The 56,009-nt window shown below is 37.9% G+C and overlaps 3 protein-coding genes, 1 long non-coding RNA gene and 1 pseudogene across 5 annotated transcripts; 2 read left to right on the top strand and 3 right to left on the bottom strand.

The window, feature by feature from the left end:
• Positions 1 to 3,006: 3,006 nt before the first annotated feature.
• Positions 3,007 to 6,690, top strand: LOC110711214 (glyceraldehyde-3-phosphate dehydrogenase A, chloroplastic). The gene is made up of 5 exons (XM_021889592.1): positions 3,007 to 3,163; positions 3,440 to 3,550; positions 4,829 to 5,133; positions 5,454 to 5,698; positions 5,929 to 6,690. The coding sequence occupies exons 1-5, from the start codon at positions 3,122 to 3,124 to the stop codon at positions 6,429 to 6,431; spliced, it is 1,206 nt and encodes a 401-aa protein (XP_021745284.1). The 5' UTR covers positions 3,007 to 3,121; the 3' UTR covers positions 6,432 to 6,690.
• A 5,132-nt stretch (positions 6,691 to 11,822) lies between these two features.
• Positions 11,823 to 12,805, bottom strand: LOC110711178. 2 transcript variants are annotated; one of them, XR_002509299.1, is made up of 5 exons: positions 12,420 to 12,805; positions 12,297 to 12,323; positions 12,159 to 12,194; positions 12,029 to 12,072; positions 11,823 to 11,936 (listed from the first exon to the last, which is right to left on the bottom strand). It is a non-coding gene; the product is annotated as an uncharacterized LOC110711178 (long non-coding RNA). The 2 variants fall into 2 exon arrangements; XR_002509300.1 differs by having other exon boundaries at positions 12,425 to 12,805.
• A 1,839-nt stretch (positions 12,806 to 14,644) lies between these two features.
• On the bottom strand, positions 14,645 to 15,948 carry LOC110711206 (annotated as a pseudogene).
• Positions 15,949 to 16,627: 679 nt separating this feature from the next.
• On the top strand, positions 16,628 to 18,152 carry LOC110711205. Its single transcript, XM_021889584.1, has 2 exons — positions 16,628 to 17,626; positions 17,763 to 18,152. Exons 1-2 carry the CDS (start codon positions 16,628 to 16,630, stop codon positions 18,150 to 18,152), a joined length of 1,389 nt encoding a protein of 462 aa, XP_021745276.1.
• A 1,812-nt stretch (positions 18,153 to 19,964) lies between these two features.
• On the bottom strand, positions 19,965 to 32,030 carry LOC110711155 (protein ENHANCED PSEUDOMONAS SUSCEPTIBILTY 1-like). The gene is made up of 2 exons (XM_021889536.1): positions 31,486 to 32,030; positions 19,965 to 20,456 (listed from the first exon to the last, which is right to left on the bottom strand). Exons 1-2 carry the CDS (start codon positions 31,849 to 31,851, stop codon positions 20,124 to 20,126), a joined length of 699 nt encoding a protein of 232 aa, XP_021745228.1. The 5' UTR covers positions 31,852 to 32,030; the 3' UTR covers positions 19,965 to 20,123.
• Positions 32,031 to 56,009: the final 23,979 nt, after the last annotated feature.

Below are 56,009 nucleotides of genomic sequence, written 5' to 3'. Positions count from 1 at the left end.
ACTGAAAGAATTTCAAGAGCGCCGTGCCACGGTACAAAATACCGTGTCATAGTATTCTGCGCCATGTCATGGCAATCCTGCCGTTGCGCGGTGCTCAGAAAAGTTTTTGAAGTACCTCTGCTTTTTCGACCGCAATCAGGTTAATCGATTTTTCCTACGAGGCGAACCTAAATACAACGTTAAAACGTCAATGCATATGCAAAAATGCCACATTAATCACAGGAATACAATTCCATAATCTTTCAGGTCTCTTTCACTCATCTTAATTAAATACCGATCACTCAAATCAATTAATAACCAAGAATCCTCCCCGGTGGAGTCGCCAAATTGTAGGCGTCGTTTGAAGTGCGCCTACCTAAGCATGGTGTGAATTTGCTTGGCACTCATAGGAAGAAGGAATTGACATACGATTAGGGGGAAGATTAGGGACAAAACAAAGTAGGGAGCCGCCAACAAGTTTTTAAGGAACTTGTAAACCGTTCACGGATCATTTAAGGCAACCATGAATAAGGGACAACAATAGGCAACAACGATTGAGCCGTGAAGGTTACACCCCATTCATAATCCATGAAATTACTAACTCCATATGGTTCGGAACCACTAAAGGAGGATCGAGGATGATGGTATGAAGTGAGTCATGGAGTCACATTCGCCCGTATTGGCCTCTACTCGATTCTTATTACGAAAGGTATTTTCTGCGATCTCAAAGGCATACAAACAAAGATTCAATTTGCTCCAAACTAATATTAAGCTAAATTGGTTGAATGTTAATGCAACATATAATTCTATGTGACCACTTGATTAAACAACAAGATTAAAAAGGAACCTAAACCCGTAGTCCAAATTATCTTATTCATCGTTATATTCAATTACATATTCCCTTTTACATGCAAAATGGTAATCAATAAATATAATAAAATCAACATTAGCATTGGAAGCAATTTAACCATACAAAATGACGATTAGTATATGAAAAACATAATAAAAATTGTTAGAAATATAATAGGAACAAAAGGAACATGATTCCTTACTTTGATTGCTTTTACTTGCAACTATAAAATAGTAAACACATTAGTAACTTCAAGGAAAATAATAAACAATAATTAAATTAAAATAAAATAAAGTAGAGTTGATTTGGGGCCAAACCCTCAATCAGTTATACCTTTCACGCCTTGGTTTAAGTTTAGCGGGAAAAGTATGGACTCCGGGGTGTGCTTAGGGAATGTATTGTGAAAGAATAAGGGAGGCAAGTGTTTAGGCTAAAGCATAAGAGAGAGAGAATTATTTGGTGCCCCGAAACTGAGAAATCAGCCTCGTATTTATAGAGGAAATGAGAGGGGTGAGGTCCGGAACCCTAGAATGGAAGCGCTGCGGAGAAATTAAACCTAGAAATTGCCGTGACGCGGAAAAAACTGCCGCGGAGCTGTAGAAATTGTCGTTGCGCGGCAGATATTTCTATGGCGCAACGTTTGTGTTTTCTGGAATTTCGTCTGAGTTCATTTTTATCTTTTATTTTGCATTAAGTACGGGATAATTTAAGCGTCGTTTCAGTGTTCCGGACTTATTTCAGGTTTAGGGTTTTAATATTTATTATTCGGGCTTAATTAATAAATGAAATGAAATGAATTAAAAGGGTTTGGGCCGAAATGGGGGTTGGACTATGCTTGAATAAACATTTGGACTGAAAATGTGGACTGATTTGTTGACTGTGTTTGATTGAATATGGATGTTAAGCACTTCCGAGATTATATACTTGACTTGACCAATAATGGCGGTGAAAGGTCGTTCATCATCGTGTTTGGTTTTTGGGAGACGTATGTTTTGTTTGGATGGATTGGATAAGGTGGATTAAATGAAAATGGGATAGGAGTTCAAGCAATTCTTGCAATTTGATCAATTGGCGGTAAAAGGTTAATCATCACCCGGTTTGGGTGATAGTGAGTGATAGCTCAACTGGTCAGAGCTCCGCTCCTAATTCCAGGGATCTTGGGATCGATTCTCATCACCTGCCCTTATGGCTCTCTAAATACCAAAAATCACCCAATTTGGTTTGTGGAGACACATTTAGTTGTCTACAGTTCCCACTCTCTCTTACTTTATCATTTCTCACTTCTTCAATGTCCCCACTCCTTCTGACATCCCTTTTCTTTTCAATAAAATAATACCCCCCACTATCTTTTCTTACAATTCTTTTTTTTATCTTCATATCAATCTCACTAACATTTTATTTTATTAAAGTCAATAAGACCTCCATCAGAAAACTCTATGTCGGTCAGACGTGTCATTTAAAAAAAATGGAGGGTGTATTAATACTTGTACACCCTTTGTGTTTTAATAAGGTTACACTTTGACCAAACCCACATGCCGAGACACGACTTTGACCAAACACCCATGTCGAGACAAGAGTTTGACCATTATTTTATCTAATTATATATTAGTAAAATAATAAGAAAATTAATATTATGAAAGTATACATTATCACAAATCCAACAATGTATTATGCAATAAAATTTGTTTTTTTTTTATATATTAGTAAATTAGTTTTTTTATATATTAGTAAATTACTCAAGTCAAAACCATTATATAAATTATAAAAAAAATCAAAAGTGTAAAATTTATTTACACACGGAGCCAGTATCTAAGATCTGAATCAAATTTCATCGAAATGAATTGTTTGATTCAAACCAAAGATAGATAAAATAAAACTATATGAATAAGGTCAAAAACATGCGCTAGTTTGTTAAAGAATAATAAGGCCAACTAACGACAATCCAATACCAAAATTTTGGTTAGTGATTTGAATACTCATGGGTTTGGATTTGATCCTTAAAGAGAGGCGGAGTTACAATAGGTAAGGTTTGGCCCACTAACATTGAGTATGTGGAAACCAATAAGATTTGACAGAAGGGAAAAGAATAAGAAATGGGTGGAGAAAATAAGCAAGCCAACAAAATCACAACCATACGTTAATTGAGAGGCTATCAATAATCTTATCTTCTGTTATTTTTCTTTATGGCTTGTAATATGACTTCTCTTATGAACATTACAACATCATCTTATTCTATTTCTACTTCTATTGCTTCACTGCTCTTGTCTAAATTGTTGCTGCTAGGAGAAGAGCATGGCTTCCAACATGCTCTCCATTGCCAATCCGTCTCTCCGGGTTATTAATTCTTTTTAATCTTTCGTTTTTCGTTACCTATTTAATAATATAAGACAAGTTAGCTAGCTCATTGTTTATCGATGATACTTTAGACGATCAACAACGAAAACATAATGCTGGTGATCAATGTCTATGTATCATCGGTTACAATGAGTGTCACATACTAGTTGAAGTGTCGCAGTGTGACATTATACATTTATAAGATGTAACACTTTGATTAAGTCGATACAATGACTTAAATTATAATATTTTTTTCTTTTTGATATGGTATGACAGGTTTACAACAAGGGATTCTCTGAATTTGCTGGTCTACACACTTCATCTCTTCCCTTTGCTCGCAAGGGTTCTGATGATTTGGTCGCTTTAGTGGCCTTCCAGACTAATGCCGTAAGTTTTCTTTCTTTTTTGTAGGCAAGTACGTACTATGTATGTAACAAACTAACAGTTGCATTAGGGAATTTTTATTCTGGAATCTAATCGTGCACAAAAGCAAAAGTACAACTTTCTTTAATTCTTGCTGTTTTAAAAGTTAATTTTTGATTTACTAGTGGAAGATTAGTTAGCTAGTGTGATTGTTTACATATTCCCTCGGTTCAACAATGTTCTACTCAGGTATTATAAATGTGAAAAATTTTAACCGAAATTTTGTAATTATATACTGTATAGTATATTAAAAAATACGCATTGAAGGCCACATAAAAGACAAATAAAAAAAATTTCATGAAACGAAAGAAGTAAATACATTGTTTAATTTGTTTCTTTATTAATGTGTGAATAATATGATACATTTAACTAGAACCATTTGAACTTTAATGTCACATAAGTTTAAATTATATTGTCAACTATCAACTTGACTATTGTTTCAAAACAAGAAAGGGCTAATTTATCAACTAGATAATCAGAAAATATAAATCAAATGACAGTTTTTGTAAATAAGTTAACAACTTTACCCAATTAGCATGACATTTTTCATAATAGATCAACAAGTGTGAGGATCACGATTAATAGAAAGTTGTTGACTTACTTACAAAATTATCACTTAATTTGTATTTTTGGTTTATCTTATTGATGAAGTTTAGTTTTTTCTTTTGAAACATACATAAGGTATATATTTCAAGGTTTTAAATTAAAGTAACACAACTTTTCTTGATTAGTGACATTTAACACTTCTATAGTCCGACTATCCTTTTCTTCTTAAGTTTTATTCACTTTTACTATTCTAGTTTCGTCAACCTTTTATTCATATTTTTATCAACTCCCTCTTTACTTAGTGGGACCCAAATATATTTGATAATTACTCTCTATCGCTCTCTTTGTATATGAGTGGTACATAATCGTGAATGACAACTAATTAAGTTAATTAAAGTCATGGGGTGGTACTTTGGGATTGAGACTTATACACATCATGTCGTTTGTGGCTCTCTTTGAATCTTTGCTCCAAATTTCAAGTGCAATATTATTATTTTATGATGTATGTAACGTATTAATGATAGAGGGATAATTAGTTCTATTTCCCCTGTTCAAGTTAACAATCATATAGGAGAGTATTATGCTACATACATTGCCAAGGCTAAATAGCATAAATTTTGGGTTAAAAAAAACCTGAATCCAAGTCTTCTTGCATTCTTAGCTAACAAGTTGAAATGTTTCATGCATTGTTATTAGGTTGGTGGAAACAGAAGTAGCCAGAAAGGTGTTGTTGAGGCAAAACTCAAGGTAGCAATCAATGGATTCGGAAGGATTGGAAGGAACTTTCTAAGGTGTTGGCACGGTAGGAAGGACTCTCCCCTTGATGTCGTAGTCATCAACGACACCGGAGGTGTGAAACAAGCTTCCCACCTCCTCAAGTACGACTCCATCCTTGGCACATTCGACGCTGATGTTAAGCCATCTGGGGACAATGCCATCTCTGTTGACGGCAAACTCATCCAAGTTGTTTCTGACAGAAACCCTTCAAACCTACCTTGGGGGTTAGTGTTCACTCTACATTATAAAACAATCTTTCCTGTATGTTATAGTACTTTGTTTCCCCTGTTTGTTGATCAAATTATTTTTACTTATACCTGTCTATTTTTTGATTAAAACGATTTTCATTGATCATTGAAAAGGCGGCCTTAGGACTTTTTGTTTATGATCATTGCAAAACATACACTGTTTGGGTATGAGCCTTCGACGTTCTGATATTGACAAAAGCAGAGTTACTGATGTATTATCTCAGATTTAATTGCAACATTTCTGTTGCCATTACTGATGTACATTGCATAAATGTTGGTTATATTGTGTGGTGCAGGGACTTGGGCATTGACTTGGTTATCGAGGGTACAGGTGTGTTCGTAGACAGGGAGGGTGCAGGGAAGCACTTACAAGCAGGGGCAAAGAAGGTGTTGATTACAGCCCCTGGAAAGGGAGACATACCAACCTATGTTGTAGGTGTCAACGAGGAAGGTTACAGTCATTCAGACACCATCATCAGTAACGCTTCCTGTACCACTAACTGCTTGGCTCCCTTTGTTAAGGTTCTCGACCAGAAATTTGGTACGTATATTCATTCATTCACCCTATCAACTCTTGAAGGCCTTTTCCTAATAGACAATGACTACTTTTCAAAGATAGCTCTATTACATATTATGTGCTATTTTTGGTATTATTTGTGAGATATAAAAAATTCAAAAATTGCACATAATATGTAACGGAGGTAGTAATTACTATGATCATTGTTATAGATGTTATTCATGTTAATCTCTATAAATATATACATTTGACAGGCATCATCAAGGGAACCATGACCACCACCCACTCCTACACTGGAGACCAAAGACTCCTCGATGCTAGCCACAGGGATCTAAGACGTGCAAGAGCAGCAGCCTTGAACATCGTCCCAACATCAACTGGTGCAGCCAAGGCTGTTGCCTTAGTCCTCCCTAGTCTCAAAGGCAAGCTTAACGGAATTGCTCTTCGTGTTCCTACCCCCAACGTCTCTGTGGTAGACCTTGTCGTCCAAGTCACCAAGAAAACCTTCGCTGAAGAAGTTAATGCTGCCTTCAGAGAGTCTGCTGACAACGAACTCAAAGGCATTCTGTCAGTCTGTGATGAGCCTCTGGTGTCTGTTGACTTCAGATGCACCGACGTTTCTTCTACTGTCGATTCTTCCTTGACCATGGTTATGGGAGATGATATGGTGAAAGTTATCGCATGGTATGATAATGAATGGGGTTACTCTCAAAGAGTTGTTGATCTAGCTGACATTGTTGCTAACAAGTGGCAGTAATTGATCATTTGCTAAACAAAACAAACTCACTCTCTTTGCCTCATTGATCATGCTTAGTAAAATGATCACCAATTTTCCCATGTTGTTAGTAATTGTTTTCTTCTTTTTGTAATAAGAGATCTTTTCTAAACTTGTATAGGACAGAATTCAAGTATTCGTGCATATAAACTAATTATTATGTGGGAGAAACAAATTAATTCCTTGGCCTTGTGGAAGATGGGTTATTGCTTTATATCAATGTTCTTGACTTCTTGGTAAATAGACTGCCCTTTCTTATCCTGCATTTTAAGAATTTGTCCTTATTTACCGAACTATCATGCTGTTGTGTTGTTTAGAAAACAATAAAAATGACATACAAGAGACACTAGAATATGAATGATCACTCAATAAGTCAATAGTCCCTTTTATACATATTACATACGAAGTATATTTTATTTTTTGACATGAGCTTAACCAAACAAAACAAAAATAAAAAAAACATCAAAGTTGCTTGCTTGAAAGAGACAGAGATGTATGTAAAGTTATGAATATCAAACACCGTGTAAATTAGACTTTGAACACTTTCATTCGGATCACTATAAACTTCTCCCCTGCAACCACGGGCTCAGTTTAGCCATGAGAAAGTGAAAAACTGTGCGTTTTGTATGAGCTTTCATCCATTCTAAGGCAGCTATATGTATAACAACATCGATATTAAATTAATAACATGATGCATTAGCCTTGTGTAGATTGCTAAAATGTGGCAACTAATTTGACATCACAAGTTAACAATACATGATTAGCTCATTCACCATTACTTAACAGTCTATGCCACGATATAAGAGTATAATTGTGTTTGATTAATGTGGAACAAGTAAGTGTAAAATAAGAACGAGAAAAGCAATAAAGAAAATAAACAAAGAACACAAGGATTTATGTGCTTCGGTCAAATTAGACTTACATCCACGGGTAAATGGACTTGAGAGCTTTTTCACTATAATGGAGAAAGAACAAGAGAATAACACAAGAAATCCTAGATCTTAATGGCTCAAATTAAAAAAGGTGTGATCTATTTGATCACCTAAAGAGTCCTTTTATAATACAAGGAGATCCTAATAAAGCCCTAAATTGTTCCCCAAGTATATCTTAATAACTAGCCGTCATAAAGAGAAATTAAATTTTTAAGAAAATCCTTTACACGGACTACATGGTCGTGTGATGAACCACACGGCCGTGTAAATTGCTAAGTAGTAGCGTAGCGGTCATGTATCATGAGCTCCATGGCCGTTTATGTACTTGGTCACCAATTCAAGGTACATTCCAATAGTCTAATTATAAAAAAAAAAAAACTATCCCAAAGCATTCGGTATGATATAGTGTCATTACAACATAGTGTAATTACAACATTTTTCAAGAAAATTTGTCTGAGTGGTCCTTTTAAGTGGTCCACTTTGTGGTAAAGGCCCTTTAAATTTATAAAAAAAAGTGACAATAAAGATCATTTTATCCCACTTAGGTGGTGAAGAGGTTTCTTTGACCGGATTCCAGTCATTTATTTTGTTTTTCAGCAAAAAAAAATTACGTGTATATGTCTTATACGTGACCTCTTAAAAATGATTTTAAACTTTTTACCTTCTGTTTTTCCTTTTCCTTACAACTGAACTTAATTTCCTATTCATCCTTCCTCTCTTCGAATCCTAATACTCAAGAAGTAACAACAAACTTCGATCTTAATCCCTCTCATTATAATTAAAGGCAATTCGAAACATCTCAAATGAAAACCCCTTTTGTTAATTATATGAATTTATTTATTACTGTTGATTCATTGCATTTTCAATTTCGAGATTTGAAATTTGGATTTTCAAATGTTTCCTTATAATTGCACCATGTTACCCCAATATAGGGGTGGGACTTTTCAAACCGAACCGTGAAACCGCCTGTTACCGAACCGAACCATCACGGACCGATCCATTTATAAACCGATAAATACAAACCGAAAACCGAACTGAACCGTTCAATATCAAACCGAAACCGAATTGAACCGCTCAATGTCAACCCGTTACGGACCGTAAACCGATAACAAACCAAACTGCGCAAATCCGAACCGAAACGAAACCGAACCGAATGGTTTATAAACCCGTTAATGACCCGAACCGTTTATAAACCGAAACCGTTTAAACCGAAAAAAAAAATCGTTTAAAACGAACCATTTGTAACCCGCTAACCGTTTAAACCGACCCGTTTATGAACCGAAACCGTTTGAACCGCACGTATAAACCGAACCGTTATAATCCGCTAACCGTCTAAACTGAACTGCCATAATCCGTTAAACCGTTAAAATCGAACTGTTTTCGAATCGCAACCTGTTTAAACTGATCCGATTACAAACTGCTTAATTCAAACTGAATTATTTACAACCTAAATGGCTAAATAGTAAATACAATTAATGTTAATAAATGTAGATCTAATCAAACGGCTTAGGTTTATACAAAGGTTTATATCACCTAGATCTAGGCCAACGACATTATTAATATCGTTTTAGATTACTTATTTATTTTAATTACAAGATATATCATTTGTATAATTGTATCATTTTCATTCCAGTAATAATGCTAGTCCACCCAAATTATCTTCATTGTTCCTTGATATTCATGATCATCTAATAACACTCAAAGCCTCAAAGGTAACATAAGATTGGAGATGTATGAGATTGCGTTACACAAGTGGCATAAGCATTAGAATATTATTGTACTAGTCAATAAGGCGTACAATCATTCACATTATCACTTTATAAAACTTTCTTATACAAGTATTTTGTAAAGGGGAGGACTAAAATGTTTATAAAACACATTTTTTTAGCTTTTCTTAAATTAAACCAGATATATTAAGTAAAAGAATTTTAATAAATACGGAGGCATCCCAAATCTGTAGCCACAATTATTTCATAACATTTCCACAAATCCAGCAGATAAATAGCATTAAAATTAGAGTAATATCAACAAGCAATTAAAAAAAGTCACCATTTTCATTGATTAAAATTCACAATACATATACCAATACATAATGAAACTACTATCACTACTACCCAGATTAGATTTCAGATTTATCAACTGAAATATCATCAAGTTTAGGGTTGCAAAAAATGATACATGATAAGATGAAGGGAGGAGTGAGAATGTGAGTGATTTGGGAGCAGAATCTTGAAGCAGCAGCACAGCACCCAAGAGCAGAGGAAATAGCAGCAACAAGCAGGAACCAGCACACGCAATAACAGATCAGCAACTTATCAGAAGCAAGGAATAATATAAGCAGAAGGGACTCAGCAGGGGTCTTTAAAGGCTTGAGTAATAGCGTACTCAATTTTTAAAACACTAACAAAATACAAATTAGAAGTGGGATATTCGGTACCAGAAAATAACACAGTTATATCATTAAATGGCTGAAGGAAATCACAGATTTTTTGAATGGTATCCCATTCATCAGCATCAAGTCTATAAGAAATACCCAAAAACCTACTAGTATATAGAATCAAGGCATCCTTAGCTTCTAAGGCTTTTCGGAGCATTGTATAAGTGACATTCCAACGAGTCACAACATCAAGACATAACTTGCCATTAAAAGCAGAGTCTAACTCAGACAAAGCATTCTCAAATTGAGTTAATCTAGAATCAGAAGCATCAATATATTTAACAACCTCACGCAATTTTTCAACACTTTCATGAACTTCTTTTAAACCTCTTTGAACAATAAGATTTAAAACATGAGCTGAACATCGAACATGAAAGAATTTCTCATTACAAGGAAGAGGAGAGCATTGCATTAATTCTTTTTTCAAATATTCAACCATAACATCCATAGAACGAGCATTATCAACGGTCATTGAAAAAGCCATACCTTGAAGGTTCCACTCTTTAATCAGTTTAAACACAAACTTTCCAACCTCAACACCAGTATGGGGAGGGCAACAATATCTAAAATTTAAAATTTTAGACCTAAGAGACCAACTGTTATCAACATAATGAGCAGTCAAAGTGAGATAGCCTCGGTTAGTACATGCAGTCCACAAGTCACATGTAAAGCTAACTCTACCAGAAACATTAGCCAAAGACTCATGCAACAAGGATTTATATTTATCATGCTCAGCAATAACATAATTTAACATAGTTTTTCTACAAACATGTTGCACCTTAGGATTCAAATATGCATGAAGTTCCCTAAGGTATTCATGCTCTACAATATTTAAAGGATATGCATGGCAGATTATAGCTTTAGCAAACTTTTGTAAATAAGTTTTTTGATCAAATTGTGATTCGTTACCGGACTGGAGACCATGCTTTTCCAAACATGCATTAATATGAGCTCTACAAGTTGAAGTACCCGCTTTACGAGGTGCTTTATATTCTTTGCCACACAAATTACAACGAGCATAATCTACCTTTTCATTACCTATCGTCTTTACAAAAAAAAGTGTAATGCTTCCATATACCTGCGGTTCTTTGACGTTTATTAACAGAAGGATTGATAGTGCCGATATTACTAGCATCATCAAGCGGGACAGAGGCAGCTTGAGAGCTAATAGTATCAAAATTTGATTGCCTCTCATAGTCAAATTCATCATACTCGCGAGACATGACTGAAACAAAAAAAACAGCATTTATAAGTACCAAATTAAGTGACGGATTCTACTAATAGTGAGCAATTAAGCATGCATTGTCTCATGTGACTGACATATGTGTACATTTTAAGTACTAACTTTAAGCCAATCATACAAGTATACATTTTAAGTACATACAAGTATACTAACTTTAAGTATTAACTTTAAGCCAATCAGACAAGTATACATTTCACTGGACTTTCCTGAGGTAATGGTAACAAACTAATAGAGGCCTCAGAAAAACTAGGCCCATTTAATAAATGTTGGACTTGGGCAGAATGTAAAAAGTATGATATTAGGCACAAATGCACAATTATTTTATAGTCCATTACTTGGAGTTTAGTTTCCAAAAAAAAAAAAAAAAACACACACACACACACAAAAACTAAATTTGAACAAAAAAAAAATCCTCATATCATACTTCCCACAAACAATTCTTGGATTAAATTGGGATTTGGGACATAAATACACAACATAACACTAACTAAAACTACATGTTACATTGAATTATAATATATGCTTTTTTTTATACAAGTATCATATAGTATAAACCATAAAAACCCCCATCAAATTCATATACTCAACATCATGATCATATACACAGAAAAATAAAATTTCACAAAAAAAAAGCACAAAATAACGAAATATACATTGCAGAACAATTAATGAACAAAAGATCGAAACTTAGAATAAGAATAAAAAAAATACCTTATACCGTGAGTAGAATATGACAGATCTACAAAAAAAAAGAAAAAAAAAATTAAAACTTCAAAAAAAAAAAGCACAAATTAATTAATTATACATAGCAAAAGAAAAAAGAAAAAATACCTTATACGGTTATACACTTATACCGTGAGTATAGTATGACAGATCTACAAAAAAAAAAGAAAAAAAAAATTAAAACTTAAAAAAAAAAGCACAAATTAATTAATTATACATAGCAAAAGAAAAAAAGAAAAAATACCTTATACGGTTATACCGTGAGTAACTGAGTATAGTATGACAGATCTACAAAAAAAAATAAGAAAAAAAAAGATAAAACTTCAAAAAAAAAGCACAAATTAATTAATTATACATAGCAAAAGAAAAAATACCTTATACGGTTATACCGTGAGTATAGTATGACAGGTCTACAAAAACAAAAAAAAAACAAAAAAAAATTAAATCTTCAAAACAAAAAAAAAAGCACAAATTAATTAATTATACATTGCAAAAGAAAAAAGAAAAACTACCTTATACCGTGAGAGAATAAGACAGATCTACACAAAAAAAAATAAAAAAAAAAATTAAAACTTCAAATAAAAAAGAACAAATTAATCAATTACATAAATTGCAAAAGAAAACAGAAAAAATACCTTACCGTTCGCCAATAAGGAGATTCAGATGCAGAGAGATGATGAAGAGGGAGATTCAGAGGTGTGAGAAAGTTAGGAGATTCAGAGGCGTTAGGAGAGAGAGAGATGGAAAGGAGCAAGTTAGGAGAGAGAGAGAGAGCCGTTTAGATTATGATGAAATGATCAAATGAGGCGTGCTACTGCTGTTGTTAGGTTTAGGTTAGGTTAAAACTTCTTCCCCTAATCTAACCGTCCATTTCCAATCTCAATATCTCACCGTTCATTTCAATTTTATTTTTTTTGGTAGTAATTAAGGATCTAGAATCTTCATACATCCAACGGTCTTGTTTTGTTTTGTTCTTTTCGAGGTCTTTTTGACCGTTTATTATTATTTTATTTAATTATTTTTTTTTTGATACTACCGTTCATTTTTTTAAACATATTAAATATTATTGTTAATTATTTATTTTTATTATTATTATTTTGAATTTTTGACTTTTGAGGTTTTATTATTATTATTATTATTTTTATTATTATTGTTATTAATAATGTTATTTTTATTAATATTGTTATTTTTATTATTATTGTTATTATTATTATTATTGTTAGTATAATTTTTTGTTAATATTATTATTATTACAATACTACTACTATTAATCTATTATTACTGTAAGTAATTTATTACTTATAAATTGTAAGAAACGCAAATGTTTCAAAATTGAAATTGATTCATTACGAGTTTACGACATAGTTAATGTACATCAATATCTATCATCTCTATATGTATATAATTAATCAACTATATATTAATATATATGATCGGTTTAGGGTTTAGGGTTTTAAGTTTTTTGGGTGGTTAGATTTTACATCATGCATCAAATCATCCTAATATAGTAAGTTTTTTTGGGTCCGATGTCTGAATGAGTTTAGTTAGAGCATTACAAAAGATTTCGACAATGAACGAATGATTTTTTGTACAGATGCTGTTATCTTTCATGTTTAACCGTTAACTAAACAATAGCCGAAACTATTCTCAATGTACGTAGCATGTCTGTTGCCATGAAAAATATATTTAATTTGATATTGATCCGACCATACTAGCTAGTTTGCTATTATATACATTTAATTTGGCAATATTGTTAGTAGATTTGATATACCGCACGCTATCAAGTTGACTGTGAATAGAATCTAAATTATCTAATGTATGTCATTGTGGTTCGACCTACTTGATCAAACTCATAATTAAACTGAACATCCTCTTTAAGTTTAACCGGTAAACATAAATCATTATATATGTGAGTATGTGACTTTAAATGTAATAAACTAATTAATAAGACTAGTAACTAATAAGTAATAAACTAATAACTAATAAAGTAATGAAATCTAACCATTGTTTTTCATGGGCATTCAATTTAATTGTTATGTATTTGACTATTTGTACATTAGTATTGCATAATGATTTCATCACCACTTTAGTGATTTTGTGATTTCGTCCATTTAACTTACTAAGTTGTTTGAGTTAGTAATCTAAACAAAGTAACAAACTAAATAAGTAAATAACTAATCCATTTAATCTCGTTTAACTTATAAGTTATAAGAAATGCAAAGTTTGGAAATTGAAATTGATTCAATACGACATTGTTAATGCATATCAGTATATGTATTATGTATATGAGTATATCATATGGTACGAATGTACGATTGGTATCATACTATCATTGTCTCGTTGAATCGTTGGTATCATGGTATGTACGTATAACGGTATAAACCGTATAATCGATAAACATATATGATTATTAAAACTTAAAAGTTTAAAACACTTGTTGATTGATCTAATTGAATACTTGTACATTCTTAATTATCAATTTATCGTATTCTAAGTATCAACTCATTAAATCATGGTCATGACGCGATCTTTAAAACAATCATGAATTCATGACCCAGACAGCTTATAAACCGAACCGGCATGATCCAAACCGTTCATAAACCGAACCAATTGGATTGTGTAAACCCTCCACTAAACCGGCCCATTTCAAACTGAACCGACATGATTCGCACCGTTTATAAACCGAACCGATATTGATCTGGGTAAACCCGCCCCTAAACCGACCCATTTCAAACCAAACTGGTTTGATCCAAACCGTTTGTAAACCGAACTGACATTGACCCGGGTAAACCCGCCGCCTAAACCGACCCGTATCAAACCGAACCGACATGATCCGAATCGTTTATAAACCGATCCGCTTATGACCCAAACCGAATTTAAACCGCAAAGAAATAAACCGAAACCAAACCGAGCCGTGACTAACCCAAACCGAACTAAACCGATCCGACAGCTAAACTAAACCGTTTCAATCCGAACCGCTCCAAACCGAAACCGACTCAAACCGAGGTCAAACCGAACCGCCAGACCGAAGTCCCACCCCTACCCTAATACAATCTAATGAAGATGTGTATTTGTAGGCTTCTAGTTGTAAATATAACTTCGTGGACACTTGAATACCCAGGAAGGAGATTTTTCCTTGCAAGTTCTTCAATTTTTTATTTTATAAGTTGGTAGTACAATAAACAAAAATCATACGAGTATAAAAAACAAAAACAAAAACCTGCAGGCCGGATTTCAAGGTTTAATAATTCAAACAATTACATTTTTTTTTTTTTTTGAAACAATGTTTGTTAATGTAATTGGTTGAATCTATTCAAAAAAAAAAAAAAAAAAAATTACACTAAAAAACATAATTCATAAATTTCTCATCCAATAATAGAGCACTCATACTCTCAGGCAGAAGACTCACTTGTAAATCCACACTACCCAGACCATCACAACCCGGAAAAGCTGTTAGCTTACCATCAGCCCTGTTGGTATACCCGGTCCAAATAGCCACCGGTTTACCAAGCCCGAATTCGGCTCCGGATAAATCAAACCTTGGTGAACCACCTATTACCACAAAATTAGTCCAAAGCGATATGAACCCAGGAGACTCAATTTTAGGACTCTGACCAGAAGATAGCACCAACGCTTCACGCGCTCATTTCTCATTTACAACATCTACCTCATCATGCATCAGCATGGTTGCGTAACTTAGCCCATTTTGTAGCAGTTCACCTGCCTTCGCAGTCGCGATTGCAGGCACGAAACAGTTGGCAAAGTGGTCAGGTGACAAGGGTGGGTCTAAACGAGACCTTATGTTTACTGCGGGCGCAATGCAAACTTTGTTTTTTCATTAGGTGGAATATTTCGAGCTCGGGTGATGCTCTGCCAGATAAACCCACATAAGGCTTTAAAAGATGACAGTTGTTGCCAACTGTTGTTGGCCTCGGCGTTCGCTTTAATCTTGAGTTTTGACATTGTTGCAGCTGACAGGTGGAAGACTCTTTCTCTTAGTTAGTGATCTTTGTCGAATCGGGTTATCAACTTGTTAGGCTCTTTGAATGGGAGTCTGATTGTTGGAAATCCTTCAGAAATTGATGGAGGGAACTTAATCACCGGTTTTCGTAGGATAGCATCTTTTATTCCTTCCCCTGAAACAAATATATTACTACCTTTGTTTTTTTTTTATGTGCAACTTTGAGATGAAATACGGTTCACGAGGCAAAAGATTAAGGGGTAAAGTTTAGAAAAAGTAAGTGGGTTTAATTAAAGTGGAAGGAGAGAGAAAGTGTGGACCACACTTTATTTTTTTGGTGGGAAATTTTGGCAGAAAGTACAATAGCCAATATTTCCCCCCAGAAACCCACCGAAAATTAAAAGGTGGGATTTTTTGGGGTAAAATTTTTGTTTCCCCCCTTTTTTTAAAAATTTCCAGCCAAAGTTATTTTTTTCCAAAATATTTAGGAGGCTACACAAACAGTCATGCCCCCATTTAATACTACCATTCAGCATTTAAGGAGGGAATAAAAGCATCCTCCATTGTCAACCATTAATTACAACCAATATTGTTTGAAGGTGGGTGAAACATTCCACCAAAAACAGAGTTTCTTCCCAAAAGATTAGCATTTCCTACCTAAACCGTTACGGTTTGCATAATTACACACTACCTACTGGTCAAAGCTTTACAAAAACAGGGCTGCTATGCTGTCCTTCCTGCACAGGTGGGTTTAGTGTTCATCTTCAACCCACACAACTCCGCAGAGCCCTGACTCCATCTCCCTGTGCTGGAAAACAGAAATGGCATAAAATGATGACTCTGTTTTTTTTTTATATCGAACACATTCTAAATGAAGAACAGATGGCAGAGTTATGGTTCGAGGAAGAAGAAGAAATGCAGGATGCAGGCATTTGGGAGTACGACTCTGAAGATGAAATCATGGATGGCAACCAAGAAGAACAACAACAGCAACAACAGACAGACACTGATGTTCAACACACACAAATGCAACAGCAAGCTGATGAAGGGACTCATAGTGTATGCAGAAAGCAATTAACATTGCAGCAAAGAAGGAAAATTGTAGATGCACTTTTAGTGAAAATGAACAATGGGACATTACCAAGGGGTCACATGAAGCAATTATCATCTGAATTCAATGTTCACAAATCAACAATCACAAGAATCTTCACAGACATAAAAAGGCAGCTGGCATTAGGGGACTTGATTGATGTCAGGAGTAAAAAAATTGGCAAAACAGGGAGAAAGCCATTGCAAATTTCTGATGAAACTCTCCAGTCAGTCCCACTACATTTAAGGCAGACAGAAAGGAGCTATGCAGGAGCATTGAAGATCAGTCTTAGTACAGTTCACAATTTGAAGAAGAGGGGAAGGCTAAGAACACACACATGCTGCAACAAACCATTGATGACATCAGACCATAAGGTTGTCAGAATAAGATGGATTTTGTCACATATAAATCCAGTTACAGGGAATGAGGACCCCACATTTGTTGACATAAGGAATGTCATACACTGTGATGAGAAATGGTTCTACTTGAACCTTGATAAAAGGAGGTTTTATCTACTGCCAAGTGAGGAGGATCCTTACATGGCAGTTCAGTCAAGAAGATTCAAGCTCAAGGCTATGTTCATGGCAATTATAGGGAAGCCATTATATGGCACAAATGGAGAAATGTTACATGATGGGAAGTATGGCATCTTCCCATTCACTGTCCAACAACTAGCACAGAAATCAAGCAAGAAAAGAGCAAGAGGGACTATGGAAACAAAGGCACTCCAGAAATATAAACAGAGAAGTAATCAGAGAGATGCTGCTAACAAGGGTCATTCCAGCAATCATGTCAAAGTGGCCTGAAAGTCTGGCCAAGGATGTGGTCATCCAATGGGACAATGCAAGGCCTCACCAAGTTCCTACAGATGCTGAGTTTCTAGCAGCAACAACAGCTAATGGCTTTAACATTCAATTTGTTTTCCAGCCAGCACAGTCACCTGACTTGAATGTCCTTGACTTAGGGCTTTTTAGGTCTATACAATATTTGCAATATCAGTCTTTTCCTAGGGACTTAGAGGAGCTGGTTGAAAAGGTCATACAGTCTTATGACACATTCAACCCCGATGTTAACAAGTACATCTGGGTAACATTGCAAAAATGCATGATTAAGATACTCAAGGCAGAAGGTGGTAACAAGTACAAAATACCACATATGAACAAAAAAAGGCTGGAAAACCTTGGCAATCTTCCAGAATTAGTAGAGGTTCAGAAAGAGGTAGTACTGGAGGCTGTGGACTACCTAAACACTATGTTTAGGCCAGCAAATCAAGGCAATGAAGAAGTCAATGAAGATTTGGAGGTGGATGCAGATTAGGGTACTCAATACAAGAACAAGACAACATATGGGCTGCCACACATAACCACTTCTTGTAGTAAGTTTCTTTATTTTGATTTTTCAAAAAATAGTTGAAGAATCAAGTGGTTAGGTGTATTTTGTTCATCACAATTATTCAAACAAGTAAGGCAGCTTGATGTAATGTCTTTAGATTATGATGTGGTCTTTTGTAAAGTTTTATGTTCATTACTCAAAGGTATTGTCTTTTGTACCCACATTTTTAATGGAATATGAATGACAAAGATAGACAATTTATGTGGGCACTCAATCCATCAGAGGGTTATATTGTTGAAAACTACACATATGCACAAGGGTACCTCAACAACAACAGCATTATGCATGTTGATGGAGCAATTCACTTGTGCATAGTGAAATTAAATGGAGTCCCTTCATCATGTGGATATGGGTAAGCTAAATATCATATCAAACTATGGGACTCAATACAAACCAGGAAACACAAGCCAATCACAGGGGAATCCTTTTAAGGGACTAACTAGGCAACAATGAACATGCACAAGACACCAGCCTCATCATTCATCAATCAAGTCCACCCAGCCAACATCAAACATAAGCCAAAATAGACCATGGGAATCAACAAAAACACAATCAACTACACACAGCCAAAATAAAAAATAAGCCAAAACAGTCCGTGCCAGTCAACAACATCACAATCTACTCCAGACAGGCAACATCAACCATAACCCAACATACTCCATGCCAATCAACAACAACACAATGAACTCCACACAGGCAACATCAACCATAACCCGACATACTCCATGCCAATCAACAACAACACAATGAACTCCACACATGCATAGATCAACATAACAAACAATTAAACCCCCAGATGTAACATAACCAACAACCCAACATGCAACCGGATCCAGTCAAACATTCCCACAACAGCAAACCCTAGTATCCAGCATAGATCAATATAACAAACAATTAAACCCTCATATTTAACATAACCAACAACCCAACAATCAACCAGAACCAGTCAAACATTCCCACAACAACAAACCCTAGTATCCAGCATAGATCAACACAACAAACAGTTAAACCCCCAGATTTAACATAACCAACAACCCAACAATCAACCAGAACCATTCAAGCATTCCCACAACAGCAAACCCTACTTTCCGCCATAGATCAACCCAACAAAAATTAGGACTCTTTTTTAATTAAAAACATTAACAAAAATTAGGGTTAGGAATCGTTACGCAAGGGTCAGTGCTCAGCCTCCTCATAAGAGGACAGCACCACGAAGTCGTAGACCGGCAACCCCCTCATACGCCTCAGCGCCACCATTGTCGCCTTCCTACGTGGCCTAATCTTCGGCGGAGGCCTGGAAGCCTTAAATCGGGCCTTGGGGGTGGGCGCAACACTGACCTCCACACTTTTGGAGTCCAGATCTACATCAACGACATCAAAATCAAGTTTTTTTGGGCCATGGGACTCGCCTTCACCCTCAACCCTCTTCTTATCCGCCTCGTCAATATTTTTCAGCACTTCCCCCAATGCCTTGAAGGTGGTCGGAGAACAACAACTTGGGCCATCTTCATGGGTGTACAGGCAACGAGGAAAATCATCGCCTCTGTTTAGATCGTTAATCAGGGACTTGATGTACTTAGCCTCACTTTGGGAGTCGGTGCCAATATAGGCGTCAACTAGTGGATCAAGGTCATTTAAGGCAATTGTGGAGTCTGGATTTCGAACGAAAGGGGAGGGAAAGGGGGATGACATGACTTTGGGACTGTGGATTTTGAAGGAAAGGACGAAGGACACGAAGAAGACCAAGAACACAACGAAGACGAAGAAACTGATCTAGGGTTCTAAAGAACTCTCTAGATCAGTTTAATAAAGGTGGTTGGGAAGATAAGGTAATTGTGTCCGTTGGGAGGAGTAAATGGAGGGAGTAATTAGGTTAGTCTAATTTAGGGGGTTTAATTATAAGTGAGGATTATGGGTAATGAGGGGTAAAAGTAAGAAGGTTATAATTTTTAATGAAGGGTAATATAGTAATTTAAAGGGTTTTTGTTTACCCAAAATAAAATGAAAAAAGAAAGTTGCACATAATAGTGAACGGACTAAAATGGCAAAAGTTGCACATAAAAAAAAAACGGAGGTAGTAGATAACATGTTAAGAAAATGAGAGAAAGATGTACCGTCAACTACACAATGGTTAATGCAACATCCGATAAACAACGCCCTTGTTTGGCCGTCGTGATTGGCTTGTCTCTCGCCAAGATCAAAAAATGACTGGATCACTAGTGGGACACACTAGGCGAAAAACATAAATAGGCGCCGGTTCAAACCACCTAATGGGCGCCGGTTTTGAACCGTTGAGTATTTAAGGGATGCCAAATCTCTAAAGATTTGGCACCGGTTCAAAACCGGTGGCTATTTAAAGATTTGGCACCGGTTAACCGGTGCTAAATACACTCTTTGGCACCGGTTATTGGCACCGGTTAACCGGTGCCAATACCCATGGCGTGCTTTTTTTTTATTTTTTATTTTTATTTGTTATTTCAGTACAATAGGCACCGGTTTGAAGCCTGAACCGGTGCCTTTAATTGTGTTTTTTTTCCGACAATAAATAATAATATTAATACTAATACTAATAATAATAATGAGAACTTGTACATCTTGCATTAATTCTACAAATATTATATAACAATAACGATAATAATAATAATTATTATTATAATATTATAATTAATAATAATAATAATAATAATTTGTAAATTGGAATAATAACAATACATAGATATTAATTAATTATCTCAAATGCAATACTATTTACAAACAATACTAATTTAAAAAAAAAGTGTCATAATTACAAACAATACTAATCAATAATGTAGTTAACAAGTTCAAATAGAAATGATATTTACAAGTTAAATGTGATGAAGGACGCCAACATGTCTCGAACTTCATTAAGTTCTTTGCTCGTCAACGGACCTCCCTTTTGTACCTTGCAAAACTTGGAATAAACAAAAAGTATGTTAGAATTAATTACTTAGGTTATGCACATAAAAATACATTCAGTTAGGGAAAAATTTATTACTTAGGCCTATTTGTCAACTAGGATGCCTATTTCCTACATTTCTTGTCAAATGAACTCATTCTTTCTCATAACATGTCATTATTACTTAGTTATAGGCGCCTAGGGCTTGAAATCACATGAAAGGAACAATTCAAGTGTTTTAAGACGCATTTCTTACATTTCTTGTCAAAACACATGTTAAGAGCAAATAAACTAAGTCAATGGCATATCTCATCAAGCTGTAGTGTGTCTGCACAATGACTCACTATGTCAAACATGAATCTCATCACGTATAAGCCACAATCAACTCCGTTATCTTGTTGTGTGCACTAGCATAGGAACAAAGTACATGAATCAAACATGCATATATATAAAATTAGTAACTTTTTACGCATTGTTTATTACGAAAATCACAATATCATGTGGCATTACCATCGGTGATTTCCATGTGGGACCTTGAGGAACTCGACAATTTATCTTCTTCATAACACTATAGAAAAGGAAGGTCAAATTTGATTAGTATGACTAATAAATGAGTTAGGTAATGATAATCAACACTAGGTAGCTTTATTTACTTTTACAGTATGGACTTCACGAGGAGCTTTTTTGGATGAGGCAATTAAGCTGAATCAAAAAGGATGATTGTGTTACTGGAAACACAAATCATCAGCAGGGTCCAATGCAAACTACATAAATTCACAATAGACAAAGAAATTAATTATTAGCCATGTACAACATATAATCAGGGGAAACAAATGAATTTGACATGGTTAGACATACTCCTCATAACATGGGGCCAATATGAACTTGTCTCCCGCACGCACTGATTCCTTAATAATCCGTTCAACATAGTACAACACGTCAGGGTGGTTGCCTAAGATTCTAGTAGTGGATATCTGCTCGGGGGATAACCACCCAACTTGACACGAACAATCAATGTCACGTAAGTGCTCTTGTAGTGCTCTGCATGCATGATAATAGAATATTAATGGAAAAATAAACGACAATCACCGCTAATTTGAATAACATACTTTGAGCGGCATTGAATTACCTCATGAATGTTTGAATAAGGGAAATGTTAAGCATTGATCCACTTAGAAATTCTTTCACATCTTCTTTGCTAAGCCATGCAATTGCATCGTCATCATAGTGGAATAATGCCTTAGGTAGTGCAACTTAAACGGGAGTGTCACTAGGCAACATACTAACACGGTTGTGTAGATAAGTTAAATCTTTAGAGAGCGATTGAAGGACCGTGTCTGCAACAAGTGGAATAGCTTGCATAGCTAAACCTCTTGAAGAGTTCTTCTTTGACGCTTTTTCACTCTTCGATCGTTGTTCACTCCTCTTCTTTGGCACCAGTTGATCAATGCTTTTAGGCTGCTCCACCCTCCTTCTATTTGAAGTTTGGCTTTTCTTCGAAATCTGATACAACAAATCTCGTAATTGGTTAGAAAATAAATCCATCCAACTCTTGGGAAGACAACTGGGCATAAACTAAAGAGTGAACCGAAAATCTTACCTCTTTGATCAACCTTACCCAATCACATGGCCAGTGCACAAAGATACCTTTCGCTTCCCAGAGTGCAATAATCCCATCCTCCTCTACGGGCACCGGTACTGGGATGTACTCGAACCCCGCAACCACAGAATTGATCCCGACCGAGTAATGTTGGGGCCTAAGCGGTCGCGAATGGACCGTACCACTAGTCGGTTGTGCACTAGCATACGCAACCAACTGCAAAGGTCCACTGTTTGATAGCCCCGGGTGTAGAAGTGCACAACAGGTCTCTTCCTACACCAATTTGGAAGATCACTTAAAATTAAAAACCAAACATATCACAAGTGGCCAAGCATCCACCAACAATCAAACAAAACCGAAAACAAAACAAGCGAAGGCAAAAAACTTTTCTAGTTAACACCACAACACCGAACTCACCTACACAAATAAGCAACACACACAGCAGAGAGAAGCAGCCAAACAACACAGAAAACAGCAACACAGCATCGAGCAAACACAGACACATCAACACTTAAACAGAAAACGACAACATAGCATCCTGCAAACAACATCACAGAATCAGAAACAGCAGCATAGAAACAGCAAGACAGCAACAGCAGCATAGAAACAGCAACAGAAACAAAAATAGAAACAAAAACAGCAACAAAAACAGAAATAGCAACAACAGCAGAAACAGAAACAGAATCAGCAACAGCAAAAGCAGCATAGAAACAACAACAGAAGCACAGAAACAGAAACAGCAACAGAAACAGAAGCAGTAGAAATAGAAACGGAAACAGCAACAACAACATAGAAACAGCAACAGCAGCACAGAAACAGCAGCAGCAGCAGCACAGAAACATCAACACAGCAACAACAGACACCTCAGCACAGCACAACAGACAACAGACGGCACAGCAGCATAGCAGACAACACAGCAGAATAGTAGTAGACAGCACAACACAGAAACAGAAACAGAAACAGAAACAGTAGCACGAATGATAGCAGATAGGCAGATCAGAAGCAGACAGCAGGCAAACACAGCTCAAAGCTCACATCAGATCACATCAGACACAACTCACTGTAGATCACAGCTTACAGCAGATCAGAAGCAGACAGCAGGCAGACACAGCTCACAGCTCACAGTAGGCAGACACAGCTCACAGAAACAGAAACAACAGACACAGAAACAGCACAACAGACACAGAAACAATAACAGAAACAGACAGTAGACACAGAAACAGCAATAGAAACAACATAACAGCAAGTAGCCAGCACAACAACATAGAAACAACAAGCAGCACAACAACACTTAAACAACACGTAACATAGCAACACAGAAACAGCAAGCAACACAGCAGATCAGAAACAACACAGCAGCATAGCAAAATAGAAACAGCAAGCACAATAGAAACTTACAAAGAACTAAACAAATTACCTGTAACTCTGGAAAGTGAACCGGTGTTGGAGTATGAAGCTCCCTCGAGTCCGCATGTGTAGGAGTACGAACTTGCAATAGTAAGTCAATAATGCCACGTTAGATCTCACGTAAATCAATATGCCAAAACTAATAGATCTGAAAATACCTCATCATCGTCTCCATGTATCTCATCATCGTCTCCTTGTATCTCATTTTATCCTTGTCCTTGTGGGTGACTACATGAGTCGACCAGTGTAGTCGAGGGGAAAGGCAAGCCCGGCAAGTTCAGTTTCTTCGCCCAAGCATTGAATTCTTCTCGCGTCTCGTTGCGTACTTGTTCCTTAATTGATGCCACCGTGGCATCCAAGTCAACCGGTGAGTTCACACTTGCTCGGAATCTTCTTGATTTGGTATATTCTGGACCCATTACCTTTTCCCATCCCAGCAAGGTCCCTCCCGCATCTAATACTCGTTCTGGATGGTAGGGCTTTCCCAAAGCTAAGGTGAAAGGGTCCTTCTTTACTGTTGGGACGAGCTTGCCTTCAACTAGTTCTTCAGTGTACTCAAGCTGTAGAAAAAACAAAAAGGCAACATGAATATAGTTAATGTTTATGCTAAAGCTTCAAAAAGTTCACTAGTTCATAGTTGCTTACGAGTTTATCTGCCATTTCTTTGGTTTTGGGAGCGTTGATGACCCATTTTCCGGTTTTCTTGTCATGCGAATGCAGAGAACAAATGAAATCGCCAGCACGACTCATCAACGTAGTGGTCGTGGAATCATAGGCTTCTTTGGAGGACCCTAGAAGCGCAGTGGGGTATACTCCCTCCTTCACCCATGTTTCCCTCCATTCACCAAATGTTTTAGGCCCCATACGATGGGTGTATTGCCTCTACAATGCATTTTTGGAATTTTGCTCCCTCAGTTCCAACATAATTACACATGTTAGTATCATTACTTAAGAAAGAGTTAATATATTATACAATTGTCATCAGATTTACTTAAACTTACAATTGCTTCCTTTTTACTTTTTTGAAGAACGAAAGCTTCCCAACCACATCCGCCTGTAAAGAATCAAGTGTACAAGGATCAAGCACTTTGCTGCATATTGTATTGAAAAACGAACAGAGGCTTGTAATAGCTTCCCTCACGTGCTTTGGTAAAATACCACGTATTGTAATTGGTAGGAATACTTGCATCAGAACATGACAATCGTGGGATTTCATACTTGTCAGCTTCAATTCTCCATTCAAGGATACAAATCTTTTCATGTTAGATGCATACCCTGATGGAACCTTAATGTTGTACAGACATGCACAAAACATCCGTTTTTCTACCCTTGACAATGTATAGCTGATAGGGTCGTAAAATATAATATTTATATATATTAAACTCTTGATGTTATATTGATTTTTTATAATTTAAGTGTATATTATGCAATTTTCCTTTCAAGACATGAGTTACTACTATTTATTTAATTGTCTACAGGAAGGAAAATTTCGGCACCAAATGGATTACTTTATATTTCCGGGCTAAGTCACACGTATTAATCTTATTTTTATAAAGTGGTCATTTGGTTTTATGTAGGGCTGGCAAACCCTGACCCGACACGAAAACCCGACCCGAACCCGACCCGAAGTTACTGAGAGAGACCCGAACCCGACCTGAACCGAACCCGAATAACCCGAATTCGACCCGATTTGACCCAAATTTCATATTTCGTAATAATATTAAGTTTTACACTATTTTTAATAGTTTCTAAGTATAACCCGAAATCGACCCGAAATCTGACCCGAACCCGACCTGCTGACCCGAATTGCCACCCCTAGTTTTATGGGATTGTATTTACAAAAGAAAACCCTTGAAAATAGCAGCAGCCTTCATGCATATGAATCCAACTATACTTCCTATACTGGCAACCGAAAATCAAGGACCCTCAAATCTCTTTAAAGCGAGATTCGCGGGATGATAAACTTCTCAAAGAAGAAGATGATAAATATGAAATTGGGAAGTTGTTGGAATTATAGAAGGTGGAGGCGTGAGATTCGGGCCAAATATTTTGAGGCCAATTTGGGGAAAATATACTTCCATCCCGTATATTTTTGCGGGGATATATATTTCCAACCCTTAATTTCTTGAGGGGGGCCGAATGGCACCAGAGAGGAAGAACAGCGAAGGAGAGCAACCTGCTTTGGGTGTTGTTCGCGACTACTTCCCATTCTCAGTTGTAGGAATTTGGTACTTTTAATTTACACTTTTAGTTTATAGATTTGCATGTAGTAATTTGGCAATTTATGATTTGTTGCAAATAAGTAATAGGATCTGCCAATTAGTTATGCTTTGGCTGTTTTATTCTTTTTGTTAAATTAGGTGGTTTAGAACAATATCAATTAGACTTTTGTTGAATGTTTTTACCGATTTTCATTTCGATTGTGTATGTCTGATTTAATAGTATGATTTATAAAACTTTCTTTGTTTTTATTTCAATTTTTAGTATGTTAGGCTAAATTTAATACGGGAAGGGAGATATATTATGCATTGGATTATTGTACTGTGAGAATAAGTATGTTGTGATTTGAGAATATTATGTTTATTTCTTGATTGGATTGATGATCTGTTTTTATTGATATGAATTAGTCAAGTTATATTTTAGACCGGCCATCTTTAGTATAGTTTGCTAATTTAATTGCTAGTGTAGTAACTTGTGATACGTAATTGTCCGGATTAGTACTCCTTAGTTGCAATCAGGTGTTTAATGGGTGACTAAAACTTGTTTTAACGCCTAAGATTATCAACCCTTTAAGTTGCACAAATCCGAGCTTGTGAGATTTGTGGCTTAAGTTAAGTTTCCTTGTTATTAATGATGCTAATTAATTGAGTCTAGAGAGCTTGTTCTAGATTGTTAGTTAGTTAGACAATATTCCAAGAGCATGTTTGGTTTATTTGCAATTAAGGGAAGTTTTGAATGCTTGTTTGTGTTCATTGGTTAACATTAAGATATAAATGTAATTTACATAATTCGATGACCACTCGATATTCCAATGTTATAATACATCTCCTGATCCCTGTTTCGTCATTCTTGATTTTGAGTAATTATTAATCCTGTTAATTTTATTTCTCCGTATCTATTTCATTTTCGAGTCTGTAGTTTAGTTAGCAGACCATATTATTCTTTCTTCTAAACAGGGGTTTCTAAAATACACAAGTTATAATTTGATAATCCAATTCTCTGTGGGATCGACCTTAGCTTACCCTACTACATTTTTAGGAGGTTAGATTTAGGTTTATTTTTGGTAGACACGCGACAGTCGTACCAGTAGCAAGCCGGAGGTAAATAAGCCTTGTCATCTTGGTATTTCCCGCATATTTCTTCTTCGACGCATCTGTGGCCTTTCCCTTTCCCTTGCTCTTCCCCTTTCCTTTATTCGAACTCATTTCATTTTCCGTTTCCTGTTCCTTTCCCTTTGTAACCTTTTTCTGAGCCCACAATTCTGGACGAACCCCCATCTTTTCCAATTCTAACTGTGCACCCTTTCCGTCCTTTGTTTTGCCTTGAATATTCATCAGCGTTCCCACGAGAGCATCACACACATTCTTCTCTATATGCATTACATCAAGACAATGCCTAACGTTATGTTCTTTCCAGTACGGAAGCTTCCAAAAGATTGATTCTTTATTGAAGAGAGAAGTTGAGTCCGCAGCTTTTTCTGTTTTCCCAAATACTGTTCATATACCCTTAACTCGAGCTTAAACCTCCTCACCAGTCAATGACCTAGGCGCAGTCCCCTCTTCCGCTTTCCCATCGAAAGCCTTTTTCTGCCTACGGTACGGGTGATCGCGCCTGAGCAACCTTCGAGTACGCACATACACCTCTTTATGACAATTATCAAGGTGTATGCTTGGGGTGTCATCAACACAAATGGGGCATGCTTTTTTTCCTTTGTTCTCGTAACCAGAAAAGTTGCCATATGCAGGAAAATCATTAACGGTCCACATAAGAGCTGCATGCAATGTGAACTTATCATTCTTATGAGCATAAAAAATGGAACCCCTTTCGTCCCACATCTTTCTCAAATCGTCAACAAGTGGCTCAAGATAAACATTTATGCCGTTTCCAGGTTGCCTTGGCCCCGTTATCAAAAGTGAAAGCATTACGTATTTCCGTTTCATGCACAACCAAGGAGGCAAATTGTAGATCACTAAAAGTATTGGCCATGTGCTGTGTTGAGTACTAAGAGTGCCAAATGGATTCATCCCGTCCGTGCACAAACCAAGCCTTAAATTTCTGACTTCATCACCAAATTCCCCAAACTTCATATTAATGTTCTTCCATTGCGGGGAGTCGGCTGGATGCTTCAGCATTCTGTTTTTCTTTCTTCCCTCTGCATGCCACCTTAAGTTTTTAGCGTCTTTTGGTGTTGAGAATAGACGCTTAAACCTTGGAATAATGGGAAGATACCACAACACCTTAGCAGGAGGTCCCTTCGTACCAACATTGCAACTCATGCGCTTGTAGCGCGACTTCTTGCATCGTGGACACTCCTCCAATTGTTCATATTCATTTCCATAAAGAATACAACCAATAGGACATGCATGTATCTTCTTATACTCCAAACCAAATAGACACATGAGCTTCTTTGTGTAATAGTAAGACTTAGGAATTTCATTCCCGTCGGGCAACATCTCACTTAACGCGGTCAACAAAGAAGTAAAACTATTGTCCGTCCACCCATGCTTCGACTTAATGTTAAAAAGTGTTAGCACGACTAATAGTTTGGAGTATTTTTTGCACCCAGGATACAAAGGCTTTTTAGAAGCCTCTGATAATGACTCAAACACGTCTTCATCCTCGACCTCATCCACCTGATCATCCTCAAATCCATCCTCATCACCATTATCAATAATATGTTCATCATTCTTGTATTCCTCGTCCACACGAATGTCATTGCTTCTATCATCATGCACATCATTCCCATCAACATTTCCACTGTACTCTCCTTCTTCACCGTGCAAAATCCACACATGGTATTTAAGCCTAAACCCATGACAAACTACATGATCTCTAATGATATCAACACGATTGACCACCTTCACATTATCACAATCAACACAAGGACAATAGAGCCAATCGACACCCATTCTACACTGATAAGATGAAGCCCTCTCGCAAAACTCTTGAACCCCATCAAAGAATTCCAATGTATCACGTCTACCATACATCCAACCACGATCCTTCTCCATTAAGTAAATTGTCTCTAAACATGGCAACATATTACGAATAATGTATAATTGCTACATCAATTATATATGTAAATCAAATTCAAACACACACCATGCATATAACATTCATATAGATACAAAAATGCATATATGCTTCCAAAGGGTCCTTATCACTCCAACCTAACTCATTCTTGAACGTGTAATCTCACTAGTGAATGTATGTCGACTTTCCAATTTTTAAGGATAATCCGGCAGCATTTCCCCCCAGTTCTCCAAGTACACGATGTAGGTAATAACTTACCCACATATGTACCCAGAGAACATGGTGAGGAAATGGTAAGCCAAGATGTTCCTTAAAATCGAAAAAAAAGACATACATTTACTACCTAAGTGAGAGTAAACGTTCAAGAACAGTCCAACCGGGGACTATTCAATACTTTCTCCTAATGAGAAAGCCTTAAATGGGTATCTAGGCATATGATGATGCAAGCATTTCATATATTGTTGTATTTATTTGTCATTAAATAATACACAAGTCGTAATAGCATGAAAAAACTTTTATTAAACAATAAAGAGAAAGAAATATATATAGCTTAGAGAAGTTTCTAATTCATATCAATATAGCAAGTACAATGGATGTATTCTTTCTAACTTCCCACTTGAGCTAAATATGTAGTCTTCAAGCTAAACTTGTACTTCAATTCACATATGAATCTATAAAAACACAAAAAGAAAAAACAAAACAAAAAACAAAAGTTAGTAAGTATGAGAAATGGATAATAAGAAAAAATAGGGGCATATGATTAAGGAATGAGAGAGAAAATGGGGATAGATTATGCAAAAGCTAGCAATTGTAGCAACCACGCACGACTAATTAATCACCCTCCGTAACACCCCACACACAGGCCACCACCTTGATACACCACCACTCGGCAGCACCACCCAGTGTAAGTCGCCAACACCAACCATACAAGCACCGCCCAACCACCACGCACTCACCTCAATTGCTCCACTAGGCTGTTGCAACCACACTCTTTTTTTTATCTAGTTCAGGTATGACAGCTTAACGTTCCATACGGTACCCAAGAAAGGTATTTTTTCTTAGTTGCTACCTAAGGATACTAACACTCATAAACAATCCAAAAAGCCTTAACCACACAGAATAACGAACCTTGGTTTCTCACATAACTTATATCTAACAGTAAAGACCAACCAATACAGATTCTCTCACTAGCATTTGGCAAGTTTATTTGGTCTAGATGAACAAATTTTCACCCATTTAATAACAAGTAGCTAAATTAGGATAAGGAAGCATGAACTTAATGCATATAAAATAATTGTCATATCTTACAGTATTAGCATAATTTGTTCTATTCAAGCAACATACTGACATACACAATAAATAACAGAACTCAAAAATCGAAACAAGAACTTACATTTCATAACCATATACAAGTATGTGGAGGGGGAACCATGCGTGTTTAATTGACAAACCGTAGATTACAAGAAACTTATAATTACTAAATTGAAAAGCAAATCCTCAAAAAACCCAAGAATGCGAAAGAATTCGAAATTTTAAAGAAACCACAAAAAAAAAAAAAAAAAAAAAAAACTTACCTCAAAGCTGCTTCAATGGAGGAAAGATAGATATGGAGTGATGACAAGGTGGTGCTGCGGCAATTGCTTCAATGGAAGTGAGAAAGCTCGGACACCACTTCAATGGAGTAAGTGAAACCTAGGGCTAAGAGATGGTGGAAGCTAAGAGAAGAGGGAAAAACGAGGGAAGCAAATGAAATGAAAAAAGAAGAAGAAAGACGTTGCGTATAGTGTATAACCCGGGTTTTTTTTTTTTCAAATATGGCACTGGTTTAAATCGGTGCTAATTACCATAGTTGGACCGGTTTAGGGGCGAACCGGTGCCAACTCTATTCCATACTTTTTTTTAAAAAAAAAACAAAGAAAATTGGCACCGGTTTGTACCGGTGCTAATTAAATGATTGGGCACTGGTTTGGTTGGAACCGGTGCCAACACTGAATTTTTCAATTTCGCCCATTTCTTTTGGCACCGGTTTTCAAGAAACGGTGCTAAAGGGGGGTGCCTATTTCATTTTTTCTACTAGTGACATATGTGCTAGTATTAACCATGTTATCAACACTGACGTCTACTGAGGAAGCATGGATGAGCCTAGCTCCGAGGCCGGATTTGCAATCAACGAAGATAAAGCAACTATGCTGTTCGTCGTAGGTTTTGGTAACAAGACGACCAGCTAAAGGATAAAAGTGAACAAGAGCATGAGAGAGAGAGAGTTTAAGGTTGTCAAAGAAATTTTTAGATTTGTAAGATGAGGTACTAAATAAGAGACCATATTGTGTGTTACGTACTGATAGCAAATTGAAGGCTAAAGGACTTAGGTAATGGTATCTTTCAGAGTCGTCGACGTCGGATTTCGGTCGGACAAAGCATTCTTTAATAAGCTTAACCGGAGACATTTTAATGTTTCGGCCAATAATTCGGAAATTGTGGTGGCAAAAGTTGTATGGCTTGGTTCAACTTTTTATAGTGAGAAGAATTTTGGGAAATAACGCAATGGTAAATTAAACTAATTACTTTGCCAGCTAATTTTTACACCTCCATTTCTTATTAATTGTAACGAGTGCATTTCAGCGCATAGTTGCTATGCATTTATAAAGCATATAAGAGCGTAAAAATGTAAATTTGGCAAGCTATTGAAAAAACAAGCTGAATCTATAGTGGTACATTATAATGTATCATTATATATCATTATGCATGTATAATGTACCATTAAAGTATAAGTCGTCTTAATAATACTTTTTGTGTGCAATTATGCATGTAGTAGTACTTTTTACCATTCTATAGGTTGAATATTTTCCTCTTAAATACTTACCACCTGTCACCTATCATGCATATAAGGACACATTTTTCAATCCTATATGTTTGTTAATAAATAATAGCTATGCGCTAAGAGTTAACCAACTGTAGAAAAAAGGTATTATTGTAAGATATTACTCCCCTGAATTATTATTATAAAACGTCCATTTTGCAACACTCTGTAAATTATATCTTACACACATTATGATAAATTATTGAAATACTACATCCAAATCTTCTTCCTTGCTTGTTATTGCCTCATGAGCAGAGTTCGATAATGACAAAGAAGAAACAAGTGCCTTGTAGTATACACTATACACTATGGAGTAGCTTAATATCACCCATTATCTTCTCCTTACTTTTTTTTTTTTTTTTTTTATTCCTTAATTACAGATTTTTTGTGATTCAAATTTCAAGCCTTTGGCCCAAAATTATCACTATCTATCAAATACCACCTCAATTGAGAATTAAATGTAACATTTTTTTTTTGCTTTTTAGTTTTTTTTTAAAGGAAAATTGATTGCAACACTTTAAATTTTACACAATTTTTATAGTAAATATATTTTCTTTTATTTTTGGAAGCCACTAAATATATTTTCTAATATATAAAAACTTATAATTTTAAGTAAAATGTATTTAGATTAATTGTTATGTATTTTTTCATCATATTAACTTTCTTAATACTTGTATATAATTCCAAATATTAATGATTCAAATGGTGCTATGACATGTGTACTAGTTAAATTTTTGTTATTAATCTAATCGAAAGGTAAATCAAAAGTGAAAGGTATGTATTGCAATACTATAGTCTATGCTAGTAAGATTTAGGCGCTGATATTACGAAAAAAAAAGTCATTTCCAAGGCAAATTATTTATCTGCTCGTAATCTTTAAATATGTCAAACTTTATTAATTCAATAAAGGGATAAAATACTTTCTTTTATTTTGAAGACAAGGGATAAAATACTTTGTAATCTTTTAATAATCCTTTTTTTGCCAATAACAACTAAATTACTTGATTCTCGCATATACCAAATCGGCAAATCATGAGTATGATTTGCATCTAAAATCTACCTTCATCACATCATCTTTATTCTTTAAATATTTTTTAGGAGTCTTTCTTATTGGGTTCTTGTTTTATATTTTTAAGAAAATACACAACATTCTTATTTGTTTTTTCTGGGGCATTTTTGAGCAACCTTCATTATTTGCCTTGTATAGACCCACAGTCGGTCTTTATACCGTCTGGGGAACTTTTGAACAATCTTCATTGATACAGCTTGGGGTATCTTTGGACGATGTTTAATTTGAATTCATTAGACTCTCAGCAGGTCTTTATACCATCTAGGGGATCTTTGAGTAAGCTTCTTTGATACCGTTTGGGGTATCTTTGAGTGATTTTCTTCAAAAAAAAAATGCCTGACTGTTTGTTTTATGCTTCAGCTTTTCATACACAACCAGACTGCTTCGCCTATGGCCTCTTCTAGCCATACTTTGGGATTTCAGCCAAGTCTACTACAAACATCTTCACAAATTCAAGGTATTGCCTTTGCCCCTTGCAACTTTTTTGAGTTTACCGGTTGTATAGGTTGTTAGAGAATAATAGACTCTCCCAACACACACACGGCACGGCCTAGGGAAGTTGTCAACCGTTCACCGGATACGGCTGAATCTAGGACTGGGGATGCCGTTTAGGGGGTGTTTGGACCATCCTTACTCTTCTACGAATCCGACCGTCTCTGTTCATGTGCCGGACAGAATGGCTTGGACAAGGAAAATGGTTGTTGACCTTGAGTACCAATCAAATGATTCAGCCGGAACTCCGGTTGAAGATGTTCCTTTTGCCCAACCGGGCGTCCCGAGTACGCCAGGTGATGAGATCCTTGAGGAATCCGGGAGCTCAGGCGGTGAGGAAACCGACCAGGAATCCGGCTCAACTGAGTCTACAATGACGCCGGATGCCCCTCAAGATGATGAGGAGGCTTACAGTTGGCCTTCAGCAAATAATCCAACGGAGGCGCACATGAGCGCCCGGGATGTTGTGACATTAAACGCAACCCTCCCTGCTTTTTTGGAGAAGCGCCCTGTAGGGGTCGGATGGGAGGTCGGCGTCCCGCCTGCTGATGCAACCGTCGTCTGGGATAACGACTTGAAACATGCCGACAATTATTTCGGCTTCTATGAGGCGGCATTCAAAGCCGGCCTCCTATTCCCCCTCCACAGAACCATCAAAGCCATTCTAAGGGGTTACAACCTTGGAGTCTGGCACCTAACACCCAATTCTTGGGTGAACATCATTGGATACATAGCCGCCTGCGAGATGTAGGACGTGACGCCTAGTTGGGAGGTGTTCGCGCATATGCACTACCTGAGCCGTGCCCCAGGCGGCTGGAATGCGTGGTACACACTGACCATGCATCCGGAATATATGATGACATTGGAGAAGCCCTCAAAATGGACAAGTTGGAAAAGCAAATTTTATTTCGTCTCTTCCCCATCTACGACTGCTAATCACCGGATGCGCCGTTACAAGAAGAACCTGGCTCTATTAGGAAAGAAATGCGCCCTTCCCCGGATACCGGCTGAAGCCTAGGATGCCATTATGGAGCTGAGGTTGTTCAAGAAAGCTACCATGCCACTTGATGGTGGGACACAAATCATTGTCCCCAAATTCTGGATCCCTCACCCGGACTGGTTCAGAGACGAGGCGTTTCTATCCGCCTGCGCCCTTAGCACTTTTTGGGACAAACGTAGGTTTACTACTTAACCGACATGTTTTGCCGCCTGTATGGTGTTTGAATGCTCTAATAATTTTTCTTTACTATTTTGCAGAGAAAGGACTTGAGATGACTCCACCAGAGAAAATGCCGGCTAAGTCAACCGCCGAAATAAGGAAGGAGCAACTCGAGTAGAAACGGGCCGAACTTGCGGCTAGAGGCGGTGGGGTAAGCACCGACTGACATTTCACCGTCTGTATGTCTTGCAAACAATTTTGATTCTAACTTGTTGCTTTGGTATCTTTTGCACACGGGGAGTCAGAACGTTACCTGCTCCTTAAGGCAGATGGTGAGGAGGCCGGGGGAGGAACTCCCTCAGCCTGCTTCACAGAGGCGAAGGGTCTCAAGCGGCCCCGCACCAACCTCAGCCGGTAGAACACCGACTCCTGATAGGCCCACAACCGCAGGCAAAAGTCTGCAAAGCCTGGGTCTAAGCTCAGGGCCGGCTGAGGCCGGATCTAAGGAGCTTGTGGTTCCTTCTGGCCGGGTGCTTGCTGTTGCATCTGGCTCAAATGCGGCTGGGGGTGGGGGCACCCCTCAGCCTGATAACCAAGGTATGGATTTTGCTTTTGACCCCCCCGGCCGCTTGGGCCAGTTCGAGTCAAGTCTCATGCTTCTCAGTCAGGAGATTCTTCCGAGAACCGGCTGAATATAGGAGCCGCTTATGCCCAACACTTAACCAATATCTCTCATGATGCAGATACCGCTTCTCGTTGGCCAGATATAAAAAATTACGCCAAGAGAATGGTGAGGACCCTCACCCGGTCCGAGAAGGAGGTAGTGCCGGGTGTCAACCAGGTCAACCTTGACCGCATCACCTCACTGCTAGATGAGGTAAAATACCAGTTGGGATAGCTTTGTGAAATTTTGCTGATTTACCGGATGGGATACTTTTGTGCAAAATTGCTAATTGCCGGTTTGTCTAAAACTAATTTCTTTTCCAGCTGACTCTGCAGGTGTTGCTGAGGGTGGATGGGATGAAGACCCCCTTGCGGAAGAAGCAAAAGGAGATAAGGGATGCCCAGAAACGGGCAGCCGAATTAATTGATGTTTGTCAATACAACTCCCTAATGCTTGAAATCAAAACTAAAGCCAGGGAGATGAAACAGGAGGAACTCATCCGGGAGCTTACGGCTGCTGCTGACACAGCCAAGCAAACTGCCGCCGACCGGCAACTCCAAATTGACCAACTCAAAGCAGACATCGATGCTTTGAAGGAGGCTGAAAAGGAGAGGGTTGGGTTGAAGGACGAGGTCACCCGGCTAAGGGAAGAGCTGGACAAGACCAAGGACGAGCTGGTTAAGACTAAGAAGGAGCATCTGGGCCAGCTGTCGACTGAGCAGAACTGGCTGGTGACTGAGAATGAGCGCGACTATGAAGCGCGCATGAAGATGGCATTGTCCATGATCCACCCAGGCACCGACTATGCTTACATCGACTTGAGGTACAGATACGCAAAAGAGCTTTTTGATACTCAAGTACTCGGGCTTCAGCAGCCGGCGCCCTTTGAGGAATGGGCCGGCGCAGAAGAGGAACAGGCGGCAGAGAATGTACCGGGTGTGGCTGGAGAAGCCCAAACCCAGGAAACTCAAGGAGCCCCTCCAGCCGGTCAAGACCAGCTGTCTGAGCAGCAACATCAAAAACAACAGCAGCAACAATAGCTTTCATCTTTTTAACTCCTTTATTCCGGCCTGCGTGCCGTGTATTTCTGTATTACTTTTCTCCGGACAGGGGTCCGGCTAACATTTGAATTTAATTTTTATATATATATATATATATATATATATATATATATATATATATGCCGACTGAGTCGGTTTTCTTTGCCACTGTTTGTTTTAGTTTTTTGCAATTTTGCCTTGAATGATTTTTTTGTTTCAGTTTGAATTGATATATGCCGGATGCAATAACCCTGTCTGCCCCTGGATGGGTGTTTGCTTTTATTTACCAACTCTAAGTAGGCAACCTTCCATAAGCATCCGAATGAAGGAATAGACGGTCCTTAACCGGCTTAAAACTGGATTAACCCAAGTTGAATCTGCCGGCTGTGCCAGCTAAATCAAACTCAGGTTACGCGCTTGCCCGGCTGCAGGTTGCCCCTTGGGTGCCCGAACATATCGTTTTGTTGGTATGCAGGCGGCCTGTGGCCGAACGTATGCATTTCAAACAAGTGCAAATATCGTGACAAGGTTTTGACCTTACTAATGGAGAACGTAGCTGACTGTAATGCTTTTTGGCAAAAGTCAGTTGCGTACTAAAGTATAGCTCACCGCCTGTATTGCCTTGGGGCAATAGCCAGGTGGATCTTGAGGTCAACAAGGTTCGACCTTACGTATGAGAGCTTAAACCGGTTGTGGTGCTTTTTGGCAAAAGCCAGCTGCTGATCAAGATTGATTTCACCGTCTGTATTACTTAGGGGCAATAGCCAGTTGCAATCTGTGATATTATTCACCGGCTGTATTGCCCCCTTGGGGCGGTGAGCTAGGTGAATTTTGAAGTCAACAGGATTGAGCTTCTAAATGGGGGCTGGAGCCGGCTGTAGGGCTTTTGGGCAAAAAATAGCTTAACAAGATTTCATTCACCGTCTGTATTTCCTTGGGGCAATAACCGGGTGTATCTTGATTGTGATAGGTCATTTGAACGACCATGGGTTATCCTTAACCTAATCGGTTAAAGCCGTTTGAGTTTATAACACGTAGAACAATGTACCACCCGGAAGGGAGATGTTCTCTTCGACGAATTCAACCGAATGGGCGTCGCCGGATGCCTGCTCATGCCTGCTGGCCTTGGGCCTTTTGAATAGCTAAGGTAGGTACTTAGCCTTCTACTCATTTTGAGCAAACGGGTGCCCGGTTGTGCATTGCACACGTGGGACTTGGAAGGTGCCCGGTTGTGCATTGCACATGGGACTTGGAAGATGCCCGGTTGTGCATTGCACATGGGACTTAACAGGTGCCCGGTTGTGCATTGTACATGGGACTTAATATAAAAACAACTAAAATAAAGTATTCTTTTCATTAATATACTCTAATTACAAAAATATTTACAACTCCTTAGAAGTAGTAGTTTTTCAAGTTATCTACAATCCAGGTTCTGGCCAGCTGCTTGCCGTCTGGTGTTTCCAAGCGGTAGGTGCCGCCTCTAAGTTCTTCAAAAATCCAGTAGGGTCCTTCCCAATTAGGGGTTAGCTTCCCTTATTCATTCTCCCTACCGGTTGCCTCCACTATTGATAGCATAAAGTCCCCCACTTTGAGGGGCCATTGTGTACTCTTTTGTTGTAGGCCCTCGTCATTCTCGGACGGTATATCTCATGAGGCAAGGCGGCATTGCCTCTGCATTTTGGGAGTGAATCCAATGCAATACGCATGGCCTCCCAATTAGCCTCTTCATCATAAAGCATGACTCGGAGTGTTGGCTCATAAAGTTCGATTGGCAGGGCGACTTCAGTGCCGTATGTTATGAGAAACGGGGTTTCACCGGTTGCCCCCTTTTCAGTTGTTCTGATGGCCCAAAGGACGTGAGGTAACTCATCCGCCCAAAGACCGCCAACTCTTTCAATCCTCTTTTTTATGCCGTCTGAGATGACTTTGTTGAAGGCTTCAACTTGACCGTTTGCTTGGGGCCGGCCAACGGATGCAAAACAATGTGAGATCCCTTGATCTCCCAACCAACTCTTGAGGGTAGGCGTTTCAAACTGAGGGTCATTGTCAAAGACCATGGACATAGTAACCCCAAACCGGGTGATGATGTTTCTCTAAATGAAGGAGATGACATCCTTTGTCTTGATGCCTTTGATCGCCTCTGCCTCAACCCATTTGGTGAAGTAGTCTACAGCCACTAGAATGTATCTTCTTCCGCCTGAGGCAGACGTATAAGGACCTAAGATGTCCATGCCCCATTGTGCAAATGAAACCGGGGTGTAAATAGCCGTCAGGTCTGTTGTCGGACGGTGTATGAGCCGGCCAAATCTCTGGCACTTGTCACATTTCTTCACTAATTCCATGGCGTCTGCCTTAAGGGTGGGCCAAAAGTAGCCTTGCCGCCTGGCCCTCTTTGCTAGAGTCCTGCCGCCTATATGTGAAGCACAAAAGCCCGCGTGCAGATCCTTTAGCACCTCTTTTCCCCTTTTAGGGGTAACACACTTCAGCAACGGCTGGAGGTAGCCCTTTCGGAAGAGCTCCCCCTTGTACATTTCGAAGCTCAAAGCTCACTTTTTCAATGATGCCGCTTCTGAAGGGGCATCCGGCAGAGTGTCGTCTACCAAATACTCCCGGATAGGGTCCGTCCAGGTAGAGCTTCGGTTAAAAACTTTAATGGGATCATGCTCTATACTTCTCTTTTCCATGACCTCCCAAAAGACTGACCTAGGCGTATCACAAGTGGCGGATGAGGCCAGTTTGGACAATGTATCCGCCTGATTGTTCTCTGACTGGGGCACCTGACTTAGATGAAATTCATCAAGTGTCCCAGCCTCATCTTTTACCGCCTGCAGATACTTGATCATTGCCGGATGGGTGGCCTCATAGTCACCATTGAATTGGCTAACAATCAATTGAGAATCCGAGCAAGCGTCCACTTTTCTTGCCCCTACCGCCTTACACATGCGTATAAAAGCTAGCAGGGCCTCATACTAAGCTTCATTGTTTGAAGCTTGGAACTTGAACCGCAGTGCATATTCATATGTATCCCCTTCCGAAGATTTGCAAATTACGCCAGCACCACAGCCGTTCATTGTAGAACTACCGTCTACGAATAACTTCCAAACCTGATCAGTATTTTCCGGCTGTGCCGGCCTAGTCATTTTGACAATGAAGTCGACAAACGCCTGACTTTCACTGCCCACCTAGGTTCGAAAGTTATCTCCAGGCTTTGTATTTCAATAGCCCACTTAATCATTATGCCGGATGACTCTATAGTAGTCATTCGACGCTTGAGTGGCTGATCAGTATAGACAATCACCAAATGAGCCAAAAAGTAGGGTTTTTAACCGCTTGACTGATTTGTAAAGGGCCAGCCCAAAATTTTTAATCATTAGGTACTGGAGTTCAGCATTTCTGAGGACGTGGCTGATGAAATACATCGGGAGCTGTTTGCCGTCTCTCAGCAAGGAGAACAGCACTAAGGGAGTGATCTGAGACGGCTTGAAACATGTAGAGAACCTCCTTGGGCAGGGGGCTTACTAGCCTTGGCAAAGAGTGCAGATGTTGTTTTAGCCTCTGAAATGCCGCCTCAGTCTCTTCACCCCACTTGAATCTTGACCTCTTCCTTATTTCTTGGAAGAAGTAAAGGCATTTGTCGCCTGACCGGCTTAGGAACCTCCCCAATGCCGCCAGGCAACCGGTAAGTTTCTGGACTTCTCTGACAGTGCGGGGTGATTCCATGTCAATAACCGCTTGTACTTTTTCCGGATTAGCCTCTATGCCTCTTTGATCAATCAGGAATCCGAGAAACTTCCCAGACTCAACACCAAAGACACACTTCTTGGGGTTAAGCATGACCTTGTGCCGCCTGAGGGTGGTAAAGGTTTCTCGGTGGTCAGCCAGGTGATCCGTCTGTAGCTTGGATTTGACTATCGTGTCATCAATATATGCCTCTATGTTCCCTCCTATTTGATTGATGAAAACCGTGTTTATCATTCGTTGGAAAGTAGCAGGCGCATTCTACAACCCAAACGACATCACCGTGTAGCAATACAACCCTTGATCAGTGACGAAGGCCGTCTTTTCTTGATCTCTTTTCCAAAGGGGTATCTGATGGAAGCCTGAGTAACTCATCAAAGCATGGCCGGCTGTAGAGTCGACTAGACTATCGATCTTAGGAAGTGGATAGCTATCCTTCGGACATGCCTTATTCAGATCTATGTAATCTACACACATCCGCCAGGTACCATTCGGCTTCTTGACCAGGAGAACATTTGCCGCCCAATCCGGGTAATGGCATTGCCGAATGAACCCAACATCTAACAGTTTTTTGACCTCGACAGCTGCCGCTTGAGATCTTTCCTCGCCATGATCCCTCTTCTTTTGCCTAACCGGCTTCTTTTTGGGGATCAACGGCGAGTTTGTGGATGGCTAGATCCGGGCTGACGCCTGGCATCTCTTCCACTTCAAAGGAAAAAATGTCTTTGAACTCTTTCAGTAGTTGGAGCAAGTCTGCTCCCAACTTTTCAAAAGCAACCGTCCCAACTTTGACGATTCTGTCGGGGCGGCTGTCGTCCAGGACGACATCAATGCTCTCACCAGCTGGCTGGGGTTGGAAGTCGTCCGACCTTTCCCCGGTCAGTGATTGCTATTTCTCTTTTTTGACGGGGGCCAATTGGTCCGCCTTTCTCTTTTTGCCAGCTGTTTTTGGAGTAGGCGCGACTTCCTTGTCATCGAGGTCAATGGGTTCCTCGTTATGGTCGGCTGCAATAGCAGTCGGCTTGACGTCTGAGAGGTAGCACTCCCTAGCCGTCTTCTGATCCCCGTTCAGGGCCCCCACTAACCCGTCATCCCTCTCAAACTTGATCAGCATGAGGGATGGGATGATGATTGTTTTGGACTCGTTGAGGGTAGGACGACCCAAAATGAGATTGTAGGCGGTCAATTCCTTAACCCCTAAAAACTTGACGACCATGTGACGTCCTTCCCCTTTCTCTCCTAGCCGGATGGGTAGGTCAATCCTTCCTACCGGATGCACTACTCCTCCCCCAAAGCCGACTAGGGGGTGAGGAGTCTTGTGCATACTGCTAGGCTTGTACTTGAGCTTTGCCAAGCACTGATAGCTGATCAGGTCAGACAAGCTCCCGGTATCAATTAAAATCCGGCCAACTTGTTGATTGGCAACTTTGCATTCGATGACGATGGGGTCATCATGGGGCCGCCTGACCATACCCCGATCCTTCTCAGAGATGAAGACCTCAGGGAAAGTGTCTTTCGACGCTTGGCCCTCATCTTCTGGGTTGGACAGCTTCCGGATGTAATCCTTGGTACCCGAGATGGTAGGACCTCCGCTTGCGAAGCCGCCTGCTATGGTGAAGATGTGCTCTTCATCAGTACCAGAGCTCACAGCCGGCTTCTTTACGGTTGTCCATTGTTGGATTTAGGGTTACCCTTGGACTTCACCAGGTAAGGCTTCAAAGCCCCCTCATCAGCCAGACGGTCCAATAGCCGCCTAAGGCTATAGCAACCATTGGTATCGTGGTCGACATCCTCATGGAACTGACAATACTTGCTCTTGTCCCGATTCTTGACGAAACTTTTCATGGCAGCCGGTTTTTCACTGGTTAACCGGTCCTTGATCTCCATGAGGATGGAGGAGCAGTCTTTGTTGAACACGTACTTGGGGACGTAAGGTTCCAACTTTCTTTGTTTCTTCTGGTATGGCTGACCAGAACGACCCGCCGCCCATACCTCTTTTCTTTTCTTTTCTTCTTTTTTGGCCGACTGGGAAGATCGGCTTTCTTTCTTGTCGGACCTCATGGGTTCCGACGAGTGCTTGATAGCACATAGTTATGTCGCCTGTATATAGGCTTCGGCCTCCATCAAAGCTTCTTGGAGGGTAGCAACCCTCTTGCGGACTAACTCGAACTTGAAGGTCGACCCATCCTTCAAGCCCTTGAAGAAGTCTGTGTATGCAACTTCATCAGGCAATCCTTGTATCTGAATTCTCATCAGATTGAACCGCCTGACATAGGACCGTAGTCCCTCCTTGTCCCCCTGCTGGATAGCCCCTAGGTCGAGACTTGTCTTTTTGGCAGGGATGTTCATGGAGAAGTTAGATGCAAACAGGTATGCAAGCGTCTTGAAGCTGTTGATGCACCCGGCTGGCAGGTTGCCAAACCATCGTTGGGCTATGCCCTTCAATGTAGCCGGGAAACATCGGCACCAGGCGACATCATCCAACCCCTATAGGTACATGAGGTTGGTGTATGCCATTAGGTGGTCTTCCGAGTTGGTGGTACCGTCGTAGGTACCTACCAACACATTTTGAACCTTGGTCGGTTGTGCCGCCTCGGTTATCTCCCGGGAGAAAGCCGAAGGCTGTTCTCCAAGGTTGAGCACCCAGAGCTGCCAGTCCATGGGCAGGACCTGATGTGCCGCCTGATTCCAAAGGGGGACGGCTGCATGTATGGGGATCCATACGACATGTATGGCTGTTGGGGCACAATACGGAGCCGGCTGGATGATATGAGGGCCAGTTTGTGCGAACATGCCGCGTGATTGACTCCCTTGATGTGTTTCCGAATTCTTCATTCAAGTATTGCGGAAACTGTCTGGATAAGTCGACGTTGAGGCCGACCCAAACATTTGCTGACTTCTCTTCTCCTGGATGAACATCCGGGCGTCAGAGAAAGTCTTCTTTGACCCATTCGGCTGTACTTGCCGGTCGCCTTCCTTTGCCCTGATTCAGAGAAATGAAGTTTTGAGAGGTCGATCAGGGGCCGATCCGTCCCCTTGGGTTTGGGGTGAGGAGTAGGCACCCGGTCTTTGATTTGCTTCTTCCCGGAGGGAGAAGGCTTCTTTGCCAACTGACCCTTGTTTGAGCCAGTTGACTTCTTGATTATGTCCTTTATTTCCTCCTTGAAACTCGTCTCTGATGACGGGGGCTGCGCCCGCCGCCGCCTGGGGTTGCCCAACAGGCTTGCTGGCTGGGTTTCTAGTACCAACTTTGTTCTGACACCGTTCCCTTGTTTCTTTGGAACGGACGCGCCTAGTTCGAAGTGACCCGTCTGGGGCAACATAGGTGTCGACCTCGTAGTCGTCATTACTATCATGGTCCGTATGGACCTCATGCTCAGCCGTAGGCCGGCTGCCTTCTACAGGCAGTACAGTATTAGATGCCATCTCAGAAGTACTCTCCCCATAGACAGCGCCAAATGTTTCGGGGTTTTTGGAGTCCCTCGGAAGAGTTACAATTCTGAGTATGTGCGTCCAACCGTCTGTATCTGCAAAACCACGAAACTCCGGTTGGGTGGAGTTCTTCCTTCGACGATTAAGTTAGTATACATCTGGAGTAGTAAATTGTGCGGAAAGTGTAAATGTTTCTCACTAATTCAGAGAGATTCCGCAATTAATATTGCTCGGGTTTGTGTTTGCATTCATGAATGAGTAATAAATGAGGATTTTCCTCTATTTATATGAGATGAAGATCTGCTCCCCCATTGGAGGTACAATGCCACGTGTCAGCATCCGATTGGATCCCGTTAAGCCTTTAGTGGGCTACCACGTGTCATCATGCTATTGGGCCACGTGGCATTGGGTATTTTTACCCTAAACAGGTGCTAAAAAAATTTATTTTTTATTTTTTTGGGCCACTTTAGGCACCATTTCACAACAAGAACCGGTGCAAAAAAAAAAAATTTAATATTTTTGGGAGCTTTTTCGCACCGGTTCACATCAAGAACGGGTGCGAAAAATACGTTTTCGCACCGGTTTTGAAACAGTGCGAAAAGTCTTGGGATTTGGCACCCCTCAAATCAGAACCGGTGCAAAATGGGTGTTTTGAACCGGTGCTGATTAGCTCGCCTAGTGGCACTTTGTGCTGCTTTTTAGTTTTCCATGAAATTGGTGACTTACCAAGAAACTAGCCACCCAGACAAAGACCTCTGTGTAATAGGACAAGCAGCCCAATCTGAGTCACACCAACCCTGCAGATCTAAGTCACAATCAGAGCTCAAAAAAATACCCTTTCCCGGAATACCCTTTAAATAGCGTACCACTCTCAAGGCCGATTCCCAATGCAGTTTAGAGCATCATCAATTAGCGATCAGTTATTTACCAAAGATTGAAATTAGGGAAACCAAGCAATTCAATCAATAAAGGATAAAACTCTTTTAACTTAAATAGTATAGAAATGATAAATACATGATCTTACAATTTGAATTTACTTAATGATAAACAATCTTAAAACATGAATCCCTACTTTTTAAAAAGTTTGAGATAACTCTTATTAATAATGTTTGGACAATTATACGCTATAAAGTATTTATTTATAATTTACCCTCTTTAATGTTAATTGTCCTTTTTGGCTCTTAATAATGAGTGGATATTTATACCCTGAAAATATTTTTTTAGATATTTTTCCTCATTAATGCTAAATCAAAAGAGCTGGCACGCACATCGCGCGTGTTAGCCGCCCTAATAATGATGAGGCATAACCTTCCTAACAACACATGTAAGTATCCCACATTATAAAAAGAAAAGAGAGTTAAAACATTTGATAAGGCTAATTTAAGAGGTTATTATTCCTCCTATAGCCATATGATTGATTTTCGAATTAAAACCTCTTTACTTGTAAAGTGAACTCTCTCTCTTGGTTTTGGGTGCAATCCAGACCGGTATTTAACATGATGTTTGGGTCTAGTTCATGTCCTAAGCCCAATGTGTCTTAAATGACAAAAATACCCCTCCATGATCCAACATACCATCCTTAACCATCCATTAATTATCATAAAGTACAGATTTACTCCTAACCTGCCCACTAAACTACAGCTTTGCCACTTGTTATAATACATCTTTAAATAGCCCACCAATGATTAATGATGGTACTTTTTTTAAAAAAACTCTCTCTTCTTTTCTTTCTCTACTTTCTCTCTCTAGATATTAAAGTACACTCTCTCTATCTACTTTCTCTCTCTTGAAAGCACGTTTCGCTGACTTAAGCAGTGGAGGGGCTTTCCTAGGTCAAAGCTCCGGGACAGCTAACCTGCACTTTCTTGTAGGCGCATCTCTTAGACATACCCTTGCAAGCCGGAGCTCAAGGACTTTTGGACAATTGGACATAGATTCTAGGACATCTTGATATACCCGAAATACCCTAACTATCTTGGGAGAAGTCTGTTTCCATAAACATATAGTACTAGCTAGAGTAATGTCCACGGTTGGGATCAAAGAATAGAGTGTTGAACACTTTATAAGACTAAAGCTACTTTTATTGTCATATGATTTTAAAATGATACCTCCTTGGACTTGTAAGGTGGACTCAAAGATATAATTTTTGAGATAATTTTTCTGTATATAACATATCACCAAACCTGAGGCAAGGTCACAAGGAGGTTAATTAAAAGGAAACAAAAGGTCGGGTCTGGGAAGGTCATCATTGGTGATGTGCTCGACAATGGTTGTTGATGGTGGCAATTGCTACTTGACAATGATCGCTAGTGTTGTTAGTGGCGGCACATGGTGGTTTTCACTATTGTTTTTCAATTATTTATTCTTTTTGACCCAATCATTTTAATAAGGGTAAGCTAGCAATTAAAAGAGCATATAATTTTTGTAAATGTAAAGGCAATACGCAATCCTTGCTTGTAGATTCGTGTTTTACCATAATCATCATTGTATGAAAACCTTTGATTATAACCTTTATCTTTTCGAAGATTTCTGAACTACATTCACATTAAGCACATGAATAAAGTTCGTTATTCTCTTCAAGTAAAGAGCGTTGAACATGCAAAGCTATGGTTTAATTTAATCATTTGGAGGCAATTTGTTTTAAAGCAACGACAGTCCTAGTTTGAAAAAGACAGTCCTAGAAGTAGGGATTTACTTTTGTATTTCTTATTATAGGTCATTTCTTATATCTATGCTTCCTTAATCCTCATTGTGGCCTCATGGGTAAAAAGACTAAGAACATATTAATATAATATTGTATATACACCTTCTCTTTTTGTTTGTTCTATTTGCCTTTTGTGTTCTCTACTTCTCTAGTACAAGTCCCTCTTAAAATGTATTTATATAAAAGCTTATAAAATCTTACTAGTATATGACTATATCATTTCATACATCTTTCGATTTAGATTAATAGTGACAAGTTAACTGGTACACATGTCAAAACACAATTTGGATAATTAATATTTGGAATTATATACAAGCATTAAGAACTTTGATATGATCTTTCAAAAAAAAAAAAAAAATACTTTGACCTGATGAAAATATACATAAAAATTAATCAAAAAACATTTTACTTTAAATTATAAGTTTTTATATATTAGAAAATATATTTAGTGGCTTCACAAAATAAAAGAAAATATATTTACTATATAAAGTGTATGTGCAAAACTTAGAAAAATTGATATTCATAATCCCAACTTCGCTCCATTTTCTTTTATCAATCTCAAATTTGGATTATTTTGGAATAATCCCAACTTTTGGGACTGTTTACTTTCTTCAATCCCAATTACCGGTGACCGGTTGAACGGGTTATTATTTTTTTTGAAATGACACGTGTCACAAGTTAATTGGTTAAAAAAGTTAAAAAAATAATAATAAAAAACAAAAAAAAAAACTACCCAGCCAAACCCCTTTGACGCCTGCCACCAACCTGCCACCCCCCTTTGACGCCGGTAGCCCTCACTTATCTCTTCCCATGCGCCGGTTTCTTCTTTTCCGGCTTGACCCATCACCCTTCTTCTCCTTTTCTGGCTCTCCCCCACAATCCCATCCACCAAGGAAACCCGAAACTCCCTTGAAAACACCTCCCCCAATTGTAGCAATTGTAGCAAAAAGGTATTATTGTAAGATATTAATCCCCTAAATTATTATCATAAAACATTCATTTTGTAACACTCTGTAAATTATATCTTACACACATTATGATAAATTATTGAAATACTTCATCCAAATCTTCTTCCTTTCTTGTTATTGCCTCATGAGGAGAGTTCGATAATGACAAAGAAGAAACAAGTGCCTTGTAGTATACACTATACACTGTGGAGTAGCTTAATATCACCCATTATCTTCTCTTTACTTTTTATTTTTTTTTTCCTTAATTACAGATTTTTTGTGATTCAAATTTCAAACCTTTGGCCCAAAATTATCATTATCTATCAAATACCACCTCAATTGAGAATTAAATGTAACATTTTTTTTTTTTTTTTGCTTTTTAGTTTTTTTTTTTTTCAAAGGAAAATTGATTGCAACACTTTAAATTTTACACAATTTTTATAGTAAATATATTTTCTTTTATTTTTAAAAGCCACTAAATATATTTTCTAATATATAAAAACTTATAATTTTAAGCAAAATGTATCTAGATTAATTGTTATGTATTTTTCATCATATTAACTTTCTTAATACTTGTATATAATTCCAAATATTAAAAATTCAAATGGTTCTATGACATGTGTACTAGTTAAATTTTTGTTATTCATCTAATCAAAAGGTATATCAAAAGTGAAAGGTATGTATTGCAATACTACAGTCATATACTAATAAGATTTAGGCGCTGATATTACGAAAAAAAAGTCATTTCCAAAGCAAATTATTTATCTTTCCGAATCTTTAAATATGTCAAACTTTATTAATTCAATAAAGGGATAAAATACTTTCTTTTTTTTTTTTTTAAGAAAAGGGATAAATACTTTGTAATCTTTTAATAATCCATTTTTTGCCAATAACAACTAAATTACTTGATTCTCGCATATACCAAATCGGCAAATCATGAGTATGATTTGCATCTAAAATCTACCTTCATCTCATCATCTTTATTCTTTAAATATTTTTTAGTAGTCTTTCTTATTGGGTTCTTGTTTTATATATGTTTATTATTTTTTAAGAAAATATGCAACATTCTTATTTGTTCCCGTTCATTGTCTGATCACTACTACATCTGACAGACTTAAACGACAATGTGGCTAATTGAGAACTTTCTTGTGGCTAGAGTTCTGTGCAATGTGAACAGACTTAAACGACATCTGACAGATGATCCAAGGTGCAAGCGTTGCACATCAGAACACTAATGAAACCTTACTGCACCTTCTCCGATCCGTGATTGTCCTGCTTCAAAATCCATCTGGAATGAACTAGGGGGCACAACTCTTTACCTTTCTTTTTGGTTGGAGATCTGGACACATGGATGACCCGCAACCTTGAAGCTAATGGGTTAATTTACTCTGAAAGATGGCCCACGGCGTTTGCTACAACCCTTTGGTGAATATAGAAATGGCACAACAAAGTTATGTTTGACAAATATGCTGAGATGCCTACTAATACAGGAGGTTTTCTACGCTCTTGTATTGATGAAGGGACTACACTTATGGGGGAAGACACTGTCAAAGCGCGACCTTGCTCGATCCAAGAAGGAACTTTTTATTAGGTGGCTAAAATAACATGTCTTCTGGACTGCTCTAAACTCTGATAGGGCAGCCAAATTAAAGGTGCACCTGGGGCGCACCTGGGGCTGAGGGAGCCCCATTTTCTCATAGTGACAAACAAAATTTGTTTCTCACATGACATTTTTGTAAATAAACCAACAACTTTATTCAATTGTGGAGCCCACAATAATGAAAAAGTTGTTGATTAGCTGGAGGAGGTTGTATTCTACGTGATGAGGCAGGGAATTATGTACGAAGCTTTGCTGCAAACTTTGATATTTGTACTGCCACCCGAGCTGAACTTCTAGCAGCAGAAAGAGGACTTCGCATGACAGTGAATATGGGGATCACTAAGCTAGAATTACAAATGGACAATAAAGCCTACATTGAAGCTCTACAGAATCCAGATCATCATGGCGGAGAAGCCTTCCACATCTTAAATAGTTGTCGTAGTTTAATTCAGTTTTTTGGTTGTAATTTTCGTTTTGTTCATTGCTTTAGAGAAGTGAATACGATAGCTGATCGCTTAGCCAATTTGGGAGTAGTGCTTCAAGAGAGGATTGTTTATTTCGATTCACCTCCGATCGAAATAAAGAGCCTTCTTTTGGAGGATGCCATTGAGGAGACCACTTTCGGGCTAGCGAGTTAGTTTTTTTTAGTTATGTTTTTCTTTGTTTGGGATCTTCCCTCATTTGCATTAAAAAAAATAAAATAAAATAAAAAAAACCTACATGCATGCCCATATACTCTTGGTTAATTATTGCATTTTAATAATCAATATAAAGAGAATCAAATCATAATCAAAAGTTGAATTGATGATTGTAATGGATATAAACCAAAACTTCCAGTAACTAAAACAATGGTCTAGCATTAATATAAATTTAAAACAAAACTAAAATTGAATTGAGTCATTTGGGAAAAAAACTCAAATTTTAAATTACAAAGGTAAAACATCAGTATGTTTTAAGTTGACATGTAAACATCTTTACTATAGTCAATTGCAAACTAATTAAGGGCTTGATTAATAAATAAAATTAATTAAGAAACAAGTTTGGAGGTAGCTAATACCTGTAAAGATTTGGTAATGGTGTCTCCTTCAAAAAATGTTAAATTGAGTGATTATAAGAGGATTATATCAGTATCTTTTCTGTGTGGCCGTATTTGATTATTCAGTAGTTACTTATTTAGGGTTACTTAGTCGGTCAAGGGTTACTTATTTTGGGGTTACTCAGTTAAATTAGTTAGCGCGTTTTTAGCGTGAGAGTAACCCGTAACCAAGTAATTGTGACCAACCGAGTAACCCCTAAATAAGTAACCTCGCCCCTGACCGAGTAAACCTAGATTAGCTGAATAACCCCAGAATAAGTAACCCTAGCCACACGATGTGGCCAGCCACTTATGAAAATTTGTGACGGTGCTTTTTTTGTGTGGCTGGTCACACCGTGTGGCAGGGGTTACTTATAGGGCCTGATTACTTTATTTTTTGGTGAAAAAGGGAGGAAAACCTCAACTAAAAACAAGAACTACAAAAAAAAAAAAAAAAAAAAAAAAAAAAAAAAGAACAAAGCAACAGAACAATAAAAGAAGAACGAAGACAGTGATAAATTAGATAGAAAATATAGTTGAATATAACGACTTGAACTCATTGATCGTAATGTCAAATATATAATAGTTACACCTCCTAACAATAGAATAAAAAATATGCTAGAATCTTAGGAAGTTAACTAAAATACAATAGATAATATTTGCTAAAAGATATCCTCACAAAAATATATTATACGATGTCTCATTATCCTCCCCCCTTCAAGTTGGAGCGTGTGGATCGGAAACGCCCAACTTGGAAAGAAGATAATCAAATTGTGATTTGCCGAGAGCCTTGGTGAAGATATGCGCGAGTTGTGAGTTTGTTGAAACATGAGAGGGAGAGATCAAGTCTTTAGTGATAGTGTTTCGGGGTTTTTGGAGTCTCTCCGAGAATGTGCGCCGACCGTTTGTACCTGCAAAACCACGAAACTCCGGTGGGGTGGAGTTCCGCCTATGACGATCAAGTTAGAACGCGTCCGGATGGGTAAATGTGCGGAAAGTAAATGGGTTTTCTCTCTAATTCAGAGAGAAATCTGCAATTAATATTGCTTGGTTTTTTGTGTTTGTGTTTGTATTTATGAATGAATGTAATAAATGAGAATTTTCCTCTATTTATAGTAGAAGAGGATCAGTTCCCATATTAGGGTTACAGTGCCACGTGTCAGCATCCGATTGGATCCCATTGGGCCTCTCTAGGGCTGACACGTGTCAGCATGCCATTGGGCCACGTGGCATAGGGTAATTTTACCCCAAACAGATAGCATCACGAACAAAGTGACAATAAACTTCAATGTGCTTCGTTCGTTCATGAAAAACTAGGTTCTTAGCTATGAGCTGACTCACTGTCACAAAATAATTTTATTGCCTTCGAATGTTGAACACCTATACTCAACAGCGAAGCTTTTAAAAGCTCACAAGTAATAGCCGCTATGGACCTGTATTCGGCTTCTGCCAATGATTGGGGCATTTTGTGCTGCTTTTTAGTTTTTCCATGAAATTGGTGACTTACCAAGAAACACTAGCCACCCAGACAAAGACCTCCGTGTAAGAGGACAGACAGCCCAATCTGAGTCACACCAACCCTGCAGATTTAAGTCACAATCAGAGCTCAAAAGAATGCCCTGTCCCGGAATACCCTTTAAATAGCGCACCACTCTCAAGGCCGATTCCCAATGCTCAATGCGAGGTTCCTGCATAAATTAGATAGAAAATATAATTGAATGGCTTGGATTTCTCATTGATCGTAATGTCAAATATTTAATAGTACACCTCCTAACAATAGAATCAAAAGATATGCTAGAATCTTAGGAAGTTAACTAAAATACAATAGATAATATTTGCTAAAAGATCAGATATCCTCACAAAAATATATTACAAGATATCTTATTAGACAGCTATGCCGCAAGAGCAGGGACCTTCCTCGCAATCGTCACACCACTCAAATCCTCCAATAAAGGTGGACTCAAAGATATAATTTTTGAGATAATTTTTCTGTATATAACATATCACCAAACCTGAGGCAAGGTCGCAAGGAGGTTAATTAAAAGGATACAAAAGGCCGGGTCTGGGAAGGTCATCATTGGTGATGTGCTCGACAATGGTTGTTGATGGTGGCAATTGCTACTTGACAATGATCGCTAGTGTTGTTAGTGGCGGCACATGGTGGTTTTCACTATTGTTTTTCAATTATTTATTCTTTTTGAACCAATCATTTTAATAAGGGTAAGCTAGCAATTAAAAGAGCATGTAATTTTTGTAAATGTAAAGGCAATACGCAATCCTTGCTTGTAGATTCGTGTTTTACCATAATCATCATTGTATGAAAACCTTTGATTATAACCTTTATCTTTTCGAAGATTTCTGAACTACATTCACATTAAGCACATGAATAAAGTTCGTTATTCTCTTCAAGTAAAGAGCGTTGAACATGCAAAGCTATGGTTTAATTTAATCATTTGGAGGCAATTTGTTTTAAAGCAACGACAGTCCTAGTTTGAAAAAGACAGTCCTAGAAGTAGGGATTTACTTTTGTATTTCTTATTATAGGTCATTTCTTATATCTATGCTTCCTTAATCCTCATTGTGGCCTCATGGGTAAAAAGACTAAGAACATATTAATATAATATTGTATATACACCTTCTCTTTTTGTTTGTTCTATTTGCCTTTTGTGTTCTCTACTTCTCTAGTACAAGTCCCTCTTAAAATGTATTTATATAAAAGCTTATAAAATCTTACTAGTATATGACTATATCATTTCATACATCTTTCGATTTAGATTAATAGTGACAAGTTAACTGGTACACATGTCAAAACACAATTTGGACAATTAATATTTGGAATTATATACAAGCATTAAGAACTTTGATATGATCTTTCAAAAAAAAAAAAATACTTTGACCTGATGAAAATATACATAAAAATTAATCAAAAAACATTTTACTTTAAATTATAAGTTTTTATATATTAGAAAATATATTTAGTGGCTTCACAAAATAAAAAGAATATATATTTACTATATAAAGTGTATGTGCAAAACTTAAAGGAAAAATTGATATTCATAATCCCAACTTCGCTCCATTTTCTTTTATCAATCTCAACATTGGATTATTTTGGAATAATCCCAACTTTTGAGACTGTTTACTTTCATCAATCCCAATTACCGGTGACCGGTTAAATGGGTTATTATTATTTATTTTTTTCAAATAACGTGTCACAAGTTAATTGGTTAAAAAAAATTAAGAAAATAATAATAAAAAACAAAAACAAAACTACCCAGCCAAACCCCTTTGACGCCAGCCACCAACCTGCCACCCCCTTGACGCCGGTAACCCTCACTTATCTCTTCCCATGCACCGGTTTCTCCTTTTTCGACTTGACCTACCGCCCTTCTTCTCCTTTTCTGGCTCTCCCCCACAATCCCATCCACCAAGGGAACCCGAAACTCCCTTGAAAATACTCCCCCCCACTTCTGAAAATCCCGAAACACATCTCCCCCACCATCAGAAACCCTATCCGCTGGGGTTTCGGGGTGGGAGGAGGAGCGATTTGGGTTTTTGGGATTAGGGGAGGTGGTTTTGAGGGGAGGAGCGATTTGCAATTTTGGGTTTTTGGAGTGAGGGAATGGGAAGGGGAAAACGGCGACGTTAGAGGTGGGGGTGGGGGGAAGACCGGCGAGGGATGACCGGCAGGCTAGGTAGTGGGAAGGTGGGCTAGGTAGTGGGGTGGCGTTAAGGTGTAATTCGTTTTTTTAAGGTAAATTAGTTGTTTTCTCTCTTTTTTCTCTCTAGTTTTCTTCAAAAAAAGTGTTTCATTTAGTTTCCTTTCCCTTTAGTTTCTTTATGCTTTATTGAATTCAATAAAATTACACTCTTTGGAAGTTCTATGTACCTCTATAGTGGGTTTGAGTGTAATAAGTGCCCCTATGATGGGCTTTGTTTTAATTTTGTTTTCGTAATCTGTGTTTAGTATGTTACAACTTGTTTCATGGGTAAAGATTTGTGCGTGATCGAAAAGGAGGTTAATCCTTTTATTTTAATCAGATGAATTGAATCAGACGAAATTTTTTTTCACGACTACAACAGATTGATAGACCCCCTTGTCGAAGAAGGCTGTAAATCACAACGATATGAAAGAGGATATGAAAAATGAATGATTTGCAACAACAATCGTAGCTCTGCTTAAATGATATTTTTATTTGATTCGATTGTTATGTATTTATTAGATTTAAATCTTTGTAAATTTCGTATGACTTTTTATTTACGAATCAATCTTTATTTTAAAAAAAAAAAAAGAAATTACCTTAAAAAAAGAAAAGTGTTACATTGAATTCTCCATAGAGATATATTTGATCAATAGTTTTGGGCCAAAGGTTTGAAATTTGAATCACAAAAGTACGATAAGGAGAAAATATGGACACTTGTTTCTTTTTTGCCACTATCGAACTCTGCTCACGAGTCAATAAATAGCTAGGAAGAAGATTTGGATGTAGTATGACAATAATTTATCATAATGTGCGTAAGATTGTAGTATAATTTTCAGAGTATTGCGGATTGGAAGTAAGCCTTTTTTTTTTTAGTTTCTGGACAAGTAGAGTAGAGTAGAGCAGATTTCAATGGAGCAGGTATCAGTATCATGTTAAATATGGGTGTGGGTCACACCCGTAAATCAAGAGAGAAAATTCACTTCACAAGTCCGTGTGTTTAACAAGTGTTACACTTTGACCGACATATAGTTTTTGACAATTTAATTGACTTAAATAAAATAAAATAAAATATTTTGGGGTAGTTGGAGTATTATTAAATTGTAAATACTGCTATGTATTGTAAATGATATGTACTGCTATGTATTATTAAATTATATATATAGATAAAAAAATAAAAATAAAAACACACTTAACCCTTTTTTTTTCTCACCATTTTTCTTGTTTTTATCCTATCCTGATCTCTCAGTCTGCCTACCTCATTCACTTATTTTCACTCATCACCATTAAAGCTTGAAGCAAATTATAATTTGGGGATAATATTATTGAATAGCTTTAAAGATTATAATTTATTAGTTTTTTCAATATTAATCTCTCCATTCATCAATCTAAAGCGTAACTCTAATTTATATTTCTAAGTATAAATTAATTGTTTTTGTTAATTTCAATCTCTCCCTCTCATTAATTTAAAACCCTAATCTGTATGCAATGGCTACAATAATTTGGTAGCCATTGGACAGATTTAATCTAAACCAAATAAAATTTCAAAATTGAATAAATATTATCAAAGAAAGATAATAGAATAGATAAGCACTTTTCATACCTTCGATCTATCATGATATATACTTTTCTAAATTTCATTCTTCAATTAATTTCTTTGGCTGGTTGAGGAGCAAAAGTTACCAGCCAAAGTTTTTTAATTGAAACAACGTACTACCTGATACGAATTATAGAGAGTGAAAGGACAGTTGGTGAAGTATAAAAAACGCTGGGTAGAAAATTAAATTGATTTGACATCAATAATGTCATAAATCGATTTCATTTTGCGATATATTTTTTTCGGAACGATATTATCATTGATTTCATTCTGCAATCTAATCTCTAAGTATAAATTATGCATTGATAGTTTGAAACCATGCTAAACGTAAATAGAAAAGTATTTACACAATTGAGGAATGCTCATTTAATTTATTCATCTATTATTATTATTATTATTATTATTATGATTATTATTATTATTATTATTATTATTATTATTATTATTATTATTACTATTACTATTATTATATCTCAAAAACAGATAAGGTCATACAACCTACAAAAATTAAATACAATCTGGGCCCCTAC

Source organism: Chenopodium quinoa, unplaced genomic scaffold, assembly GCF_001683475.1.
Source record: "Chenopodium quinoa cultivar QQ74 unplaced genomic scaffold, ASM168347v1, whole genome shotgun sequence".
Lineage (NCBI taxonomy): Eukaryota > Viridiplantae > Streptophyta > Magnoliopsida > Caryophyllales > Amaranthaceae > Chenopodium > Chenopodium quinoa.
This window is presented reverse-complemented; position numbering and strand designations above follow the sequence as displayed.

Excerpts from the sequence above, each read along its gene's own strand:
- LOC110711155 (XM_021889536.1), bottom strand. The coding sequence starts at position 31,851 with ATGTCTCCGGTTAAGCTTATTAAAGAATGCTTTGTCCGACCGAAATCC. Across the intron at positions 20,457-31,485 it reads TGGTTAATACTAGCACATAT|TGTGTCCCACTAGTGATCCA; the intron begins GTCACTAGTAGA and ends TTTTTCGCCTAG.
- LOC110711214 (XM_021889592.1), top strand. The coding sequence starts at position 3,122 with ATGGCTTCCAACATGCTCTCCATTGCCAATCCGTCTCTCCGG. Across the intron at positions 3,164-3,439 it reads TTGCCAATCCGTCTCTCCGG|GTTTACAACAAGGGATTCTC; the intron begins GTTATTAATTCT and ends ATGGTATGACAG. Across the intron at positions 3,551-4,828 it reads TGGCCTTCCAGACTAATGCC|GTTGGTGGAAACAGAAGTAG; the intron begins GTAAGTTTTCTT and ends CATTGTTATTAG.
- LOC110711205 (XM_021889584.1), top strand. The coding sequence starts at position 16,628 with ATGGCAGAGTTATGGTTCGAGGAAGAAGAAGAAATGCAGGATGCAGGC. Across the intron at positions 17,627-17,762 it reads AGGGTCATTCCAGCAATCAT|CCAGCACAGTCACCTGACTT; the intron begins GTCAAAGTGGCC and ends TTTGTTTTCCAG.